The 72,089-nt window shown below is 33.6% G+C and overlaps 2 protein-coding genes across 2 annotated transcripts in view; one reads left to right on the top strand and one right to left on the bottom strand.

Annotated features, from left to right (window-relative positions):
• Window positions 1–11,756: 11,756 nt before the first annotated feature.
• LOC127831451 (uncharacterized) lies at window positions 11,757–46,818 on the bottom strand. The gene is made up of 11 exons (XM_052356434.1): window positions 46,755–46,818; window positions 44,924–45,037; window positions 37,279–37,410; window positions 30,724–30,864; window positions 29,429–29,497; window positions 16,729–16,854; window positions 14,919–15,007; window positions 14,365–14,572; window positions 13,255–13,530; window positions 12,310–12,483; window positions 11,757–11,854 (listed from the first exon to the last, which is right to left on the bottom strand). Exons 1-11 carry the CDS (start codon window positions 46,816–46,818, stop codon window positions 11,775–11,777), a joined length of 1,473 nt encoding a protein of 490 aa, XP_052212394.1. The 3' UTR covers window positions 11,757–11,774.
• A 20,441-nt stretch (window positions 46,819–67,259) lies between these two features.
• The window catches only part of LOC127831450 (heat shock 70 kDa protein 12B-like), a 6,532-nt gene continuing 1,702 nt past the window's right edge, over window positions 67,260–72,089 (top strand). Inside the window, exons 1-5 of the mRNA XM_052356433.1 lie at window positions 67,260–67,319; window positions 68,521–68,722; window positions 69,131–69,279; window positions 71,399–71,478; window positions 71,803–71,941. Of these exons, the coding sequence (XP_052212393.1) occupies window positions 67,260–67,319; window positions 68,521–68,722; window positions 69,131–69,279; window positions 71,399–71,478; window positions 71,803–71,941 (630 nt within the window). The remainder of the gene's footprint in view (window positions 67,320–68,520; window positions 68,723–69,130; window positions 69,280–71,398; window positions 71,479–71,802; window positions 71,942–72,089) is intronic.

The raw sequence follows: 72,089 nt of genomic DNA, 5'->3' as shown, positions 1-72,089 counted from the left end.
CACGAATTATATATACTATATGGAGTATTCTAGTACAGAGCTTAATAAAACAAAGGGCCATATATTTGAAAAGTAAAGAGGGAATCTGAAACTCTTGTCTGCACGCACATCACACCACGTCTAGTTGCTTTAAATTTGAAAGCCGTCAATGCAAAACTGTAAGAGTTGTGCACATTAAACTGACCAAACAGACTGTGACAAACAGACAGACAAACTGACTCCAGTATACCTCCATTTCCAACATCGCTATATATACTGTGATTTATTTTGCCACAAATTACCGCCGATATTCGGCTCTTCCCAATCGCAAAAATCAACATTTGTTCCCAAAAATCTGACCTAAATTTCCCCAAAAATGCCCAATTATTTCAATAAACCCATAAAGATTGTAATGTTATTTAGCGATAATGTCGTAGAACGAAAACCAATCATCCGTGTCGCCGAACAACAACTGACTTACTTATTGGTTCGCAAATAGTCGATGTATCGCGATTGAGCACGCCCGTTTTTACGTCATCGCCCAAGATGGCGGCAAGCAGAAAAGAAATTACGATTCACAGGGAAAATGATAAATAACATTCGAATTAACAACGGATATCATATGGTTATTACGCGATAATTTAATGCGTGTGTCAATTAACGCCTAAGACTATGTTGATATTAAAACAACAAATATTAATTAGAAATCTGCACAGTGAATGTGTGTCACGGAAACTTGTATTAGAAAATTGGAGCTCAGTCTACTAGCAATATCTTTTACTTATATTGGTCCCAACAATAAGTGTAAACATGTGTACTTGTAATAAAGGGCCGAGTACAACAATGTTAATTAATTATATTTATACCTAAAGTGTTAATTATACCTTTAATGTTACTTACTTATATGAGACCCTAGAATGTCAACTTGTATATTTTATGTGGGACCCAACGATGTTTCTTACTTATATGGGACCCAGCAATGTTTCTTATATAATCGACCTAATAATTTTTCTTACAATACTTCTTATATAATGGACCCAAGAATGTTTCTTATATATGGAACCCAACAATACTTCTAATATAGGACCCAACAATATTTCTTATATAGTACCTGACTAAATTTCTTACAATACTTCTTATAAATGGGACCCAACAATGTTTCTTATATATATATGGGACCCAACAGTATTTCTTATATACTAGGACCCAACAATAATTCTTACAATAATTCTTATATATGGGACCCAACATTGTTTCTCATATATGGGACCCAACAATATTTTTATATGTGACACACCAATATTTCTCATAATACTTCATATATGGGACCTTACAATATACCTTATACGTAGTGTTTTATCCAGGCCTAATCAGCGTGGCGCCCTGCTATGCTCCTTTTTTTGGAGCACCACACTGCCCCTTTCAAAGCCAATTAGCGCCACGTGCCCTTTTATCTAGATCCATATGTATCAAGTCTTATCTGCTTTTGCAATCGCGTGTTATCTCGGTGTCCCCATGACGCGCATATTAATGCATGACTGCGTATGACGCAATAAAAGAGGGTCTATAACCCAAAAAGTGCTTTAAAAATCAATAATCATCCCGTAGCAGTTAATTGCGCGAGTTGGTATAAGCTCCACATACAACATTTTAACTCCTCCAGGCATTTTTGTGATAACTACGTTATTTTGATTAACTAAGCGGCATTTTCAATGGAAGCCAATCAGAAAAAGGAGTTTGTTCTTAAGAAAACGACGTGGGTTTTGTGTCGACGAATTAATGATAGTCAGGTTTCTAAATGACAAACGACGACGACCCAAACTTCTGGCGCAGACTATTTATCTGAAATTAACCAGCAATAGTTGTTATTCAGTCCTCGCGTATGACTGTTTTTTTTTCGCTCACTTACATGAGGTACAAATAAAATTCACCTAAATCAATGACGTTACGTATTGTAATTCAAACCAAAATGATCCGAAAGCTTTTGTTAATATCAAAATATTCGTAAGACACAAGGGCCGTAACGGTAAAGATTGCTATTACTTAGAGATTAGCCGAGTTTTGAATACTGTGACAGTGTCAAATACAAGTCAAATGCTCGCCGATTTCAAAGAACTTTTATTTACATGTATAGCATTTTTTTGTTATTTAATGACAAACTGGTCCATGAGTGGCAAACCTGCATATACATGTACCACCGTTCGCTTGACTCTCATTGTCACGAGATCACGCGGATATTTCAGGCTGTTTGAAACTTTCTTTGTTCAATGTATCATTAATTAATGAATACAGACAGGATTTATAGTTAAAAAGTGGCATTTATTAAAGGCATTACGAAACACATGTTATTTAGTTCATTCAGGGACGTTTGTATACGTCCCTGGTTCATTTAACCTTTTTATTCGAAAAAGACGAGAGCGTTCAATATGAATGTGACGTCATTGCGCAAATATAATGCACGCTAGTCATAAACATCTGGAAAGTTTAATTTCAGTTTAGAGCTGCCATGATCAGTTACATGTTCGTGTTATGCATTCGATTCGAATGTTTTCACAAAAAAAGCTGTGATTAAAGGTTCAACAAGTTGAAAACACCCAATGTGCCCTTTGTAAGAGAATCGCCGTGCGAAATGCCTTTTTTAAAGTCATGCGCCATGCCCCTCTTCCCTTCTAGATTAAACACCGTATGATACGGGACCCCACAATATTACTTATATGGGACTCAACAGTATTTCTTATATCAGTTATTTAGGACCCAACAATATTACTTATATGAGACCCGGAAATGAGTGTAAACATGTTTATTTCTTATATGGGACCCTACAATGTTTTACCGGAAGGGGACAATACATTATATTTAACAAATGATGTGCTATACATGTACATCGCAAGCTACATGTATATCGAGATCATGATCCATGGATCTGCAGTGTAGTAAACAACTGATTGCTAAAAACTAGAATAATTTATTATCATTTTACTGCAAAACAATTTAGGGCAACCACAAAATAAGTATGGGTGACATAATTTTGTACTCTGGTGGCCCTGCAGGGCGACTTGCTTTTAGCAAAATACACATTTACACCCATGCAGTATGTAGCTTTCTTAAAGCACTTTTAAATACAGTTTATACATTGTGATGCTCTCCATGCCCTATTGAAAAGGTATATATTCTGCATTGTCATAGAAGTCATGGGGTGTGTGACACCAGGTTTGGCATGAACAAAACGTCTTGGGAAATCCTATCAATACTTTGAAAGTGGGCAATATTGGGCAATACTAATTTTTCTTCAATACATATTCAGTTTTGATTGCTATCATAAACCATAAATGCTCTGCAGTCATCTTTTATAAAGAAAAAGACAATCGTATTCATTTAAAGATGCATTATACAAGGTATGAGGCAAAATGCATACAAGTAGATTAGTATACCTCAAGTGGCAGAAAATATTAACTGATTAATTCAGTTGTTGATGGAAATGTATATCCTTAATGGGGAAGGAGTATGCCCACAGAACATTTGTATAACACCTGAAGCGATGTGCGGGCACAGTTCTATTGTTATAATTGTTCATTCATCATTTCCTGTAGGTGTTGTGTTAACACTAGCACATTTGTCTGCTTTAATTTGTAATTCATGTGGAAATTCAATATACACATGTAGAGGACGAATACAAATCATGGAATAAGGATAAATTTGGATTTTTTAAATTGAAGTTAGATTTTGAAATTGCATAAAACCTGTTTATTCCTGATTATGGCGGTTTCCTTTTTTCAAGTGTTGTACAAGTAATTTTAGTGAAACAAAATACTCGGAGCGCATGCGTATGACGTAATGCTAGAGGGTATATTCCTTAATGTACTCAAAATTATATGAGGAGCCGCTTGATACGAGGGCATGGTACCATACAAAAAAATGCACAGAGTGCCTGGGTCAATCATTAATTTTAACACCTAATTCTGGTAAAAAAAATATCACCAGAATAAGGTTTTTACCGGCATTAGGTAACTGGAGAATATATGTTGCAAACTAAGTATGCTCCTGTATATGCTTGTTGATTCGTAGGTTATTTTCATTAAGTTGTCACATCACAAAATGAAATATTTTAAAATATATTACTATGAATCATTATAAACATAATTATTAACATTTGGTCTTTATACTTGTTGCTACTTTTCAAATGTTAACACTTATATTCTGTAATAATAATAAATAATCGGTTGGGTTGATGGTGTCAAACTGCCATCTTGAAAAAACGTTCTTGCAGAGCCGTACATTCTGATTGGCTATTCCAGGGTTCCCACTGTCAATCGCCATTGGCGCCAACGGCGACAAAATAAAAATTCTGGCACAAAATGTTCGCTATTTTTTTATGCTTAATATTTCCTTAAAATGACATAAGACCCTCTGTTAACCAGCCACTTTACTGCAGTCGTTATATAATCGATTTCTGTGACGCAAGGGATACTGTTTAAATCAATGGATCATGCTGAGTGACAGCGCAAAGTGGAATGTAATGGTGATAATTGCGATGATTTGGGGTGTTGTTAGTTATCTTAATTGGTCGTTAGTATAATTGCTTCAGAGATATGGCAACATTGAAATATACCGACTTTGTGCTTAAATGAGAAGTGTTTGTTACAGTGTACGAAGCTGACGTTGACCACCATTACAATCAAACAGGTTAGTATGGTTTGTTTATAGGAAATAATTAAAAAATTTACATGTATTGGTTCTTTATAAATGTGACATTATATCTCTGTTTTACTCGTCAAAATGGCAAGTTCAGAGTGGGTAACGCCTTGTAGAAAGTGAACATTAGATTCTGATAATGTTGAGACTTCTTTAAAAATGCAAACCACTATGCATTCACCAGCTAACAAAAAAAAGAAGACAGTTGTTAGTCAGAATTGTTTTCATTCAATATGATTTCCAACACAAAATCTATGCTGAGTGAACTCTGTATATCCGTGAAACTAATCGATTCATTCACTACAGTATGTACTGTCTTAAAAAGGAGAACATTGTTAAGCACATGCATATCAATGTGACATTTGATGTACACAAACGCTTATTTTATTTGAATGTTATGTGTGTTATGGGCTCTATGTAGTAGGTCATATGCTAGAAAACATTTATATATATATATGCATCACATTAATTAATTTATTGATAACTATTAGTATTGTTTTAAAATTATATTACCATTTTTGTATTTTCAGATTACCAAAAGGCTCCTGAAGCACCCAAACTGTTGCAACATATGCAGGCTGCTAAGGTGTCAGTCAACAAGACTTACAACTTATTGAATGTGCCTTTATTGGATGAACTTGTTAAACGTGCTGTTATTTAATATTAATAATACCGTTATTAAATCAATTTATTAAACATACTGTAAAATGCTCAGTTTGTGTTTGTATTAAAATTACATGCCCCAGTGTGGAAACAACTGTTTGAATTTGGCGAAAGTGAGTGGCGACAACTTTTTAAAGCCCAGAGGGAATCCTGCTATGCCAATTTCAAGATTTGCATACTATAAATATACGTAAAACTGACATTGCAGGGAAGGTTAATTTATTTTGGAAAAATGTCAACATATTTGGTATGTCGAACTAGTATCAAAACTTCTAGTAAATAAAGGATTTTTGTTACTTAGGAACACCATATTAACAAGACACGAAAGAGGAAATATTTGATGAATTTTAATACAATCTATTGTCTTGTTTTTGTCGCATTTTTATCAGCAAAACGATAGTGATTGTGTCAAAACATTTTCCGTACCGCACTGCATCATATACAAACTTTCTATTAAGGAATATGCGATCTCTATACCCACGACTCAACAAGAAACTACCATAAACACATATTTTTGAAAATGAGCGCAGCAACTTGAATTGACCTTAAGGACAACCCTAGCAATACAAGGACAATTGAAAACTTTTGTTTAAAATATACAATAAGGTGTGCAAGAAACTTAAAATTTGGTTTGGGGATCTGCAAAAATAATGGTGATCCAACGAAATATTTAATTAAATTTAAACTAAAAGCAACACATAAACAGTGGTGTGGCATTCACCTAAATTAGAGACTGTCTCTTGATTGGTAATTTGGGAATCAACTGGCACCAATAGGGTGACAGTCTCCCATTAAGGAGACGTTTTCACAACTTTTGAGAAAAAAACATTGTACCCCGATGGGGAAACATGCTACCATTTAAGAAACAAAACAATAAGAGGCATTCAGTGGCTATTTTGGATCATATCTCCACAATTTGAACGGCTTTTGCGCATGCTGATTATAAGTCTAAGTTTTTCTGCCGCGAAATCGAAATTCATCAAGACATATGGACCAGAGTTCAGACAAGTTCATCACGTATTTACTTTAGAAAAGACGCTAAAACATGTCAAACTAGTACTTACCTTGTCCAGAACACAATAATCTACTAAATTACTTCACATGAACTTATGTTAAAGAGTTTTAATCCGATGAAAAACACTTTATTCTAAGAATCCATTTTGTCAGCCAGTTTGTGTGCATTACGGAGACTCCGGAGATGGACGCAGTGTTTCGATTGGCCAACTCAATGAGCTTAACACGGTCGCCGTTATGGCGGAATTGTCCAGGGGTTCCCGATTGTTTTTCTGCCGCGAAATCGAAATTCATCAAGACATATGGACCAGAGTTCAGACAAGTTCATCACGTATTTACTTTAGAAAAGACGCTAAAACATGTCAAACTAGTACTTACCTTGTCCAGAACACAATAATCCACTAAATTACTTCACATGAACTTATGTTAAAGAGTTTTAATCCGATGAAAAACACTTTATTCTAAGAATCCATTTTGTCAGCCAGTTTGTGTGCATTACGGAGACTCCGGAGATGGACGCAGTGTTTCGATAGGCCAACTCAATGAGCTAAACACGGTCGCCGTTATGGCGGATTGTCCGAGGGTTCCCGATTGTTAGTCAAACCTGTGACATTGAGCATGCGCCAAGCGTATTGGGTATATACAAATACACAAAAAACACGGTATGGCTTTCCAAAGGTGAAACTGCGACCCAATAATTATGTTTACGCTCAGTACATAAAATGAAACCTGCAGATTTTTTTAAAACAAACCATTATACTGGGTCCTATTAGTGTTGGGTCTTGTCCCAATATTTAGGTACGTCCCAATAAATAGATCATAGACCCAACTATTTGGGTGTGGGATTTACAATAGTCCCAACAAGTCGGGGAGTTTAAACTCTCTCTCTCTCTCTCTCCTAGCTCACACAGAAACAAAACAAAGAAAAAGAAGAAAAAGAAAGAAAAAAGAAAGAAGAAAGAAAGAAAGAAAGAAAGAAAGAACAAAAAAGACAAAGAAAAGAAAGAGAACGAAAGAAAGAGAAAGAAAGAAAAGAAAAGAAGAAAGAAAGAAAGAAAGCAAGAAAGAAGAAAGAAAAGCGAAAGAGCGACAAGAGAGAAGGAAGAGAGAGCGAGAGGAGAGAGAGAGAGAGCGAGAGATGCGAGCGAAGAGAGCTAGAGAAGCGCGAGAAGAGATAGCCGCGAGCGCTAGTCTAGCTCTCGGATAGCGCGAATGAGCGCGTCATCTATCTCTCTCTCTCTCTCTCTCTCTCTCTCTCTATCTCTCTCTCTCTCTCTCTCTCTCGCTCTCTCTCTCTCTCTCTCTCTCTCTCTCTCTCTCTCTCTCTCTCTCTTTCAGTAACTCTTGCATAAAAAATGCTAATAACACAGCATAGGTGCAACGTAGTCAAGAATTATGAAAGATTTACCCTTTTTATAATTGGAAGAAATGTTTACAACATTGCAACTAACTAATGTGTAGCCTCAAAACGGTGACGTATACTAAAATAGCCGAAAGAAATACAATTTTAATTCTTTTTCAAACAACTTTTTACCAGCAGAAAGTAACTTATTAGATCACTACAAACGTTTTAACCATTAAGAAGAGGCCTACTTTGTGAGTGATACCGGAAAACGTTGAATATCAACGATATATTTTTGGTGACCTGAGTCACTTTCACTTTCACTTTCCCGAGTAAACAGCGATGTAAATACACTGATTGTTTGTAAACACAATTGACTCGGAGGACACTGTATTTTGAGCTCAAAACAAGTTGTATTGCTATTTTTTATGGCAATGTCCAATAGCATATTGTTTTTTGATAACCTTTATAAATAAATTATGTATGTTGTACAAGATTAAATTGTCTACTGTATCAGGTGCAACACGATATATACTAATCAAAATTTGCCAAGGGTCACTTTTTATAGTATGTGAAATTTGAAGTTGACCCCTAGCTAGATTCAGCCAGCGTCACGCATCAATGATTAATCAATTCATAAAAGTAAATTCAAAAACACATTTTAATATCAAAACCTGCAAAATAACAATTTAAAATAAACTTAATCCAAAAATGAATATAAAGTGAAAATAAAGAGTGATCCTTAGCAAATTTTGAGTAGTATAGTTCACCATCAACTATGAAAGATAGACATGTCGCATTTCTCTTATCCATGAACATTACACATTAATATATCAATACCTGTATAATATAGTTTATATATGTGCTAATATGACACAGGTACAGATTCAATGTTTGATGTCGTAACATATAGGATAAGACCGGTACCGGCGTCGCATGATTTGAATTCATTCGTTATTCCCACAACTACACATATATTTGAAAACGGTATATATAACTGCTGAGCTACGCTATATCATTATTTTAAACGTAAATATGTTAGTGACTTTAGAATCGGATTAACCCACTTTAATAAAAGTGTACATATTCTTTAGTGTGTGAACATACAAAGTTGACATTAGATAAAATCCACAAAGATTCGAGTCAAAATAATGACATACTCACAGCTATGCCTACAATGACGATAAAAAACAAACACTTCATAGTATTCGTTAAAGCATACACCCTTAAGCAAGCACCGTTGCAGATAATGCGCAACTTAAGATCATATGAATCGCTTGAATTGCACTACATGTGGAATATTATGTTAGTGTGTTTAATAGGGCGTTAAAAAATGAAGCTGACTTGGTGCTTCACACCGGAAAACCTCTTTAACCTATGAATGGTATCGTCTCTAAAAGGACATTTTCCCTTTATAAACTGCAAAAAGTGGAACACAACTTGTTCCTTATTTCCAAATATTCGTTGTAGTAATGTTTTTGAATGGATTATCCCAATGTTTTTGCAAAAAAGGAAAACATAACGGATGGTTTCGACCCTGAGAAATAATTGTAATAAACAAATATAAATTTAACCAATACAGCTATGATTATACATATAGGTATACACTGAAGCATACAAGAGCCTCATACATTAAGAATGAATGCTTTTTTAGTTTTATCTTAATTCTTTGCAACCTAGTTTGAACTTCATTGATTTAACATATAGTTTTATAATATAAGGGTAGTTTCTATATACATCTTATGGCCTGGTCCGTGAATTTTAATTAGTAAACCTCAATTTAATTTTAGAACTTGTATATTTAAATACCACTTGAAAACAAACAATTTTATTATTAAAATACGATACATAATTACGCGCGCTAGCATTGAAAAAGCACGTCTCTTTCATGTTAGAACAAGGCAATAATACGGTGAAATATTTATTAAAATCACCGTTCTTGTATAGGATCTAACTAAAGTGGCTGCTGCAAACGGTGCTTTTATGCGATTTATTGTCCGGTTGATTGACAAACAAAACCGCTCCTGTATGCTGAGATATGGGATATTTATATTTCTGAAAAATCTACCTTTTTCTAAATTTTGAAAGAAGACATAGAGGACGTATGTTTGTTTGGTGGATAATCGAATTTAATTCCCTAGTGATCATAAAAAATGATATTTTCACGATTGGCGCACGAAATGCAACACATTTTCGTTTTATTTTATGCTTATAATGATTTTTTTGTATTGTTGCCTTTCCGGACAATACTATTTCCCTGTCGGGCACCGCGCAATGTTATTACATGTATGTTCATAGGAAGCTTATCCATATGTGTTTATAAACATTGAATGCAGAGTAGTCACCCTTGGAAAAATTGGGGTTCACAATTGGGAAACCAAAGATATATTATAATAGTTCCGGTAAAACAATGACAATTATCGATTATTTTCACTGTTATTTTTCACTTTTTAACACAGTGAACTATTACTTTTAATTCACTGGTATTTCTCTAGAAACCATCGAAAATCATAAAATAAAGATTTCTTGTTCAATTATACCTGACTTGATGTACATGAAATGCATTGAAAGTTTTCTCTTATAATTTGACTCGATGTGAACTGGAATAAGTATTATTAAACCTATACGCTTTTCTGGAAAGAACCGGTGTATAATGCCATGAGTACCTTACACGGAGGTTGCAGCGATGAATATGCGACTGTTCGGTTTGCGAAAATAAATTACTTCTTCTAGCTCTAACTGACTAAGATAGTGCATTCATGTTTACGGTTATTCTTAAAGCAACGTGATTTTTTGTCACCGATTTCAGACGTGCGAAGGATTGTTTCTTCAACCGTATGATAAACTGCAAGGAAAACTTGTATGGACTTAATATTTTTGCAAATGAGTGTCAATAACTTTTGCAAAAATAAAGTTCTTAACGTTGTGTTTTCATTATTCAAGCCCGTGTGTAAACCCATTAAAATCCAGTTGATTCTGCAGCCTGAGATGTTGATACCGAATGCCGATATTAATTAAACGTTTTGGTAATGAGTTAATACAATACATAGTGAGGCAATACTCATTATCCTCTTTATCAAATAAGAACATATATATATATATATATATATATATATATATATATATATATATATATATATATATATATATATATATATATATATATATATATATATATATATATAGCAATAATTTCGACAAGCACTCGAACTAACAATGGCATTTATTTCTCATGATCAATATTAATTTGTGGTAAATACATACAAATATGTGCTTACCCAAAACGTACGATACATGTATGTTTCAAAGAAACCTCAATGTAGATGTATAAGAGATCACTTTTGGCCCGGTACACATTGAGGATATCAGTAAGTGTAAGCATTACCAAAGAAAACGAGTATTACTTTCTTCTGCGACAAAGACCTTTACAATGGCTGCGATTCTCTTTTCCCATCAAGGGGGATTATTATGGTCGCATTTGTTCTTCCTTTCACGGTTCCTCTGACTTACTTCCAATAACAAAACTAACACTAAATGTTTCAAATACATTAACTTGCTACCTATTGTTATCGGTGTGTAGTCGATGATCATACAAACTGTTTAATACTTGAGCGTAGCAAGTTTAATCTTGTCGAATATTAATTTAAAATGCTTCACTACACATTAAACCTCATAAGCCTACATTATAACTATTAATTGCATTCAACATTGATTTGTGTACACAATGGTTGTATCATGATACTGGCTGTATACTAATAGAAGCGAAACACATTTTTAATAATATTTTGTTTAATATTAACTACCATGAACAACCCAAATCAATCAGTTAAACAGGGTACTGATCGATCAACCGAATTGGGAAATTAAACAGTGTTTGCATAGCAATAAAAACGACATTGTTTAATAGAAAAATAACACACTTATAGATACCTCTGTAAGCAAAGTCAATGTGGATTGGTACATATCGTTATGTACTTTATACGGAAGATTTGTAATGTGAAATGATGTAATGGTATTATTTTAAAAGATTAATGTGAAAATTAATGTCAACGGAAAAAACAAACGGTTTTCGGAGTTAATGTTTTTATCCAAATATCGAATGACCCAGATTAGAAAGCAATCCAAGAAGGTCATTTACAAGCGCAGCGGCTGTCTGATGGGCATCTGAAAGGAAGATAAAAAACATAAAAACTGTATTTGAGGAAACTCAGATTTGTTTCAGAATTTTCTGAGAATAGACAAGATATACTTTAAATGGCAATAGAAATGATTGACGATTTGATCATGCTATTTTGATATACTAAGGTTTTGAAATGTTATATAAGTTGAATTGATTTAAAGCTTTGTTCTTATTGAAACACGGTCGGATATGTTATCTTGCTGGAACAAGTACCAAGTGTCTGTACTACAAAATTGTTGCCTTAGTCTTAGTTATGGTTAATTTGATATAGTTGTGTGCAAAACATCATATACTATGATTTCATTTTGTTTATACACTCATTCATGAAATAATTCAATATTATTAAGAATGATGTGATAGACAATATGATAAAAAGGATCCTGATCAAATAATTTGATCCAACCTACATTAAATAATATAGATGAAAACTATGTTTTACCATAACGACATAGTGATGGGTTAAACGCCTCGCAATGCAGATCATCCCATGCTCCATTTGCATGAATACCAAAGATCACGCCAATCGCGGGAACCAGTGCAACGCAATCCTCCGAGTTGTGCTTGTCTAAATTGTATCTAAAGGGGAACCACTTTGTCCACGAGAATGGATAACCTGAAGTTAAAACCGACGGTTTCACAAACAGGGAGTGTGCATCATCAGTTGATTTATTAACTGATTGAAACCAACAGCACTGCATACAGCCTGTTGTTTTGTATCTTGAATTTATTACAATAATGTCATATTTTTATAATAGTGATCAATTTTGATTTCTGTGAAGTTGCATTATTAATCTATATATCATCCTTTGTCAATGTAACGTTTACTATCGCTATAAGTCAAACATGAACCAGTACTCCAATAAGATGAATAATAAAAAAAACTGGATAATGAATTTTATATATACCAAAGATTCAAACTAAAATAGTAAGGTATGACGCGTTTAAAATGACTTATGAGTTGGACACTGTTTAAATATTTGCTAAATAAAGTACCCTAAAAATTATCAGGAAAGACGTTATTTTTACAATTTGCCTATCGTTTGTTTAAGTCATGTGACCAATTGCACAAGCACTATGAAACAAAGATATAACGAAATTTGGGAAGTAAACTGACAAAAACTTAGATAATCACCTCATGAAAATAAGGACACATATCAAGTGATTTTTTAAGTGTTTTATTTGATGTGCTACAACCATTAGACATGTACAGAAATCAGGCGAAAAATTACAGTATATGCAAACAATTGCTGTCCGAAAAAATGTGAGATGAAATGCAAATGTTCACTGTTATCTGTCATGCATTTTTGACTGATTGGCACAATTGTTAGAGTTGCTAAGTTGTCTGAAATGAATGTTTCTTTTAAAGGTTTCACGTAGCACCTACCCGATGTCCAGGACCAACTCCCCTCTTTACCCTGGTCTGAGAGTCCGATCCAGACATACTGATTTAGCCTTTCTTTGTTCAGGAAGTTCGTAATAAAATCCTCTTCCACCTGACTGGTGATGTACGCAAGGTGGCCTCCGTTTGATTTGCAGTGATATTCTGCGTCATTCCACGTCATCGGATGGGTCACAACTTCGAAACAGCTTTCATTATGCTCCAGGACGTGCCCCCCGTGGAGTGAGGCGTATTCGACAACTTTGATTGGGCATTTGTTTCCTAAAAAAGATAGATGGGAATGCTCTTACGTGTCTCCTTATATCCATATATCTTGTCCCTTAAGTATGTAATGAATGTTTAATAAATAAACTGCGTCATTACAGCTGCATCAGCAAGAGGCGATTCGTGTTTAAGTGTATGGCTACTTTATTCATTCAAAGCAAAAAAAATGAATGAAATGTAAAATCGACTCTATATTACCGGAATAACAGTTAATCTTTGCGAAGGTTGTCATAAAGAGAACAAAGTCGTTGGAATTTGCCATGCAATTTTATTGTAGTACATGTTTTCGTTTAATAACTCTACAAGTCAAGAAAATGCAGTAACGATATATTAGGGTTAGAAAATCCTTCAATTTATCAGATTTATAACATATGTATTTTATCAATGAGATCACTCCAAATACCTTTCCCAACAGATGGCCTACCTATATAACAACACATGCACAGGTGTCTATATCTAAGTAATATTTTATTGTATAAGTAATGTATTATTGTAGATAAACGATGCCCACGATGCTTGAAGTGGTGGTTAGAGTCTTTCATCCTAAGCATAACATCGACACGGGTATGGATTATACAACATACGCACTTTCACAAACATGCTGGCTTGGTTTCTATCTGAAAGTAAATTTCATACATTCATACAACCAATGAATCAGACAGTGTTCAACGTATAGCCCACAATGATATGCAAACTGATCCGTTATATGAATGTCCATTAACTGACCATGTCAAAAGTAGTGCTATGCAATATTCTTATGCAAACCTACATGCCCACTTGAAAGACTTGGCTTAAATCATAATTGTTATATATTAACTGTTGTTTTAGTACCATAGAACTTTAATTGAAGGAAAACGTAAGTTGCATTGAAGCGCGTTCGTAACTTCCGGGAATGTGTTGAATGCACAGTTGAGGTTGATACAGGCGCAGACGTCAGAGTGGAAGTTGCACCTGCTTTGGTTGGTCTTGCTGTCGGAGATTGAGAGGTAGGTTGAAGCGTGTGATGGAGCTGGGGTAGTCTGTAGAGCAGTTGTCGCAACTTGAATGGTCTACTAAGAGTTATTCGTATACCGGTATGTGTCAGACGCATGCTTGTATATTTAAAAAACGGTAAACAGCCAATCGTGTGATCAATATTGTAGAAGGCATTGCAACAATAAAGTTTGAAATCATATTCAAACCCATTTTAATTTAAAAAATTACACGTATCTTTTGAACGTTACAGTAACTGTAAAAATGCGTACTGTTGCAAATTTTGAGTATTCAAACTGATAAAAACGACCAATATATTTCCACACGTTGCGCGGTATGGATTGGCATTATAGAGCAGGTGTTTTTTTAAACTTAAATATTGGCAGTGTGCAACTCGAAGATCAAATACATACGTGCGCAGATACGGGACGTCGGGCTTGACTAGTGTAACGTTGCAGCTCGTAAAGCAAACTGACACTTAAAATCCCCAATTCCAAAATCTCTGAAAGCATGTAAGATTAAGTATTTTACGATTTTTCCGCCTGTGATGTGAATGTTAACATTTAATGAATATATAAAATGGTTAATTATATGTATATTTTATCATAACATGCAAGTTGTAAGATGTTCAATAAAAACAAAACATTCCACTTTAAAAATGCAGAATGTATTGAAGTTTAAACGTAGATTTGTTTAGAATGATGATGGGTATAGCCAGGAAAGTGAAGCACGACAGGCAGTTTATGGTCCTAAGCAATGAGCAAATACGTCAGCTGAGTATGAAGTTATCGGATACTATCAATATATTATGAACAAATATTCCTTTATTGTATTACTTTCTTGTTAATATGTTATCCTATGCAAAACGGTTGGAAGTACATGTCCACTTGAGAATTAGAGAAAAGTTACGCGTTCTTTGGAGACTGGTGCAAGGGGGTTTATAAATACCTTCATGTAAAGTACAACTATATCTTCCTATGTCGCTTTATTTGAACCCTTCATAAGCTGTCAGACAACAAACATTAAGGCGACTTTAAGAATGTTTTCCGTTTAGGAAAATATACACTTTATCAAGTGTTTCCTTGATTAGGCAAGAAATAAATGATTAGAACAATTGCACTTCATAATGTTAAGTTCCTCTAATGTTTATGCATACATAATAAGACGTTTTTAAAACGCGTTGTTGTTATTCTTAATCCATTGTTCAACACCAATATATGAAGCAATCATTGAATAACGGGCATACAAGTTTTGGTATCCAGTAGTTTGTTCCAGGCTTTTGTATATGCACGTGAACGATGCTAAAGCTATGAAAATAGCAGCAAATTTCATATTAAGTGTATCAGAAACATAATTCATCAACGGTTACTGCTATAACATAAAGTCATGTATAATACATGGTGTATATATCACTATTTTAATCAATTGATTATTATAGCATGCTTTTCTTTAATAATACAAAGAGTAAGTATACATAAATGATCATATGCAAGAAAGGATCATTTTTGCTCGTCATTGAATCTTTATGCAAATTGTCGTTAATGTTAAATTACAAAACGACGAATTATCTATCTGGTCTTTGGTATTGTTATTAAAACATACTTCTAATTTCATCAGTCTCGACACGTGTTTATAATTTAATTAATTTGCATTGTGATGGATTTTACCAGCTCATCATCAAATATTGTTACGTTTACAGCGCTTGTCAATCTGCTTTATATCGCTTTAGATGTAAGGTTGTTTTTTATGCAACAACGACAGCGCGCGTAAATATTTTCATTTCACGGACGTTTAAACATTGGCATCAAAACCCCCTGTTAAATAAAGAAAGTAGACAGTTCATTTAAGATAGACGTGAATTTACGCGGCAAAGAAAGGTAAACCGTTCGTCAGTCTTTCCATCCGTACGGTCATTCATTCATTAAATAGCAAATTGTCCATTTGTCAATCCCGTTCTCTATTTGTCTTTAGTATTCATCCCGGCATGTCAAAATAATTCGCTTTTTATTTAGAAGATATCATGAGTTTTGTCTTTCAATAAAATTATAAGAAAATTTATTTAAATAGTTTATCCTTACCTTACATCATTACAATCAAAACGTAAATACATCTGTGGAGATTGTAAAACTATCGACATGGTGTTCATAAATGTGTCCGTTTTTGTCGAAATCTACTCAAACAAACTCAAACGAAGTGTAAGCGACAAATTGCCGTAGAGCCTACCTGCTACGTTCACTGTTAATAGTTTAAAATGACGATGACTTGATTGACTTCCTCGCCCATCGAACTCGCTAGAGTCTACTAGTTGATGTCCGATTTGTAGTTCATAGCTGTGTGTACATGCGTTATCTTCAAATCGTCAAGTTAATGTCTTATTTTGATACGATATATCACGAATGTATAGTTGCTTTTTTTGTGATCTACATCTTCAAACAAATAAATGATTTATATTTTTTTTATTAATAAACGTCTAAATAGGATAAAACTAAATTATGATATTAAGAAACAAACTTTTTTTAAAGCATGTAAAGCATGAACATGTTTTGTTATAAATCTCTTTTAAGTACGTTTTATACAAAAGCTGCCTAAATAATGCCCATGTTAATAACCTATCAATGCAACACAGCACTAACATACACATATCTATAACAAGGCTATGAAACGAAGAAGGCATCCTACATTTCAGGATTGTATTTCTCAGGCTGGGACAATATAGTCGAAATAAAAAGGGACTAAATTGATTACAATATGAATTATCTTTAAAAACCAATGCGCAGGTACGACGATATGTATTTTATTTACAGAGGTCGTGTCTTAATAGCCCTTTATTGCAATAATATCATGGAAACAAATAATGCCCTGTGAGAGCAATAGCAACCGAACTTTAATTCAGACTTAGCGAATACCAAGGTGCAGCGTTATGCGTAAAAAACACTGGGACATTGAGGTATCATGGGGACATCTGCAAAACGTGGATAAGATCAGGCATCTTTGCGAATTCAAAGCGGTATTTCGAATTCATTTTATCTGTCTGTATAGTATGTATATCTGCATTCAATGTGCAAAGCAATGTTGTTGTTTTGCAAAAAGAACACAAGCAACTGTGTTGTTTGTGTGTATGTCATTATATTCATGATAATACATAGTAGAAGGAATTTAATTTAGATCCATACATATTTTCTAGTTGGTATGCCTGTTTAAATATGTATTGTTAGCCATCTTTATGCGTTTCACAAGTAGGCAGTGATATGTTGACACGTATATAGAAGTTATTTTTTTGGATTGGGTGAATATAAAAAGCTTAACGAAATTACGAAACGAAAACTAAAAAGTTATGTTTAAGCTCTGTATTTTCGTGTGTGCACAAATCAGAATTATTGCGATAATCGAGTGGCATGTCCACCATTTGTCTAAATGCAGCATACACATAAATTAACGTATGCATATGTTGTTGGTAAAACAAATGCAGTGCAAAAACAAGACATAATATTTAAGATAAATGGACAATTAACCAATAATAGGCAAGTGCATAATCAAACCATGAAACAGTCAACGTATTGCAATGTTGTAAACAGTAGTGTAAAGTTACCACAATCAATACGCATTTCCTTTTCTAATGACACAACGCAACATGTGGTTTAAGTTGCCTATTCATATCATCGGCCGTTAAAATACGGTGACCTCAGCTTTAAACATGTCTTTATGTTTAAGCAAATTAGTTAATCACTTTTAATAAAATACAAGCGATAATGATACTCCCTCCTTTTAATGTTTCTTGCTCTGTAAATTTCATTTTCATAATAAGTAAAAGTGTCAATCTCGTGTATAGTTTCCTATCATTACATGTTTTATACGTGTTTTCGTATTTGAATGCAGTTTAATAAAAGCGATATTATTAAGCATGTTTCATTAACATTTTTTTTAAATTATTAGTAGATCTTAACTGGATTGGGATTGGACCTGTAATACCTTCGGATAATGTTCTTTTCATCGGTGTGATAAATGAATTAAAGGTATTTATCCTCACTCTAATTTACATTGCACTCCTGACCTTTGAGCTGATATCGTTCCATGTCCTGATGTCTTTTCTCCGTTTGTTAAAATAACTTGTGATACTACAAAGGTTTTAGATACGGTATTCCTATGCTTTCTTTTCTAAACTGTATAAATGTCGCCGTGGTGTAATAGATATGGTGCCCGCCTAGCGACCGGGAGGTCACGGGTTCGATCCTCACTGTGGGAGCGTTCTTTAGATCTCCCCCAAATACACCAAGTACTGGCTCTAGGCACAGGAAAAACGGACTCGAGAGCGTTTATATAAGCTTTCGATGCAATCGAACAAAATTAAATAGGTTTTAACTAAACTATATCAAGATTCGATTATCTTTAGAATATTGCTTATGTTTCCTTATATAGAAAAATTGAACACGATGGTGGGACACTACAACGTGATATTGTGTGTGTTGAGTTAGCCGATTAACCGGATGTAACCGCTAAAGTTCATGTACAGTTGTCGACGCGTGTCCCTTAAAATCATATGACATTTTCAACCGATTTAGACGATTTACCTTATCAGAACATCAACACATTTAAATACAGGTCACATACGTAAATACGTCACGAGCACGTATCAATGTATTACATAAAAAGGACCATCGATACATTTGAGCGTTTTCTTAATACATTTGTGTAAATGACCATTGTTTATATTTCAGTTCCCACTTATCCTAAGCACGAGTTTTCCCGGATGATGGACTAACACAATTGTACAGAGGATACAAAAATATTAAGGGGTTATATTCACGTGCCGCCTTTATTCGTCGTGTGCTTGCGATCATAAATTAAATTCATCATTTGACTACACTTTTGAAACTACGCTGAACATGTTTTAGTGCCCAAAGGTCCCAAAACAAGATTGATTAGAACTAGGGACTTACATGTAAATGTGGGCATAAGGTACAAAAACAGTTAACACACTGATATATCGAATTGCCGTCTGAATTCTTAACATGCACGTGCTTGAATAGCGTTTGACTTAATTTATAACGCCAAGTGCACGCATTTGGAGAAAAGTAAAATGGTTTAACTTAACTTGAAAGAAATCGTTAGTTATAAGACTATGCTATGATTCGCGCATCTCTAGTTTCACACACTTAAGGAATTAAATCCTTCTGTTTTATATTCGATGAATGTAAATAATATTCGTCGATGATGTCAAGAACGCGTCGCTGCAGCTACGATCTCGGCTTACTTTTTACGGCGCACTCGTAAGGCCAGATCCGGACACCTTCCAGAATTGAAAGACGTAAGCTGATGTCTTAACGGCAGATAGATTTCCCAGCTCTAACATGCGTGCCGGAAGTGATGTTTAATGTCCAGTACACGGTACACGAATATAGGAATGGTATGATTAATGACTGCCAAGCATGAAAGTCATGATGGCTCACCTCGAATTCATGTTTCGTTTATTCACGTACGCTCGAGTATAGCTCCACTTGGTGGAATGAGGCATTACTGCAAATTATTGCTTATTCAATGTGTTATTAAAAACTTTAAACAATCAACATGGATAATATCGGAACCAGATTGATGCAAAAAGAAGCATATGCGATCACCGAGTTAATATAAGTAAAAGAATTTAGATCAGTATATCTAAGCTACATTCTATACAATTTCCGCTTTGCTTATTAAACATTTGTGATTTGCAAAATTATACATTTATATTAATTTTCCTTTAGGAAAACATGGCCTGTGGACGTATAAACCGAATGATATGCAGCGAAAATGCGCTAAAATGACCGATAAAGGACCACTTTTATGTCACTATTTATCCATTATTTGTTCATGTTGTTGTTGATTATGTCTCAATAATTGTAGATTTATGTATTGATTAATAGATATGTCCTGATGCTAATCATTAAATTCGTCGGTTGACAATTAACACGTCGCAATCTAGCTCCTGAATATTTCCAAATCATATTTGAACATTGATCTTAGATCGGCATGTAGCAGAAGTTTAGCACAACTTTGATATCCGCAATCAGCCATTGACTATAGGTCTCAGCGCTTACTCGAAACTCATCTTAGCATAATATCCGCAACATTTTCATAATCCCCGTTCGGTTTTGAATGCCTTGTCGAATGCGCTTGTTCTAATTTATATGAATTCGGTATTGATGGATCATGTTTGAATTTGATCTCAGAGCTAACACGATATTCGCACAAGCTCAATATTGTCAGTTTGCTTGTGAATGTCGATGTCGGGGCTGGCTTAAAGATTTATCTAGATCAATGTTTGAATGTCGATCTCAAAGCAACCTTTATATTCACATAAGCTCGAAATCAACGTTTATCTGTGAATGTCGATGCAAGTGCTTCAATGAAATTCAACCTAGCTCGACAGACGCGTTTCATGCATGCATTTCTTAGCTTGTTTTGCGATTCACCTTTGAATATCGATGTTAACGATGGCTCGTAATTTAACCAGTATAAAATACAGTTCATGTCAAAATTTCCATCTCACAGCTAAAATCACTTGAGTTTGTAAATCGTGTATTGATATATCACTGACAAGAAATACTTAATATATGTTTTAGATGACGCGTCAATGGTGCAACTTATTTAAATCATTCACATAAATAAATTTATTTAAGATTTGCACAAATGTCAGTTTAAGAAAATAGGAAAAAAAATATTTTATGGCTTTAGAATAACGAATAATTTTCATAGCAATTAAACAAATCATTTAACACCGTGTCTGAGTTTTAATGAGTGTTCATGTGTAATGAATTTCCGATCATTTTTAAATGACAATTAATATTGTTGTATTCATAAATACCAGTAATTGCGAAACAATACGCTTTTATATCATTAAAAATGGTAAATCTGCATGCATTAAACAGATCTTTAAACATCTTAAATATATTGAAAATTAGATCAGTATATCTAAGCTATATTCTATACACTTTCCGCTTTGCTTCATAAAAAACTTGTAATTTGCAAAAGTATACGTTATATTAATTTTCCTTTAAGAAAACATTGCCCTCATACGTATAAACCGAATGATATGCAGCGACAGTGCGCTAAAAAGACCGATAAAGGAACACTGTTTGTCACTATTTATACATTATTTGTTCCAATTCATATTTGGACACTGATCTCAGATCGACATGTAGCAGGAGTTTAGCACAAGCTTGATATCTGCAGTCCGCCTTTGAATATAGGTCTCAGCGCTTACTCGAAACTCAGCGTAATATCCGCAACATTTTCATAATCGCCGTTCGGTTTTGAATTTCTTGTCGAATGTGCTTGTCCTAATTTAAATGAACTCGGTATTGATGGATCATGATTGAATTTTGATCTCAGAGCTAACACGATATTCGCACAAGCTCAATATTGTCAGTTTGCTTGTGAATGTCGATGTCAGGGCTGGCTGAAAGATTAATCTAGATCAATTTTTGAATGTCGATCTCAAAGCTAGCTCGATATTCACATAATCTCAAAAACAGCGTTTGGTCTGTGAATGTCGATGTAAGTGCGTGTATGAAATTCACCCTAGCTCGATAAACATGTTTCATGCATGAATTTCTTAGCTTTTTATTTGCGATTCGCCTTTAAATATTGATGTCAACGATGGCTCGTAATTTAACCTACGTATTAAGTTACATCTCACAGCTAAAATCGCTTGATTTTGTAATTCGTGTATTGATATATCTCTGAGAAGAATAACTTTATGTATGGTTTAGATGACGCTTCTATGGTGCAACTTATTAAAATCATTCGCAGAAATACATTTATTAAGGATTTGCACAAAAATCATTTTAGGAAAATTGCAAAAACAAATTGTCTATGGCTTTAGAATAACGAGTAAATGTAAATCTCAATGCACTAAACAGGTCTTTAAAAATCTTAAATAAATTGTATTCAACCGGTATCCCGTCGGCATTTGCCTTCTTTTTTCATATCGTATGCGTTTTAATTTTTTATCTACACCGTTTTTAACAACTTTACACGCTCGTTAAATTACTTCCAATAAGTAATAAGCGGAATAGGTTAATTCTTTAATGGCATATGGGTTCAATAAGGATTAAAAATTGTCATGTCTAACGTTTTTATTTCTTATTTTTGCTTAATCCTGCGTTTTGACTGAATTGTGTGTCCTAATCGATAATTGCTTTCTAATGTACAATACACACATCGACTGGAAAATGCTCATAGGTTGTGTTTACATTTGATTGTAAGTTAACTAAGTTTTATATTTGTGTATTTTCTACAGCAAACACATTATCTGACCTCTGCCATGTTATCGTTCCTCGGCCATAATACATGTTTTCTAGGAACAAAGCGCGTGAACATCAAAATGCGGTAGCACGGCTATTTCTAGACTTAGACCAAGAACAGCAACACTTACATTAAATTTGTAATTGTCGTGCATAGATAAATGTTTAGTACATACTTTGTTAAATTTGACAAACGGAATACACTTTGAACTTAGAATTGTGAATAAGTATTTTGTAAAATGCATGATTGTATGATATTGAATTTATATCATTATATTATATTATATTAATAATATTATCATATATTACATTATATGTATAATACGACAAAGAGGAATTTACATATCCCTGTCGCGTATTTGAGCTTTTTGCATTATGTGCATTATTGGATTATTCGGACGTCTAAGCGAAAGTGTTACAATTAAAAGGCATTTTGTAGTCATATTGATAATTGGGCCTCCAATAAAAGAGTTAATTTAGGAGCATACATAGCCTCCACTGAAGTATTTGCTTAACCATTATGTTTTTGAAATTGAACACTCTGATTGTAAATAATGGACTAACTGAACAGATTGTACTGGAATTAAGCCATTTTTAATATGTAATTTTTAACACAACGTAAAATTTATTATGATTATTTTGCTGTACGAGTTGATATTTACTATGCATTGTGTGTTGGATAAATATTACAATATCGTTGTTACCTGTACAACACGAACACCTGTACAAGAATCCATTCAATTGGTATGGCGTCTTATATGCTGTTTCGCTTGATACTAATAATGCTAATTATACTTAAAATGTAAATTTATTCATAAACTAACACGGAAGTCAGCGAACAATTCGCTATCAATGTGCATGTCGTATATTTGTAAAAAGTGACACAACCGTAAGCAAACAATTCGCTATCAATGTTCATTTCATATGTTTATAAATGAAACGTATAATAAACAGGAAGTCATGAATGGAACTACAATGTACTTATCTTTGGCCGTTTGCCCCTTTGAAGAGCAAGAGATAAAATTGCCTATCACACGTCGGTCAACAGAAGAACAATTGTTATTTTAAATGTGCATATTATGTTTACTAACTTCAGATAGCGTCTTCACGTCAATTAATTCGGTAATTGATGATTAATTTGCTCTGATGAAACAAAGCACCCTCAACCTGGAATCCGAGATGAAGTCAGAGATTGGGAGGCTGGAAGTCTAAAACAAGCCGGGTCGTATTCTTTCACCGCATATATAATGAATGAGCACATTATACACGCCGGAAATATCATTTAATATGATGGTATCAGTACAACGATGAAAATATGTACAACCAATATCCTTGTATCGTCACTATACCAGTCACAGGAGCTTATATATTTGCTTTTTCACTTGAATATTATCACACAGGACCGCACGTAGTACCGCACGTAGTAGCGAGCCTGAAGGTTGATGGCGTCAATCAAGTCGACGACGTTGTCAATCGTGGGACGGAATCGAGCAAGCTGTTACCACGACAATTGTGTCACTTAGACGAGGTCAGTGTGTATGGGTGGAAATTGACCAGGATGGACCGATCTACGACAGGGATGAGGAACGTAGGACAACCTTCACCGGTGCACTGCTGATATAAGTTCGACATGCACAATGCTTTAAATATTCAATGATTATTTCCCCTTATCAAATCATATACAGGTACATGTGAAAACGTGACAACAATTATGTGGTGATGTTGTTTTTTATCATCTTTAACTTATATAAACAATAACTTGCGAAACGTGTATTTGCAATAATATTGAACATTAATTAAATATTACTAGGCAGCCCGGACAGGTTGCAGATATCAATGACATCCTCCTTAATTAAAGCAATCAGTTGACTCAGCTTCGTGCATAGTTGTGAAAAAACACTTGGTTTACTGAAATAAGCACATAGCTTTATACAATACAGCTGCACTGGTACTTTGCATTCAGGCATTTTAAACTGTTTGTCCTCAATTTTACAAGATTAGGTTAGTTGCTTTAAAAATGCACATGGTCCTAATTTCACAAACGTTTTGCAAACTTCCTATTCTCTCAACGAAACTTCGCTGTAAAGGATATGGTTGTCGAACACATTGCAATGCGGTACACATTGGTCCTCGCCGTATATACGCAATTAATCTAGTTTGTTGCATCGCCTTGTTCTTTTGATATTTTGTTCCGCGCATAGAGTTGCATATCATCTTAAGACAGTAATACGATGTATGTCTCTTATGAATCTAATAACAACGTATCTACATCAAAAATGCAATAAAGCATTGGTTTATTATTTAATTTGACAAACTAGTACATGAATATTTGATAGTCTGTAAATTTGTATAAATGGAATAACCCTTCGTTTAAAAAAAGCATTCATTCCATTTATTTTAAAACGATTGGATTATCTCTGATAACTATGAAAAGTTCTACACTTGTGGTTTGACAGAAAAACATTAAACATATTAAGCATAATTATATAGCAAATATACATCACATAATATCGCGTATGATACTACATCTTTCCTTAATCATTCTGTATCACTTGGTATTTTATCCCTCACAAAATATCTTTCAAGATAGACTACTGGGCATAGTACAGTCCCAGTTCTAGCTACAGACACCATTTCGATACTTGTAGGTCTTGGATGACTGAATAAAATTACTATTTTACAGTTGATTAGTAATTATACCACAAGTCTTTAAATTGAACAGTCCAATACTTCTTACAAATGCAACACATGAAAGTAACAACGCATTGCAAAGCCTTTTCAGTACAGTTTATTTGGTTCTTTTCTTGTCGAAGGTTTGCTAAGTTCCCTCTTAGAAGCATTTAATACTTTTGTAACTTAATTAAAACAGGTTGGTGAGTGTAAAAAAATCATGATACTATTTTATACTATAAGACGCATTCACAATAGGACCTGGTGACTAAGCAGTTTGAATTAAATATGTCAAATATAAAGCACGTGAAACGCATTGGATGCAAAATATCCTCACTTGTAGACTTATTACATGTATTCAAAGCGCAACTAAACCACCTATTAAATCTAATAACATGTTCACATACGTACACACATTTTAAAAACCAAAGAAATGCTTTCCAATATAATATATATCTAGAACGACAGCCAATACCGACACGTCGTACCGCGCCTACACGCTCGTTCCGACACCTGGTTTGTTACAAGCCACTGTGGCTTCTTATAAGGCAAGCGCCATTACCGCTGCACACATCAGCGCATTCTCATTCACGAGTAATCTCCCTCCTTTTCATCGGGGCTGATCTCCCTATTTTATATCCATGGCCTAAAACAGCATTACTCATTTATGCAAGCGCCTTTACAATGATATGGTTATTATGAACCGAAATAACCTTCCTCGGTTTTTAACACTGGGCGATTAAACAATTTAAAACTCAATCAAAAAAATCATTATGATCCGCAAGTTTTCTGTACCAAATATGTCAACACCATTTCTGCATGGTGTTTAAGACTCTTTATTTGTAGGTAAAAAGATACAATCTTTTACAAAGGCTCTGAAATCGACACAATTATCATAAATAAGTGGTCAAAAAAATAGCCGATTTCCATTCTTGCACAACCAAAGCTTTCCGTTTATCAATCCGCCGTTTTACTCATAATTCTGGGAAATAAGAATACTTCTGTATGTAATATTTAATCTGGGTAATAGGAGGAACGCACATTCAAAAACACATGTTCAAATCAAATGTAAATGCATCAAAACCTGCGTATGTTGGACACCAAATTTACTAAAAATCTTAAACGTTTAGAATTATGCTCTGACGCAAAACGGCTACATCAAAATGGCCCTATTTGCTTTGCAAGATTTCAAATCCATTTATACCTCATTCATCAATCCATCTGTACAATCTTAGATAAATAATAATATGCCAATTTTTTTTTCGCTCGGAATCACTACGACTTCTAAATGATTTTTTTCCCGCTGTGAATTGAAGTATTGTGATAGGTATATCCGGCATAGGATACAGCAGAGACATTCTTGGATACCATTTTTTTAAGTAATGTAATATAACAGTCGTGATATTTTAATCAATATAAACTAATAATGTTATAAAAATACGGTATTTTAGAACTTTTCTTTGTTCGTCAATCGCGGTTGACGGTCCTTTTAAATGATTATAATAAATCAAACTTATAATATGACTGATGTTATATGAAATCTGTTGACAAATGCTTTTAATTCACACTTAGTCTGACTTATAACAAAAAAACAGCATTCGTTAATTACACGTGTATTTTCATTTATATATCTTATTATTTAAACAAGATCGATTTAATGTTAACGTATTTTTATTTTATTATATTGTTAGTTAAACACTAAAATATTTGTATTAAACTGGCTATGAACAGGATATACTTAATGTGATGTTATCGAGATTTTTATAAATAGGTAACACGTTCAAGCCAGATGTAAAAATGATATGCTGTAATCACGATCCAATACGCACTTTGACTAACAGTCAGTTGTCTGCGTAAGGACAAGATTAACACATGGAATCGATGTCTTGGCAGGATTGTGCATATGTTACATCACGGGTAAGATTTTATATTAAAAACATATCAAATTAAGTTATGCCATGTTCATTCTGTATGCAATGCACTATTTCAACCAAAGTAGAAATGATGAACCGAAAACGATGTGCTAACTGGTCAGAAGATTTAATATTAACTAACGACTTTGTAACTAACCGTAACAGAGTGTTGTTGCTTCGTACCATTCATTCTTCGTCATCATATGTAATGCAAGGAACAAATCTTGGTAAAGTGAATGTATGGGTGTTATGTATTACATTTCCGTTGCGACCTTAACTGTTCACTTTAAAGAAATGATTTCTCTGACTGACTTTATTTAGTGTTTTCTTTGATCGTTGACACGAAGGAGAAAACTCGTATTGAAATCAGCCAAATACCCTGCAAGGTGCACATCGGAGATATGTCAGTAACTCTGTTTGGCACACGATGACAAATAAGGACACAGCAAGAAACGCTTCATTTATATAACCTTCTTCATGTTCGGTCCACGAATAAATTCAAGTCATCTCCCAATATCATAATTACAAATACTTAACAAATGACAAATAACATATGAAACCAGTTACACATACTTATCGTGTTTAGATAATTGCTATGCTTTTTATAACAGTTGGTTATACAGCATTAGATTGTATGTAATTAACATACATGTAATAGCTATAATACTATAGAGCTACGCGCAACTCATCTGCTTAGATGTATTATCGAATTTCGATAGTGTCCTTATCTGCATTATCTTCACATACTAATGTACCAACGAATACTCTAGACATCGTCAGCAACAACGTTCATAGCTTCCACAACAAGGAATATGTACATTAATGGTTTCAATATTATAGCATTCTAGAAACCTAGTTTATTTCAGTCGTGTTTATTTATTTTTCGCCGTACCTTGTGCGACATGCATTGCATGTTGTGTGTGATCTGTTTGTAATACCAAATATATGTGTTTGCTTAGTTATCGGTTGAAAAGTGAGCTTTTAATTTCGATATAAACGTGGAAGTTCAAGAAATTATAATAATTATAACTGATCTAACCTTGGTGGCAATACAGACTTTCTCATATGTTTTTCTTGTACAAATAGCCGGGAAAGATTCTAAAATCCATTGTCAGACCTTCGTTATAAAACATATTTATTGGGATCAGCCATTATATTTACTGTATTAAGTTAAAATTGCATTAAAGGTGTGAACGTTAAAAAGTACGTTTTTCAACGTAAGCGTATGCTTTTTGCACAAGGTTCTTACACGTTCTCTCTGTATGAAACGTCGTTCGGGGTACACAAGAAAAACTTCACGGACGGCACCAACGGTTTCAAACGACATAATGGCATGTACTTAAGATTTAATCTTACTAAATAAATTAGTGTGCTTATTGATTGTATATTTTCATATAGTTCTAGTATTTAAGGTTCAGTTTTAGTTTTTCACAATACACAACAGACAATACTATTTAACTAGCATGGTAATTGTACTATACATTTAGTACAGACGACGAAACTCTACAGATGGCTGGATAAACAAAGGACGAATTTGACTATGGTAAGAAATATTGGAAACCTCTAGCTCTTTTTTCAGAAACATAGTCATGTTAGTTTATTTATGGTGGGAAAAAAGATTCGTGCATAATCTGCACATTGCTTGAATATATAGAGTAAACTCCATGCATTTTGGTTAATTGTAAAAACATCGCCAGATCAAGATTTGCAAACGGACCGCACAAACGGAAATTAACAATAACACACTTACGGTAAACCTATATTCGAATATGGTGAGACAGGTCGGAAACCTATCAATAAGACAGTTAAGTATTTTTTTAATTATTATATGTTCCATACCGGTTTTTAAGTACAATACATACTCAATATTCGTGTTATAGTATATTCGAGATGATTCATAGTGCTGATAAAGTTATATTGCGATACAATAAACACTAAACGATAAGGTGCAGCGCATTTATGCATAATTACAACCCTTCATCGAAAGTGATCATCATTCACACTATCCGCGAGCACATGCCATGATTGTACATGCCACCATGCCTGTCCTTTAACACCTACAGGTGTTGCAGCCAACGGTGTCCTTGAAGCTGTCTCCGGCAGTGTACCTGAGGCCGTTGTACTCGCACACTGAACAAAGGCAACAAGTTTTTTTTTCTGGGTTGGTATGAAATTTTGCTTGCGTTGTTAAACTATACAATGCGGTAATATAATGCCAATGAAAGATGCATGCACATGCAAGTTTCGTTTATTGTCAAAATTCTCTTTCAAACCAATGCAAATTAGACCTAAATATTAGTATGCATATGGCCAGTAACTAAAAGTAGTCACCGTTTGCACACACAACCTTCACTTTTAGCTGATAAAATATTCTCTACGTTGTGCACCCAGACATTTAACTTTAACTAAAACAAATCATTGTTATGGAAATATTACAGACGCTTATTTACGAAACCATACGGAGTAAAACCACAAAACATTCTTATATAATAGGCTTTTTTAACATTAACTAGATTTTATTCTGCTACATTTTGTTCCTCTCGGAAATATTAACAAATAAAAGAACCGATTACAGCATATAGTGACAAGTCCTGTGAATTAATGAAAAATTCTCCTTCTCGTTTTAAATTGACAAGATGATTGGGTGTTGCAAAGTTAAACGTTGTCGACATACGAGTCGCTTTATATATATATATATATATATATATATATATATATATATATATATATATATATATATATATATATATATATATATATATATATATATATATATTTATATATGTATGAAAAAATAAACAAACGTCGCATGGGTTTTACAAAATTGTATTAATATATGCCGACCGGTTTCGCACAGCTCATCAGGGCAAATAAAATATGCAACATATTCATTTTCAGCCTTTATATGCCCTGGTGAACTGTGCGAAACCGGTCGGCATATATTAATACAATTTTTTTATACCCATGCGATGTTGCGATGTTTGTTTATTTTTTCAATATATTGATATCTTAGTCCGGATTCACTTAACATTTTTACATATATTATATATATAAACTGGAATACGCTAAATGCCTTAAACAATTCGGATTGACGGAGATTTCTATTATCACGACAATCTGATATTATTTCCTTCCAAATGTACGTAATATTCATTTAAAGAGAACCAAATGTCATTCCGCATCAATGACCTTCAATCGTACGCAGATGGAAGATAACACGCATCAATGTGTTTTCTAAATCAGATAAGGAAAATAATATTAGTGCAACAGGTTGAGTATAACTTCAAAATAAACATTTGACAAAAATGAAAGCATTCATAATAATTATATAATACTAATAATACTTATGAGTTTACCTCCCTCAGGCGGCGGCTTTACACAGGGCATCCGTGTGCATCCCAGGATGACGTCGTTACAGAAGCACCTATTGCAGTTTTCTTCGTTATAGAACGTCGAACCGTGTTGGTATTCTTTGCCAAGATCGTCTTTGCATGGCTCTAAATATAAAACCGTATATATGTACTCTTTTAGTGAGTATTTAGAAACTAACTGTATTCGGAATTGATGAAGAAACAATGTTGGTAAAAGTTCAGAAGAAGTGGTAAGATCATATTACGGATACAAGAGTTGTATAAGTTTCGTTTTGTACGTGGAAAAGACATTCATGGAAAAATATAGTTTCACTATTCAATGCAGATTGGTTCTATGCTAAGTACATTATTTGCAAACGACTAATTAATGTGTTAATGTGTTTTTACGTCCCACGCAATTGTTTTTGTATGTCCAATTAAATACAACGCTCTGGCATGGGCGAGGCGCTCATTAAATCTGTATCTATTAAAATGATTAAAAATCAAATATTTGACTATTGTTAGCAATAACGGTTAAATTGTATGCATTTGTAGATTGAATAGCCCAAGTCTGTAAACTTTCATAGTAATCACAATTTAAGGCGATTTTGTGTGTTTCTTATGAACTATTCCAGTACAGGCTATCCCCCGTGGTCATGATATCTAACGTTAAGAAATCAAATACGTATTTAATAAATCGTCCGTTGCCGAGTGGTGTACATGGGAACCGAGTCAGCTTTAAAACGAATGGTTCTTGTTCATAAATCGCAATATAAGTATGTGTTACATAATTGTATTATATTTACTATATGTTTTTAAATGTGTTTAATACCAGACATTCATGGCTTTTGACATACTGATTAAGTGATATAAATGCAACTTTATTATTTAAAGATAAACTCGGATCAAACAATTATAGATTAACAATAAAATGTTCATGTAAAGAAAAAAAGGTAAAAGAAAACAAGACCATTCGCTCTTCAGTGTAATGACGTTAGAAATCAAGAAAATTGTAAAACCATATTATCAAATCATAGAAACTATAAATGTTCTACTCAAAGCAGGTAAACAAGACATTCATAGATATTGATAATTAGAAATTCAATATTGGTATTATTTTTCACTGACTGAATTTCAAGAGCATTGTCGATATTAGTACAATTATACAATTGACCTACTTTGAATTAAAGAATGTCTTACTCATGTCAGACTGACTAACCTTAAAAAGCCATGGCAAAAACGACGACACACAATATCACGGCACTCACGAGATTTGAGTTCATTAGGAATAGCTATTTCCTTCTTCTGAAATAGTAAAAATATAAATATCCTTATAATCACATATTATAATTATAAAAAAAAATTCGATACGTGTTGTACATGTCAACAGGATCTAATATAAATGCTAGACGTTGATGCAGGCATAATGATTGCTCAATTATAAATAATTGAGAATAAAATTGTATAACAGTCATTAATTCAATATAAAGAACTGAAACTCCAGCTGCTGGAGCAGTAATGCATCCTCATTACTTTCAATCTAAACATAATAAAAATAACAAAACCGCTACCAGCCTCTGAAGGCTGAAAATATAACAACATCGAAGATGTGTACGGGGATACACGCTACTGTATTCACGCAGAACACATAAAACTGTTTTACTGTGTTAAATTATAAAAATAACAATTCATTTTTTATAGGAAATGCTATGGAAGATTCTCATCAGATATCGTAAGTGCTATTTTTGCCACTGTTGCTATTATATATACTCTCTGTTTTTGTATCTATGATTACTTGCGACGTTTTTAACACACAAATGCGCGTGTTATATACATAATTTACTATAAAAGATAAACACTAACCTTAGTCAGTCACTTTTGAGTGGTTTGAAATGCTCGATGTCATTAGTATCGACAATATATAGCAAATACACGAGAGAAACATTGTCTGCTGACGACGAATTTGACATTTTGTCTGGCAGGGCTAACATATGGTTCAAATCTAACCTATATCATCGCGGTGATTTGTTAGATACATTACCTGTCTAAGCGGCATGTTGCATTGGATGTGTCATCCGTAAATAATATGTAAGAATATAGTTTTGCAAAATCGCAATATTTTTCTTTCTGAAAATAAAACTGATTAGAGACGAAATTGAATAAATACATTATGACATTTTAGCTTAACTCAAGTTATTTGTTAAACAGTCAGTTATGTTGAAGCTGATTGTATATTTATATGACCATATTTAATTACAACTAGCGTTAAAATGTTCACACAGTTAATTTTTGGCAGGACCATGCGCTGCACCATTCAAGATTTCATAATGTTAGCTATGTTGCATGACATACTAGTATACAGTTATTCAAATTAATAAAATAACTTTTGGGAAATATATATGTTTGCTTTCAGTTTCTTTTAATAAACGATTTGCAATAGTCAAATGAGGCCATACAAATGTATTTAGCGAATTATGCTTCTATCGATTTGCATTACGGGATATTATATATGCATTGTAATTTAATCGTAATTTACTTATGTTTATATAAAAGTGCAGGCATGTTTTACATTTCTAGAAATTCTTCATTAATGTATTAATTAAATATATATATATATATATATATATATATATATATATATATATATATATATATATATATATATATATATATATATATATATATATATATATATATATATATATATATATATATATATATATATATATACATATATACATTAATGAAGACATTATATATTTTTATATATTATAAATAATATATTTAATATTTATTCATATTTATGTATGTTTATATATATTTATTAATTTATTTATATTTATTTATTCCTTTTTATCATTAACATGGTTAACATGATTAAAACTCCTCCATTTAATGTTTAAAAACAAATGTTCCCTTTCTTTTTATTGCTTTCCTTTAAAAACCGTTTAAACGCAAAAACGAATCTGGACTCAGTGTCAAAAGTTAAAGTTTCAAAACGGTATTGAAATGCGTTGGAAAAAATACAATTAAAGATTGTGAAAAGAGTAGTAGAAATATTTTTATCTATTAATATTCATTCGCATGAATTCATTAATGCGATGATCGTGATGATTTGTTGATTCAATTAACGTTTCGAAATTTACATATTGCTGAATGGGGGATTACAAGAAAAATGCTACATTTTCTTAAAAAGGCGTTCAGAATCAATTCGACTACTGCGATACTCAACAATAACGATGTGCGTGAGGTTAAACTATTCAAGTTAAGACTTATCGGCAGCATATCGGATACCAAAAAGTTTAGTCAAGAATACGGTAGTAATCGTGTTCGGTATTATTATCAAACAGGTTTTGAATTATAACAAATTATGTAGACTGATACATTTTTGTTATCAACTTTAACCTAAATAGAAGATATTTGTTTATGTATTATTTATGGTTTTGTAAATATATTTCAAACAAATTTCACCTGTTTTCATTATCGGCCTTAGGCGTTGAGTATTAACTGGCAGAACGTATAAACAATGTTAGCGTTTTTTTAAGGGAAAGTTTTTGTTCTTTTGTTTTTTTCAACATCAGTGACAGAATCCATAAGCGTTTATCAAGTCTATACAAAAATCTCATCTGAGTGTATAAATGTAAAATAATTTGTAATTGAAATGTAAGTGCTGTGCATGAGGCAAACTATTCAGATAAGTTCTGAAATGCACCTCAAATAAAGGGCACTTTTCTGTCTGTTCATGGTGTTGCATGCGGCGTCTCATCTGTGTCTACGCTGTTTGTCAAGGCCTTTTTACTAGACGCTAGGCATAAATGGGTTAACCTAACAGTACTACTGTGGTAGGCAGTAATGTACCTTAATTCGGGATGATAAAACCCCTTATCGTACCACCGCATTGATAACTGCCTCATATAACGGTGCCTTATATATTTTTATATCATGGTCAACAGGAAGTTCTTATATCAGTCAATGTTTGGAGTTACGTGGGATTTTCAAGTAAGTCAACAATTTCTATCAACATGAATCAGGTTCAACAAAGCAAAGAATTTGATACCAAGAACGCATACATGTTAGTCTAGTTTAAAGTCATAAATCACGAAAACTTTTTTTTATCACCACAGCCCGCACAACAGAAGTTAAATAACGTCATCAATGGGACAATAAATATTAAATATCGATACAGTCATTGTACCCGAAAGTGTTGCACAGAAAGTCAAGACAAATGATTACTGTATGAGTATCCTCAACTATTTTAACTAACGATTTAACACGATATTGACACGATCATCAAAATGTCAATCTTAATAAACATCTCCAAAATGGCGTCTCCAAACTATTCGGTGAAGTGTGTTGTTCGATTAAATTTGTCACTGCAGTCAATTCCTGATCTCCAATTCAAGACGTTTATAATTAAAGCGGGTGTACTCTTCCTATTCGTAGTGCAAACAACTTTTTTTCTCTATACGATGTTTAAAATAAGCGATTATTCGTGTCGACTATTCAAACGCCGTTGCTATATATATGTCAACGTGTAAAAAGCCGGATCAGCAAAAGCAGCGTACATTTTAAATATAAAAAATGGATTGTTTTGCAGATTTTTTAGGAAAATGTGGTATGATAAACAGAACAACAGTTTACTGTCCCATTTTTTGTAATATATCAGGCGAGGCTTAGAATAAAATAAAGCCTCGCAGCTATATTATTCTAAGCCTCGCCTGCTATATTACAAAACGATAGGACCGTAACCTGTTCTTCTCTATCTACACGCCTCATCCGCTAACTCCCATCTTATATCAGCAGATAGACTGAGGCTGTAGCAGTGACTTTAGATTATTTGAAACGACAGACCTCATGAAATAAACAACAGTTTACATGACATGCAAGTCCCTGAATGTTACCAAATTTTGAAACAGTAAATTGAAGTGTTATCTTGTAAATTCGTCGGATTACTTTAGGTACCAGAAAATAAATGATACATTAAAAAAAAACGCCGTTTTGGTAGAAGTTATGGTAGAATGTATTAGCAGTTTAAAGGAGTGGATACAAATCAACAACAACATTCAATAAATAAACAATGGGAACATATTGTGCAGTTTATTCCACTTGACAAACTTTATTTTACAGACCAAATACTATTAATTAAGTACAATTACTATTAGCTTAAGAAATGAAAATTAACTTCAGATTCCTGCCAATGATGAACTAATTTTACTATTTTGACTTAAAAGATCACATATGCCTTAACATTAGCTTATAACAATACTATTAGAAAGTTAGTGAAGTCGTAGTGATTAATAGATCTATGGCTGCTCACAGGTCACAGGTCAAGGTGCAGAGCAAATTGCCGTCCTCTTTACATTTGCATGTGATGCAGTCGTCCGGATGCCCGATTCTTTCGCCGACATCGAATGTGTTACCGTTGAATCGGCACACTAAAATCAGGAGGATGTAAGCTTAACGTTTCATCTAATGACTAATATCCTACTTGTACTGCTAAACGTATATCGTAAGAAACGTGGCCAAATATGTTTACTGATACGTTTGTACAGGAACAAGACTGTATAAGCATATATGAACAAGCACCTGGACCTATACGAGCTGGGCGTATACATGTACATGTCACATGCAGACCTGTTAATAGCTCACCATTTATCATGCCATGTTTATGTAAATGGGAATTATCTCATACGGCAAGTGAAATATGTTCAATTAAAAAAACATAAATGAAAGCAAATCTGATAACCATCAACCTAAATAGCGTAAGTTTTCACTGTGAGAAATATTAAAAGTTTTCCACAGTAATGCATTCAATTGAGTTTTCAGGTCGTGCTTATGATATATTATTTTAACAGATTGCCGGTCAAACTGCCAAACATGAATATGTACGAGTACGTCCTGTTGAAGGACACTCATAAGTAAACGTTACTCCATTAGAGTTCATGCCAAAGTCCTGACTGTTATCAGTTCAATTAACATAATTGCACTTTAAGTCGGAAATTATCTGTAAGCATGAAGCTTATATTTAACTACTACGCTCATTGTGGCAGCACAAGGCTGCAGGGGACCGTTTAAATAAACATCGTAGTACACTTTTACGATACGATACATTTTTCGAAGATACATAATTGCTTAAGCCATTATCATATGATTATAAATTTCCAGTACTTAATTAATTACATTGGCATCTCAAAAGCCGTAAATATTTGACGAGCATGGCGAGCTCGTTCGTCTACTTATTAAGATTACACAATGCTCTCGTAAGTTAGCATTGTCGTGCGATCGTGTATGAAACGGCCCCATATTGATCTCTGATCGACTCACCTTCATATTAATCTCTAATCGACCTCATAATGGCAGTACAATGCTGCATATTAATCTCTATTCGACTCATTTCCATATTAATCTCTAATCGACCTCATAGTGGCAGTACAATGCGGCATATTAATCTCTAATCGACTCATCCTCATATTAATCTCTAATCGACTCACCTCCATATCAATCTCTAATCGACCTCATAGTGGCAGTATAATGCTGCATATTAATCTCTTATGGACTCACCTCCCGGAGTCACCTCACATCCATCCATGATCGTGCAAATTATGTTTCCATTTATACAATGGCACTTGTTGCAGTCTTGGTCCAGGAACACTGAGCCGTTAGGGTATTCCTTCAGACGGCCATTACAAGACCCTAAACATGATAAACCATGATAAACATGCCTACTAACAGGTTATACGATTGCGTTACAATATTTAAATTAGCTTGATTACATCGAAGCCTAAAGCGCTGAAACATACTCGAGAAGATTTCCTGGGTTGAACCAGTTCATGGTGTACTTTAGAGAGATATCAAAGACGCAAACACGGTTAGGATCGAACCCGTGGCTTTATGGTTGCCAGCGGACTGCATATCCACAAAATTATGAACTGTTAACGAGTATGAACTGTACGCCATGGCGAGTACTACGAGTGTATTATTATATAATTACTATAATGGTTAACGTAATTAATTAATTAATTTTATTGATAATATAAACTGTATTATCCACTTCTTGAAAAAGTTAAATCGAAACAAATCAATAATTATCGCTGCTGTTGTGTAATATATTTTCTTGGTTACTGCAGAATATAGAACAATGAATTGATAATTTACTATGCAGGTCAAACCATTTGCAAACTAACGTGCCATGTATGGAGTTATGATGTAATTATAATGCATTGATGTGAAAGTTTCCCATTAAACAATTTAACATGTAAAATGTAAAACACCAATGGCCAATCACTTAAATGGAGCCTGCAAATGACAGAGAACTAGCAATTCTGTACATGTGATAACTTGTATGTAAAAACATATCATATTAATGGAAACATCATCATACAATAATCATGCGTTAATAAACAATATTGTTCATAAGTTCAAACTTACCCACATCAGCTATCGCCACCGAAACGACGACATACATAATCACGATACAAGAAAGTGTTGCTTTCATGATGAATAGTTGACGTTGTATCCTGAAACAAAACACATAAACACATTAACCCTTTGCATGCTGGAAAAATTGTCGTCTGCTAAAATGTTGTCTGCTTAATTTAAAAAAATAGCATTTTCTTCTTTTTTTTCAAAGAATACTATCAGAATAGCAAACAGTTTGGATCCTGATGAGACGCCACGTTCTGTTGCATATCATCTGGATACAAACTGTTTGCAAAGGCCTTCAAAATTCAGTTCCAGCACTGAAAGAGTTAACTCATAGAAACGGGTGGCTTAATGCTGCAATAATGGATCGCATCTTTGATTAAATGTATCTCCAAGCTTATCTGAGATAAGAACATTGATGATAACAATAAAATGTAATATCAAGCATCTTCAAACAAAGCTATTTACAAAATTGTATCTTATATGAATTATGTACCAACATTTAGGTAATGTACCGGTACATTTATTTCAGTTAATTTCATGTCCTTTTTGGTTCAGATAAGCAGCGGCTGTTGTTCATTTTTGAAACTTTAGTTATAATTGAAATTTGAAATCTACTAACACTTCAATACATTTATTGACGAGCTTATAGTTTCATTGAATTTACACAAGTAGAATTGAAACTTACCCCTGTCAGTTGGATCAGTTGTATGTTGAATGAATAAAACTTGATAATTTTGACAGTATTTATAGGAAACGCTTGCTTGTGATCGATGCTTACTGTGCCTTAAATAACACATCAATGGGGATCGAATTGTACGTTTAGGCACTGAGAGCACCTTTACGTTAATGATCGTTTAGCTTCGGGAAAATATATGACATATCGTAACAATATGGTACATCTGTTTCCATATTGTAAACTGAGTCACAATGAGTCATTTTAATACGAAATTGCAAATATTTAGATTTCTTCCTCTTGCAGATAAAACAAAAACTATATAAAAAAAACTCACATAGCATGGAATTATTTTACTTTGAGTTCATGAATATAAGTTAGACCTTGAACCGATTAAAAAATCATGCATTGCTTTTCGCTAAAACACAATTGTTTACAGTTCATATAACGCTGACAGAGGCGAATTTCGTGTTTATGGCTATAACGCATTACTGTGCATGTGCTTATAACTTAAATATTGTCAGATGTGTATTTATAAAGATGCATTGGAATTGTTCAAGTTACATGAACAAACTTTCTGTCCTGTTCTGTTCATCTATAATAATGTTTTTTCTATGTGTATATGATTATATATGGATTTTTAGTACTAGTTTAAACATAACCAAAACGTAGCAGACGGAACTCTTCTGTCATATACTATTCTATATTAATAAATTAAACAATTTATAACCGACCCTGCAGCGACATACATGATTAAACATTTTCAAACTCATACTCATTTTCATTTAAGCGTACATGTAGTAACAGCTTATCACTATACACGTATACACAACCTGAACAATGATATTGGCTAATTTATAATACCACGCGTTCGGCCCAATATAAAATTATTTACAAAAATCAATAAAATATTAATAAAATATCAATATTCCCTTTGTACATTTACAGTATAAACTAAACCTAGTAGTTTATATTGCATAACGGAGTAAATCTTTGCAATAACTCCAATATAATGTTTATATTCTTATCACAATCAATAATATAAAATGGTTGCTTCCTTGATCTGAAACAAAAACAAACGCTTAAGTTAATCGTTTTATCATTGATACAAAGCATAAGCTAAAATGTCATTCAACTAACTTACAAATACACAGTTGGTATGCGTCGTGGTGTTTATTAGTACACAATTGAAAAAGAAGTACGTCTACATACGATAATTGATCAACTCTATGTGTTCTTTGTGGTCATATATGCATGTTTTGTAAAATTTGTTATTCAACTAAAATACAGTATTTCGCGATGCAAATGTAATGTAGTAACTTTGTGTATACCTATTATACACAGGGTAAATCAAATGTCTTTCAAACCACTTAAGCCTTTATCAATAAATATTTGAACAGTGTTAGATGGGTGGACCTCCTATTTAAATGATTTAGTTTCATACTAGCAAATTTATTCTTCATTTGTGAGTCCTTTTTAATTTAAACAATATGGATGAACATCAAAGCAGTAAACCCAATTTGTAAAAAAATATATAAAAAATAAAAATTACCATTCATTAAGTGTGCTGTTGAATTTCACTAGCAATAACTTGTTACTCAAAAGGATTATCACTCTCAAGAGCTTATACCGATTAAATAAATCAAAGAAACTTACAGAAAAATTAATGATGATTGTCCATTGCATTCGTCTAAACTCTTTAATTGCTACAAATTAAAATATTGTTTTTCGCAAGACCCATTTGGCAGACATTTGAAAACATTTACCTATTGAACTTCATCAAAGAAACTTACCGAAAAATTAATGATGATTGTCCATTGCGTTCGTCTTAACTCTTTAATTGCTGCAATTTGAAATTTTGTTTTTCACAAGTCCCATAAGTTTACCTATAGCTAAATGTATCGATGAATTTCATTAGTTAAATGTATCTCCTTCAGCTAATCAAATAGCGCAGTTTATAAGTTACAGTCAATGATGCGTGCTGTTTAGATGGCGAAGGTTAGATCGTCTGTACACATGCCTGGGGTCGTATCACACAAATGGACAGCTGTTTATGGCTTAATTAGGGGCATATGACAAGAAATACACAAGTGGATTGAAACTGTTAGGGGCTCATTTTAAAGATATCGTATCTTGCCAGCCAGCTGGGGTGGGGGGGGGGGCTTAAGCCCCCAGCCCCCACCTAAATACGCCTCTGACCTATACTATATTATACTATATGGGAGAATTTTAAAAGCTGATATGTTTGTGGGGCGTACTTAAGGATACCAATAACGATAATTAAACGTTTTTATATTGAACATGTATAGTCGTGCGTTATTAAAATGCACCAATTTATTATAAAGTGTTGGACATAAAATTAAATAATAAAATACGATAAGCATTATTTCCAAAAGTTTACAAAAACGGCTATGAATGAAAGATCTTAATATAACTTTGTCTCAAAAGTAATCATTGATGGACACTCAAAATTTAAATAATTTCATAAGCATAAGCGTCGTTTGAAATTGAAATCAATCAAGGCAGATTAACGGTTTTCCATAAAACCTACTTTTCGTTGGCATAACATGTTTCATGTGTATTTAACGATGACGTTGTTGTTCTCCTAGGATACAGGGACATCTTTTTCCGTCGCCCATTAAGCTGTAAACAATTTAATTAAATGAACGCGAACACATATTACAAACAAACATATTAGTCTTTGTGTCGTATATCATGATTAATTTGTGTTCAAAGTATATGTGAATACATCAGCTTAAAGGGACAGGCCATTGACAGGCGTGTTTAAAATAGAGTTAAATAGTGCAACATATTGTATTTACAAATGATGATGTACAGTTTATTTAAAGTAAAAAAAGGTCGCCAAGCCCGTAAGCATTAACGCAACGTATCAAAACTTTATCATATATTTAGTTTTGTTATACAGTATGTAACTTTTTTGACCAAAACAAAATAACAGTTATCTGTAAAGTTTGTAAAATATGCTTTGTGCTTCAAGCGACGCTACTTAATATACAGTACAATACTCATTAAGAAAAAGTCGGTAGTGTAACATATGTTTGCAATTGTTGGATATTAAAGAACCGATGGGATATATTAACAACTCAAAACATTTAAAATCAAGATACATCTTTGATTTGCATTGTATTCAGGGTGAGTTATCTGATAGTACGGTCATACTCCTAACGACAATTATTATTTCAGCGATCAGTTTTCTATATTTTTCCTTATGAGAAATGATCAAGAAAAAAAATGATGTAGGTAATAATTTATGTCTTACATATTAAATTGAACTTCATGTTAAAATAGCAATATTTATAATAAACGTCATCATACAAATTTTAAATCATTAAATTGAATTATGTGTAACATGTTTCGATAATTAAAAGAAATAGAAACTTTACTTCTCACATGTTGTAATTTGTGTTTTAAACAGTCTTGTAATTCACATGCGGCATATCATCTATTAACACAATACTTTCGATTAAAAATTGTTCGCGCATTTCAATGTTTTAGTGAGGAGGAGCAGTGTTTATGGTTTTGTTTTGGTTCAGTTTTTTTGCCACGACAGAAACTTTGCCCCAAGTCTTCGAGATCAATGCAAATGTGGTCGACGTTGTTTATATTGCAGGTAATCAATTTTTTTCAATACCACAACAGTTGAATATCAAAGCTAGTAGTTACAAATGCATACACAAAAGAAGACCATAGGGTGAAACAACTTTTGATAACCTTTTTTAATGGATATTATCACGTACCGTTTAAAATCATGAATATCCTCACAAATGATTTGTTTTGTTTTCTATGTAATCTATGACATCGGTTTTAAATTGACATGATAAATGGCAAGCCAAAAATACCTCAGTTATAGGAGCGAAATCATCTTATTGTTTATTACTCGAAACCTATTTGTACAGGTTGTGTGTGCAAACGTAAGTGTAAAAATATGCATCGAGGAATTTTGCAGATATTTGAGAAAAAAATCTATATATAATTGTACCGTTAAAGAAAACACTTAAAATAAATTAACTTCAAAAAAGAATAAAACAATGTATATATCTAACACTTAAACAATAATTGTAAATGATCCACGAAATGTTTATAATACAACAGTAAACAAGATTTACGCCGTGAATAAAAAAAGTTTTTCTCGAACCCATAACATTATGCCAGTGTGGCGTAAGTCTTTAGCGTTGGTTTTGAAGTTTCGCAGAACCGGAAGAATGTTAATTCGTCGTTCTTACTCGATTTCCTAGCAGACAATGATGGCTTGTTATAAATTACCGTATACTTATCTGTAACAGTCTATCACGAAATTATTCAGGTGCTTCATGGTTTCAATCCGTTTTTAAAATGCAAAACGTGAAAATATGGTGCTATATTGGGATTTTATTTATATTGTCTACAATCAGAATTTGATTAAACTACCATTTTAACAAATCCAACAAATCATCCCAAGACACATTTATTGCTTGAAATATTAAAATTTATTTTTACTTTGTACAATTAGGCATATTTTTTATTATATAGAGTACGGAAACTTATTTTGTCTTAGAAAAATTCGTCTGAGGAAGGTAAAATAAATCGTAAAGCGAAAACACAAATCCATGTACATGGATTCCCAAGCTACAGCTTCATAAAAAACGCGTAAGAACGTAACGCACAGCAATTTATACAATTAATGTGTTTACGATTTTTACGATTTATTCTTGCCGCTATATTTGCAGAGAAGGCATACATCCCACTTAATCGTGAGTGTGGTACCCGTCTGTATCTCGAGACTATTCGCTTCATCGTCGCCATAATTACTACGATTGCTATTGAAAATGACTTGCCATTTGAAAATATCCCATTCAATCTATTCATCAGAAAAAGTGACAACAATTCCTAAGATAAGTATCATGATATCTTGCTTGTTGCGTCCCTTTATTTGATAAGGTCCTTTTGTGGTATTTTGAGATGCATAGGCACATTTGATTTTACTTACACAGCTTTATTCAATAAGCTCCCATTTAAATACATAATATACTGTATAATATCCAAAGCAAAAATCGGTCTGCCATTCATCAATTTTATTCTATGCCTAAGCCAATGTGAAAAAGATTTTATCAATGCTTTGTATCAGAGAAATCTCTTTTAAGACTCCGTTTTACCCAGTTGTATGTACATTGGCAATGACGCGCTCGCGCCCGGTATTGGAGAAATGCAATTCTTTTTTAAAAAACTAATCAAAACATAAATCTACATACACATTTGAACTATTCCGTCGCTGCATTGAGAGGCTCCCGTTTTAATCTTGTGTAGTGCCTTGAACATCGGATTACAAGATATCATAGTGTAATACATTTTCACTCGAATATTCCTTGTTGGCTGTTCTAAAAACTGTATTAAAGTTAGTCCGTTTTCTTTTAAGAGGTTAACGTGGTGACTGAACAGTTTTCAAGAATACGGATGCGCGAATTTGAATACAATTAAATGGTTTCGCATATAGACTTGTGTAAAGCAATGTGTACGTCATCATGAAATGTTTAATGAATTTTGTACGGTTATATCGTGCGTATTTATTATGTTTTTGTTCATGTACTAGTTTACTAGTTTGCTACTAGAGTGGGGTAACAGTATGTGATCATAAAATTCAGAGTATTTGTTGCTTCGGTGTATGATGGATTTTTATTTTCGGGAGTAATTGTATATACATATTTTCACGAGAAACGTATAAGCTTATTGTGCGCTTTCAGATTTTTGAGTTTATTTGACACAAAAAACATATTTCACATTGCCAACTGGATTGAAAACGGATGATGCAAGAGTTTTAACTGGTTTTTATATAAAAAAACACACAAATACATTGATTAATATACCAAATATAGTTGTAAATATGACATGCATAAGTATACATTCATAAATAATATATCGTCCACAATAAACAGCCATGATTGAATCTCGTGTGTATATTTAGTTCATTAAGCATGACTTACCGATGAAAATAGAGTATTAATATTTGCTTTATGAAAGGGTAATATAAAGTTACATACAAGTAAACATATGGTAAATATTAACACGTCATTATTGTATCTGTTTGTTTTTCCACAGGCTATTATAGCTAACATAACTTCATTGTGCACGCCGCAATCCCGTTTTTCCCACACACGCATGTGTTACAGCCGTCGGCATTCATGAAGCTGTCGCCGGCATTGTATTGGTTTCCGTTATACTCGCAAACTGAAATCAGACAAATATAATAAGTACTTTAAATATTGTAAATGTATATTTTACTTCAAATACATATGCTAAGTAATAACATTAAACTAATGAAGATTTTCGAAACCATGTCTGCTTTTTATTGAAATGATCAACTTCCTATTTAAAAAAAAGAAAGTACTCACAAGAACAGCATTATTAAAATACGATGTAAAACAACGTCTCAAACTATACTACCGGTTTACAAAAATAATTATAATATATTTTCATAGACATATCAGAGATACAGACGCTTTTTGAGAGCCACAATGACACATAAACAATTTATAACGGGTCATATGTAGACCAGTAGACAATAAAACATGCAATACAAATACTTGATTTTAATACCAAAGCTTGCTTTTATATTTACGAGATTAAACAATATTGTTTAAGTTAAGCTAGATAATGATAATTGAAGTGATGTTATAGCTGTTTTATCGGATTAAATTCTCCTACATTGATACATTTATAAAATTGATTAAGGAGATAAACACATTTAAAGAGGTTTAACTTGTCAATAGAACCATATCTCCCGTTTCCCCTACGTATACAAAGGTCTTACATCGTTCGCAGTGTACAGCGTAGACTACATTGATGGATTTGCAGGTGACCTCGCTCCGCACATTGTAGCTTTTGCCGTACATGATGGAGGCCGAAAAGTTCAGCGATACCACCGGCAAAAGCTACAATGTGCGGAACGAGGTCACCTACAAATCCACCAATGTAGTCTACGCTGTACACTGCGAACGATGTAAGACCTTTGTATACGTAGGGGAAACGGGAGATACCCTGTACCAGCGAAATCCCCTTAACCTGTCCCGGATACGGACTCGACACAATGACCCGGTTGCCGAGCACTTTTACACAAACGGCCACAGCGTCGCGGACTTCCGGGTCATGGGACTCGAAAAATTAAATGGATCGGACGAGTACCAGAAGACCATCGACCAACTTTGGAAGCGTAAATTGAGGAAGTTCAAACCATATGGACTAAACACAAAAGACTAATAAAAATTGCGCGCAATGTAACGTTCAATAATATAACGTCACTTCAGCTAAACATGATATGCTTCACAAATTAATGCCGCTGAAGAAGACCGAGAGGTCAAAAGCTACGGCAAATTTAATAAAAGCGTTTTATTATATATATATATATATATATATATGCCAACAACATATACATCCCTTCAAAATAGTGCTACTTTATCACGGAACCGTTGACTTTCAAGGACTCGTTCTCCTCAAATATACAAATTTTAAATACATGATTTCGTATTACCACTTGATTAATGAATGCAACCGTTATATGTGTTAGTACAAATGAACACATTTTGGCAATGAAAGTTTGTTTAAAATGATTACTTGCCTCCTTGAGGCGGCGGTGGTGCACATAGCATCATCGTGCATCCTATATTTCCGTCAGCACAGAAGCACCTGTTACAACCGTCGTTGTTAATGAACGACGCACCGTGCGCGTATTCTATGCCATTCTCGCCAATGCATGGCCCTAAACATAATTAAGTATACATATATTTTATATAAAAATTATTTCGCAATTTACACTAGTGTAATTGAAGCAATGAATGCTATCTGCAAACTAGTTTTCGTCGGTTTTAACCTGTTTTTAAATATGTTTGTCAGAAAATTATGTTTATGTATTTTTAACGAGAATTTATAATTATAATGAAAAACTCACTTTCTTCCGCTTTTGCCGAAATGACTACTGATAGCATCATGAGACCCACGAGAAATGATTCCATTTTGAATATTATATGTCTTCTCCTGAAAATAGTCAATACTAAAAAATCTTGTTGAAACATAAAATATCGTTTACATTTGACGGTTAAATACAGTTCATTGCATGTTTTCAAACCAGAAATTTAAAACATAAATGCAGCCCGTAAGTAACTACAATTCAGAAGAATTTTGTTTGCACTATTAAATTTTTAATTATAAACAAACCAATATGGATCACCCCTTTTTTATCGACTTTTACACACATGATGCTTTGTTGTTGTGTATATTATGATATTCAAATAACAGCATTATATATAATCCTCGTATCAGCATGCCTATATTCGATATGTTTTACGAAAGCGGCATGCAAAACTTACCTAAGTAAGTAATAAGATCTTTGTGCTCAATGTATATTGCCTTCATTATAGACACTATATATAGCAACTGCACGACGGCCATCTGTCCAGCTGTCGACATAAGGGTGCATAGATGAACATAGGTCTGGGGCCGCAAGCGAGCAAGGCAGATGTTTAACCTATTGCATTATGCCAATTTAGTTTCGGGCACATGTATTAATATGTTTGACAAATTGGTAATTACTTTTAATACAAAATTGTTGGATGTGTATACATATATTGTACATGTTTTGCAATAAGTATTGAATTCAACAAAATTTTAAACTAATTTGCTTAATCATCTTGTCTCTATTCTTAAAAATAGTTTTACTGTAAACTGTGAACGTGAGAAATATAATTCAATGGTTACCAAAGATGTCGTGTTGATGTACGCGGCTTTCTGAAATTTATGAACGTATGAAAACCACCAATTACTTTTTCTTAAATCCTTCTTAAAGATAAAAAGATCGATGCACTACGAAAACATTAAATAAACGACAAAGCTTCTGATTTCTAACAAACGCGTATGATGATATTATGTAAGGTTGTACGTTTTCTTCCCGAAAGGTACAGGCAAGGACTGACACTCTGCGTGAATGGATTAGGCAATTCTCCCTACCTTGTTTTCGAGTAGTTGTAAAGACAGACTGTGTTTTTTGCATGGCCAAACTCATTACGAACAACATGCACATGTATATCGTCAATATCTATGAATTATTCGCTGAAAATAATACTGATGAGCTTTGGAGTCTGTAAAGACCCATCGTCTCGTTGGGGAATTAAATTAAAACAAGACTATTGCCAAACGATGTATGTCCCCTACCGGCTCCACCATTGTATGTTTTTATTATATTTGGTGCCATAGCAACCATAATTTTTGACGTAGGATCACAATGAAATAACGTGCATAATGTCCATATTGCCATCTATTCATATTTTAAGTTTCATGAAAAAATATGAAGAACTTCTTAAGTTATTGCAGGATCCAGAAAAGTGTGACAGACTGACGGACTGACGGACAGACTGACAGACGCACAGAGCGCAAACCATAGGTCTTCTCCGGTGAAACCGGTAGGGGACAATAAGGGGTTAAAAAGTATTCTTAGTTCTTATTAAAATCATTAAATATATTTACTAACAGATTGAACCCCGGTCCCTCTGAAAGCAGAATCTAATGCGCTACCATTGTACCATTCATACACATTTACAGCGAATTGAACACGCGAGATAGGAAACAGAAAACTCTCTGAATAATCAAACAAAATTGTTGCAAAATATTTAGTATTTTCTGGTGATGACAGTTGATCACCAATAAAGGAATATATGTTAAACATGATTTAACTCCGGAGTTTCGTTTCGCTTATCCGATTATGAATCTGTTTTAAGAGTATGACATTTATTTAAAAAAGATTTATGTTTGTACAAAAGTCATTTTGATATAATCTTAGGTAATTGACATAAACTGAGCGGTAACAAAAGCTTGTGGAACTACAAACCCAACTACGCATCAAACCCATTACCCAAATAGCCAACCCACACACTGTCGGATGGTGCGATGATGTTATGCTGTTTTTCGGGTAATAGTATATTTTGCCTTTTCATACTGACTGTTGTTGTCACTTAGTTTTCTTCAAAATACCGCTTATCATATATCAACTTATTAAAAAGGTCAAGTCCAGCAACTTCAATCATAAAATGAAAGCGATCATGGTCTCAGGTGAGGTAGGTAATTTATCATATTTAAAATCAGTTATATTTTATCGCAAGCAAAGTTATAACACCATGAAGACCATATAGAGGTATATTTCGCATAACATATGAATCACACAATTACAAGTATCACACTTTACAGTTATGGCAAACGCATTTCCAAACAAAACATGTACAAATTAATGTTGGAAGCTTTTGTGTACCAAGCTTAACTAGTAATGTCTGTTTGAGTAATTGATTTCTGGAAGCCAGTTTACAGCTTGTGTATAACAAACATCAACGGTCAATTTATCGAGTCCACACAGCAACAGATGCAGCACAACTAACAACTTTCATAATTATATATTGTTATCTTAGCTTAAACCACGTTATATTTTGTGTAAATCATGTGCTTAAATTGTCGATTAAAGAAATCGGTCTGGAAGATGTGCAAACATCTTTTTTTCAGAAAATTGAATCGACCACTTTCATTTTATATAAAGGTAAAAAAGTAAACGAATTAATAAAATCCCAGTTGTGTGGTAACATTAACATAAGACAGATTTAACGTGAACTATAGAAGTGAACACTAATAACGTGTAATAGCTAATTTTACCATAATATCTTGTTTATAAGTTGATTTGATACCTACATTTATTTAGAATCTATTAATGGTTGTTGGTAACATGAACTGATCTACCTTGTTTTAATCGTACAACCCAGAAGCATTTATCATATGTTGCACGCGATCAATGTGGGCAAATTTAGTTATGCGCGATGAATCACCGCGAGTGTAATTATAGCATACAAATGATTACAAACTCATCAACGTAAGAAATAAATACAATAATACGCTTTTAACTTTGTAATATATAATTCACTTTATGCATAAACATATATAGTTCCCCTGCTTGTGCCTTCTAGGTGCATATGTTATCTTTATTTAATGTTATAAATTGTTTTTATTGTTGCTTGAAGGTTAAGTATTAGTCTAATGTGCACAGTGTACGGCATTTTGTTTTTAAGACTAGTTCATGGTAAAACAAGGGTATCATTTACAATACGGACTAGATGTCGATTATTGTGCGATAGCTGAACCGACATTTACCATGGAAACTAAAAAGTTGAGGAGCACAAAATCATAACTTTTTCTTTGATGTGCATTAACTTATTGTATGTAAAAAGAAATCTATTGCAATATAAATAAGCATATTTTAAATGGACATTGCAAGACATTACTCGGTAAAAGAAGTACATTTGGTGTTCTGTGTGATTTTATATTGTGAAACATGCCTCTAACAAGAGGAAGACATATGCCCTCGAAATCTGTTTTTTTTTCGAAACCTAAACGCAGATTTCGAAACCTAAACTCGAACCCTAAGTTCAAGGTCAAGGTCAAAATGGTAAAATTGTTGAGCGTATGGAAAGGTCTTGTCCATATACACATGCAAACCAAATATGAAGGTTACATCTGAAGCGACATAGAAGTTATGAAACCTAAACGCAAATGTGTGACGGAAGGACAGACATACAAACGGACAGTGCGATCACTATATGTCCTCCTTCGGGGTATAAAAACTAATTATGAAATACTGAGAAGCAGTTGTTAGAACAGTCATCATGTATCTGTGTTAATTATTACAGACCTATTACTCGTTATTGATGATCGGTTTTTAAAATAAATCAAGTTTTTTGTCCGACAGTTTCAAGGTGAAGACCGCATTTTATGTAAAACCAATACATCCAGCGGCATTTGACATGACATTAACTCTGACTTATCTTAATACTCTTTGTTTAGGCAAAACTGATAATATATTTCAATTAAATTGTTAAGTACAGTTTCTTTCTCTACATATATTGGAAAAGCATGTTCCTATAGTTTAACAGAAAACCCGTTATTTAATATTTGTGCATGAAAATACCCGGTGGATGAGTTTTGGGCTATGTTCTAGAACAGAACCCAACAATGCGGTTTTAAAATAACAAATAAATACCGTTCTGTTTGGAGCATGTTTGTCATTTTAAGATTTAGGCTGTTACGGCGGACCCTTTATTACCAAAGCATTGTTTGTATGATTAAGATAAAAATCGAATTGTGTGCTAAGTTCTAGAACACATATAAATATCGCATTTAATATATATCTGGTAACTTTCCCATCAAATTAACTCACTATGTTGTATTGATAAAGGGGGAAACACATACAACATGTAAACTTTATATGAGATAGTGTTACCTCCCGCTATATACATGTATGCATATCAATTAGCTAATTCTTGATTAATTTTGACAGTAAGCGAATGCATGTCGGCATTTTTCTTTCCTTTGTTAATCTATTGTTCTTAGAATTAAGAATAACGAATATGCTTAGAAACTCAACATGTACGTCCAGCATTTGAAGATATAAAGCCTACCGCTGGCAATAATGTCATTACAATGTTCCACATGAAGAATGCTTAAGATAGAGGTGATTAACGCCATGTTAGTCACAAAATCCAACCAATACTTTAATATTGCATTTAATTGAATATTCTTATATATTAGACTTATCAAATAATTGTTTGTTGCAATGTCTTGTATCGTATAATACTAGCCCATTGTTATATCTCCAGATAATGTTTTTTTGCATTTTCTCTTTTCGTGTAATGAAGTAAACACCATTTTTGAATTACATATGAACTAAGATGCTCTTTGAATTACATGTTTATACAATAAGCTTGGTGCGTCGTTCATTAACAACGACGGTTGTAACAGGTGCTTCTGTGCTGACGGAAATATAGGATGCACGATGATGCTATGTGCGCCTCCTCAATGAGGCAAGTAATCATTTTAAACAAACTTTCATTGCCAAAATGTGTTCATTTGTACTAACACATATAACGGTTGCATTCATTAATCAAGTGGTAATACGAAATCATGTATTTAAAATTTGTATATTTGAGGAGAACGAGTCCTTGAAAGTCAACGGTTCCGTGATAAAGTAGCACTATTTTGAAGGGATGTATATGTTGTTGGCATATATATATATATATATATATATATATATATATATATATATATATATATATATAATAAAACGCTTTTATTAAATTTGCCGTACCTTTTGACCTCTCGGTCTTCTTCAGCGGCATTAATTTGAGAAGCATATCATGTTTAGCTGAAGTGACGTTATATTATTGAACGTTACATTGCGCGCAATTTTTATTAGTCTTTTGTGTTTAGTCCATATGGTTTAAACTTCCTCAATTTACGCTTCCAAAGTTGGTCGATGGTCTTCTGGTACTCGTCCGATCCATTTAATTTTTCGAGTCCCATGACCTGGAAGTCCGCGACGCTGTGGCCGTTTGTGTAAAAGTGCTCGGCAACCGGGTCATTGTGTCGAGTCCGTATCCGGGACAGGTTAAGGGGATTTCGCTGGTACAGGGTATCTCCCGTTTCCCCTACGTATACAAAGGTGACCTCGTTCCGCACATTGTAGCTTTTGCCGGTGGTATCGCTGAACTTTTCGGCCTCCATCATGTACGGCAAAAGCTACAATGTGCGGAGCGAGGTCACCTGCAAATCCATCAATGTAGTCTACGCTGTACACTGCGAACGATGTAAGACCTTTGTATACGTAGGGGAAACGGGAGATATGGTTCTTTTGACAAGTTAAGCCTCTTTAAATGTGTTTATCTCCTTAATCAATTTTATAAATGTATCAATGTAGGAGAATTTAATCCGATAAAACAGCTATAACATCACTTCAATTATCATTATCTAGCTTAACTTAAACAATATTGTTTAATCTCGTAAAAGAGCACACTACCTTACTTTTTGTTCAATACATTCTTTATTGTACAATAAAGACATTGGTTTATAACGAACTTGAATAATCACGCTTCGACGATACTTTCTCGTTCACTACATACAACTGAATCAATTAAAAGAATGAGTACGCTGAAGCCGATCAATGAACGTTTGATATTTAATGAGTAACTTATACTGCTTGTAACTACAAATCAATTAGTTAACTGATTTATACTTATTCAAAATATAGTACTTTGTTTTTTAACTATTTGAACTACATAGCAATAATGCGTAACGGTCTACTGTTCAAATGATTAGTAGTCTTGTGTTAACGTGGTTTTGCTTAAATGCATGGAGGTAGGTTAGACTTCGTACATCTTAATTCAAGTTCTGTGATTTTCTAAATGTATTGTTAAATAAATATGAATACTAAAAATGCAATCAATAATTATTCTTAATTAATGTAAAGAAGTGAAACTCCAGCTGCAGGTGCAGTTTTGTATTCTCATTATATATAATTAGTTGGTCCTTTATTTAAGGAAAGTGACATAATAAAATGGCAATTAAAAGCTCACACCACCGCTGCAACAAAAGAATTGTAAAATAACAAGAAGCATACTGTTCACACACTGTCAGGAATAAAATTGTCAAAACTTCGGTTCTATGACGTTCATTCCGTCTACAAGATGTAGACGGGCTCTTTCAACGTTTTGTACCCGCAGATTCCCAAAGATCGATGGTGACTTCTAGAAGAGCTTATCCACCAACCGTGCACGATCTTCCATTTCCCCACAAATCAGAGCAATCGTTTTTTGGGCGGCATTGTCATCGGTTAAAGTAATGCTTATGGCGGATAACAAAAGATACCAAGTCGTACGTTCGTTACTTATAACATTGAGCTCCGCGATCTAAGACAGATGCCCCCGAACAGGACCTTGACACCAATCGCTCAATCCTTTGATGACATATCGAGCGGTGACCAATTAAACGCTTATTGTGACAGTGACCTGTACCTTTGACCTAGTGACACCAATATAAAGAAGTGAAACTTAAGCTGCTGGAGCAATATTGCATTCTTATGATAAACATGTTCGTGGTCCTTTATTTATGGCAAGTGACCACTGTCAAAATAGTACAAAACTGCACAATACGATACAACATACGCACATAGACGAATTAAGCTGGGGTCACCGCATTTAAACGGTCAATGCAAAGCACTGTGAGTTTAAACCGGTTTTAGAGCGCTCAACCTAACACTTGGCCCATTAATATTCATGATTCATATAAGTGTAAATAAAATGTTAGTCCAAGTTCAATATGGGTAATCTACTCATATGCTAATGCGCATGTGCAGTATCACGTCAATCGGTCAATTCGATGTCGAGTGATTAATCGGAAACGAACTGGTCTACCGACAGACAGACCTACCAATCGACCGACATCGATCAAAACAATATACCACCTCTTTTTCGAAGGGAGGCATAATAAACGATTATTGAGTGAAAAAAATGATTACAAATTAGGCTAAGTTTGAAGCGATTTCTTCAAGCCGCATATGTGCATGATTGATGTGCTCTAAATTGTATACACAACGAAATTGTAATAACAGATGTGTCTCAGTCTTAATTCCTAATAAATAATATTTTATTGTATTATCTGCTGAGCGTAGTAAATGTCTTAATCGTTTCTACAAAGGTATTGAACAAAACAATTAGTATTATGTTTATGTCCTACAAAGAATTAAACATTGCTAGAAGTAATTTAAAACACGCCCATTTAAATTTAAGTTAAATCAAGTATGCAAACTGCTTTTCAAGAGAGAAACCGATGTCTTAATTTATAAATATATTCATATAACTTAGGTTACGCATTCAGTAATTAAACGCTTTAAAGATCTACACCTTGGGAAATGTCTCGTATCCCCATTAACTATGTTCGAGTCTCACGGGCACTCTATTAAGGTCTGTAAAAATGGATAATTTAGTCGAACTTCTAGCTGCAGGCGGATACGCAACCTAAATGTAAATGATTGGGAGATTGTAGGACAACCGATTGCCGGGCAACGACTACCCGGTGAAATTTTGCATCCTTTTTCTATTTTTTACTATTTTTTATATCCGCATTTCACCAAAGCAGGTTCGCTGTTCGACATCCCATCGACCTAAAAAGCACATAAAACATTATACACTTTAAAACAGATTTACTCACTGAATATTGTACATTTAATTTCGACTAGACTGTCTTGTTCCCCTGTTTGGAGTGGTGGACATGTTCCCGTACTCATCATGTTGATCACAACTTCGATTCAACCGGCCGTCGAGCAAATTGTGCCTTTTAGGACAACCTCCCAGCAAACAGTAAATGCCACAAAGGCTTACTTTAAAATTTTATGCCCAACTGAGGCTAACTTCACATTTTAAACTGTCAAAAAAGGCTAACTTCAAATTTACGACAACATGCTACAAAGGGTTTACTTTAAAATAATATGCCCAACTGAGGCTAAATTCAAATTTCAAACTGTCACAATAGGCTAACTTCAAATTTACGGCAACTGAATTTTAATTGTGCGAATTAGACCAAAATTAGTTAGATTGCAGAATTATAGTTTGATCTGTGGCTGACCCTGGGCAGCAGGCAACAATTCCAATTTAAACTATTAGAATACCAACTTAAGTATAAAAAAGTTACAATGTGAGGTCGCTGTCCGCCGCACTCAAAACTGTATGTGAGATCTATGACGTTGGTGTCAGCTTCAATGTGGAAACCATGACGTAAGTGTTAGCCTCTTTGATCCAATGCCTACTGACACCCGACTACATGAGCATAAAATCATGGAAACTGAAACATAAAACACACGAGAGCACCAAAGCAACACTTGTAATTGAACATGATAACACATAAATTTTGGGTTAGCGGTGGGTGGGCTTGAAATATTTTTGCCAAAATTGTTACACATTTTTTCGAACCTTTCAATTTGCGCCTGCTTTAAACATGTACAAACCAATACAATATTCAAATCAATCTTGCTGCAGGTAAGCTAGACAGTACACAGGTTTAAAGAAAACGCTGGTCTTAAAGTAATAGCGGTTATCGTCAATCGAAAACTAATCGTTATTGGAGTGCGGTCTGTCCTATGCTGTTCTGCTCTGTAAAGTAGTAGGGCTAATTTGATCGGGATGACGTTGGGTTTACACCGCCTTATGTGAAATAGTAGGGATAATTTGAGCGAGATGACGTTAGGTTTACACCGCCATGCTACTTCCTCTTTACTAAAGCGCAATCATCCAACTAGTTTGCGAGCGACATTGTGAAGTACGAATTCGAATACGGTAAGAACCTAGAAATATGTATTTTAAATGTAACTGTGTGTAGCGTATTTTTGTCTGTTTGTGGTTTTAATAAAAATGTGTTTAAGTAACTAGCTATAATACTATACATCGTTATACTGGTATCGTTTCTCATATGTAAATTAATGTTTTAAACCGAAAGTGTGCCATATTCGTTTAAAATAAAATATTTTTTATCTTTGTAATTTAGAGCTCTCCAACAAGTAATTTCAGGACTATTCATGTAAGTTTCTTTAATTTATTTTTTCTTTTCAGTAGATCTTATATGTTACCTGCATTTTGTTAAATCGCATAAGGTTATATTACCGTGTAATGATAACGTAAATCGAAAATGCTTTTCTGAATAGCTTCAATATCAAATTAAATTCATCTTGTAACTTGAGACATAATGCTGGTTTACAACTACTTGGCTTATGTGTAAAAACGGAGACTAGATCATAGTTTAGGTACACGTTGAACAGCAAATATTAATGTCATAACACTATTAGTTCAATTGAGACCAAAATATACAAGTATTGACATGTCTTATTTGAAAAATTAAAACTGAGGGCATACCTGTTTGAAATTGTGCATTAAATATTCAGACAATTTTTGCGATGTTTGTTTCGGTTTAAACTGTATATAGCAAAGCAAAGATTTTATGTGGTCTACTTTGTTTGTCCCTCTTTTACGGATTGTTTTATTAATAACGTATTATTTGCGGTGGTATTTGATACTATCTGTGCTTGATACCCGTCAAGTTTCTTCTGGTAGGTAGTGCAAATTTATTACAAATACTGTAGGATTGTTTCGCGAATCGCGAATACGATAGATTTCAAGCGTAAAATGAAAGAAAAGTCAATCTGATTTTTCACCTTTAAGGAAGACAAAGCTATTTTGCTTACAACTTAAAGTGCGCAGTCAATAACATGCATGTAAATTATTATGTTATCAACAGGGCTTCCCTTGAACATTTTATAATGCAGGCATATGATCTTAGTAAGACATACTTTAATAATATTTTATTGCATTTTCTTTCGTACATGCATTCGTACAAATATACATATGGTGTATAGTGCATAGAGGAGATATACTACATATTGATGTTATCAATTGTATAGAGAAAAGCAAAAGGGTTGGGTCTGAAGTTTTAACAATATTATATGACGAGTGTTTGTAAAAAGCACGATACGTTGCTGGGAGAAAAGTTCGTTCCATAACTTAAGAGAAGAAGAAAAAGTTGAATTTGAGTAAATCGCAAGTCTGCGGGCAATTGGTGCATAGTCGACACGATTAGGTAACAAGTTAGAAAATGTTATCTGTTGTGGCTGGGAAAATATCGTTTAAATATTGTGGTAAGGCACCTTTATTGTGTTAATACGAAAACAAGTTTTTGAATTTTCCGTCTGTCATTGGGAGAAACCCAACCAATTTCTTTTAGAAGTAGAGTCATTATAGTTGATTTTGTTAATCCTGTTACAATACGAGCTGCGTCCAATTGAATTTTGTCTTATAGTTCTTATTCGTATGTTGCGTAGTTGTCCCAAACACTGGACGCATACTCTAACAAAGGTCTTAGATATGAAACGTATATTTGATTAAGTGTTTCCCGCTTGAGTTAATATTTTAGCATTCTCATGGAGTCCGTATTTTTGAAGCTGATTTTGTAATATTGTCAATATGTTTGTGCCACGACCCGTCTTCACTTAGCGTAATGCCGAGATGTTTATGGTCTTTTACAAAGGATAAATGGGTTTCGTCCAAAGTTAAAATTTGGCTGTTTTAACTTTTCAAGAGACTCAAAAACATAACTTTCGTTTTCGAGGGATTAAACTCGACGAGCCATTTCTTTGCCCATCGGGTAATACAGTCTATGTCATGATTTAAAATACTCTCAATAATAGCTGTGTCATTTCAGGAAACAGATAGTGAAATGTTGTCAGTAAAAAGGCGATTTAAGCTAAGAAGTGATTCAGAGATATCATTAACATAAATTAAAAACAGACGAGGCTCTAATACAGAGCCATGTGGAACGCCTGCATTGACATTTAATGATTGGGAAAACGACGAGCCGATAAAAACTATCTGAGATCTATTGGACAAGTAGCTGGATATCCACGCAATACTGTGTTCTGAAAACCCAAGTTCTTTCATTTATGTATAAGACATTTGTTCCAAACCCTGACGAGGGCTTTACTTGTGTCGCAATAAATGATACAGGTAGATTGTTTTTAATCAAACGATTTACATATTTAATTATACATGTCAATTAGTTGGTAAACAGTAGAATGGCCTGGTTAAAAATCCTGACTGATTATTGTATATGAGTTGATTTGTGTGTAGGTAGTTGTAGAGGTATTCAAAAACAACCATTTCGATTACTTTTTCAACACAGCTTATAAGGGAAATAGGTCGATAATTCGAAGGAATGAACGTTTCACCTATTTCAATGAGAGACATAACGTTTGCTTCTTTCCAGAACGATGAAATAAGTTATCATGTATCGATCTATTAAAAATAATTGATAGTGGCTTACTAATTGATTTAGATGTTTCTTTTTATAGTTTATGACTAATACCATCAGGATCATTAGCTGTTTTAATTTATAAGTTGCATAGATCATCGATTACGTCTTGTTCAGAAATAATAATGTCGTCAAACGTGTTACGTGTTTTTCGGTGTTATTGTGGTACGTCATGGTCGCGTTCATCAATTGTAGATATGGATACAAAATAATTGATAAATGTATTGGCTTTAAATGGCAGTTACCGATTACGATTCATCTGGGTTTACCCGCGGAGGGATACTATTTAAACTATTTGCATTTTCTTTAACTAAAACTTTTTACCGTTTTCCAATATTGGTGTGGATTAGATTTTCTACAATCGGCAAGCCCAATTTCAAGAGTTTTGAAGAACCACTCTTTTGCATGTTTTTTCATATTATTGACTTTATTTCGTAGATGTGTATATGCTGACCAATCAGAAATTTCACCAGATTTGATAGCAACACGCTTTTGTCTGTCCTTATGGCGGGATGTTTTACGTATTGATGAGTTATACCAAGAACGATCGTTTGGTCGAATAGTGACATCGGAAGACGGAATAAACTAGGAAGCTAATTGAAGAAATACATTTGTAAATCTGAGTACAATTTTGTTTAGGTCACCCGTGTGTAAAAGGGACCAGTCGTATGACGTTATTGCTGCGTTAAGCTCTCTTAAATTCGCGTACAGGTACATGTAGCGCCTTATTTTTCTTTTGTAAGGAGCATTTTTGGGTATGTCAATATTAATATATATGTATGTACCAAAATGATCGCTAATTGATCAGTTTCAAACATTCTTGAATGTAAATGCTGAAATGTGTTTGTTATAGCAAACGGGTCCATTAGTGTACTAGAACATTCGGTCACTCTGGTTGGTTTGTTAATTAAGTTAGATAAGTTTTGTCAAACTAAGAATATCTTTAAATTTGTGGTTGGAGGGATTTAACTGGTTTTCGTTTATATCGCCAACAATAATTATAGTGTAACAAAGGTCATATGCTTGATCAAGGCATGTTTCAAATCGATCCAAAAATGCAGAAGCAGTAATAGGAGAACGATACACATTAAAAATTAAAAGGGACTTGGAGTGGTCGAAATGTTTTTATCCATTTAGATTCTGGTAGGATTATTTCTAGGTTATATAATCTTGTGGGTCCAAATAATGACGAAACATACGTCAATAAGCCCCCTGAATGATTAGTATTATCTTTCCGGAAAATAAAATCATGACCTTCTAAGGATAGGGTTTCGTTAATGATGTCACCTGACAGTTTCGTTTCTTTAAAGCATATTATATCGAAATCTCAGAAATAGTCCCAAATATATTCAAACTTGTTTCGAATACTTCTTATGTTTTGATGGAATATTGACAGGCTGCATTCTTAAGGGTATACATGTGATGGCCCAGGATTGAGTTCAATGTCACCCGACAGTAACAATAGCAATAATATTGTGTACGTAATGATGGATAGAGTACATGCAAGGTCGTTCACACGAACATGTAAAGTAATTGAGTTAGAATCTGCCAATGTAAAAGGACGGTGCTGATAATAGTATTCATGTTGTACTTCTTTAGCACGTATATAAAGTGAAACCATGCGTACATGGTAAAAATATAACGCCCCCTGAACAGATGCAATCTCTTTGTTGTAACACTGCAAATAGATGTTATTATGTTACGATACAAGTATTTCCATGGATGCACATGTTTAATGTAGGTTGTAAGATATCGCTGCAGACATATATAAAAGCCCCCAATTGTTGACCGATATTGCGTTATGTCAATCATTTATGTAGGTAAAGATACACATTAAGTAAAACTATCAACACAAGTGGAGCAATCTGGTACATTGAGCATTATACAAGAATAGATATTAAAGCTAGTTTGCATAGCTGAAAAAAGAAAAAAAATACAAAAAAGTAAATAAATACAATTGTACATTTTCAATCAGTGCTAACAGACAAGACAATCAAAAGGAGTTCGTGTTAAAAACAAACTACAACAGCGCAAAAATCTACGAAGGAAAACTTCCATAAAGTACTTCGGATTATATTAGGAATCGTGCGTTTCGTGAAGGAGCTTATTTTCATTGTCAAACCACAGGGGTATAAATAGCCAACCGGTGAAATTACAAGCCGCATTATTTTTAATCATCAATATTTAAGCGTTTAAACAAACACTATCTCGATAGACATTCGGAAAAAAAATACTGTTTGCGCAGCTAGTTTTACAGGAAGTACACAATGATTGCAATACCGGCAAACTTGGTGCGTGTGACCGACAGATTTTAACGCGCAGACACATTTCGGATGTATACGAATACGAAAGCCCGATATTACTGAATGGACAAAAAAGTGTTGATAAATACAGTGCTATTCAGAGCCTCTGTCTCTTATTGTTAACGCACACACGCAGTCATCCGGTTAAATTGCTAACTATCAAAGTCGTGTTTAACTGAATTATTTGTGTACTTAACATTGCATGATGACGGAAATTTAAAGCGCGTACATGATTTGTCGTGTTTATAGATAGACACAATAGTAGATTGCATAAAATACATAAATATTATACTTAAAAAGTGTTTAAGTAATTAAATATAGGGAAATTTGCTAATTACTAATGGAAATATGTGGTCTTCATAAAACCAGGACGATATATTTCAGTAATTAACTGTGTACTTAGGACAGGGTTAAGAAGTAGCACGATCGAGCAGTGATATTAACATATTGAGGTAAAAAATAAGTTCGTCATTGGCACGTTCGGTATCCAGATGGGGGTATGTGGTAGTATATGGAAATGCCGGGGGATGATACGACGGTTCCACACCATTGCGGATGGCATCAATGGCATCGAGGTCTTTTATCTGGACTTTCCGTTCATGGCCGTTCAGCACCAGTAACCCGTAGATGTTATCACCAGCAACCCAGATCGATGTGAGTTTGTGGTCGCGCTTAAGTGCACGGGCTTCGAAGGACAGCTGCGAGCGGAACGGCGTAAGAGAGTCTTGTATAAACAGACCTTTTCTAAAGGACTTCCGGGCGTTGAAAACCCGCTGCCTGGCTTTGGATATTGTAACCTTGACAATAACACACCTGTTTGTGCCAGAACGTTTCTACCCCAGGCGGTGAATTCTGACGATGTCACAAGAGTTAAGCTGCAACTTGAGGTCCCTGGCCTTGTCAAGCAATTTTTGTTCGACGTTTTCGTTGGCATCACCAGTGTCATCTGGAAGACCCGAGATCTCGAGCATCATTCTGCGACCATATTGTTTGAGGTCATCACGTGCGAGGTTTGTTGCTTTGATGCATTTTCTTAAGTGAGTGTTTTCATCTCGCAGAGCTTGCACTTCCACCCAGAGCTCCACCAGTTCTTCACCATTCGCACGTTTTATTTCACTGGCCGTATCTGAGTAAACTTGCATTTTAAACTGTTCAACCAAATGTAATGCAACCTCTTCAAGATCAGATTTGTTGAATTTTGTAGAAGACATTTCTATTTCTGTCAACAAGCTTGCCGCCATAAGATTTTCAGAATCAGCGTCGGCACTAAAGTAGCGTTGACTGTCTGATTCAAACTCACTTTATTGTTTGTATCTTTTGAGAAACGATTGATGCAGTACCTTTTGTCCGGATGATGATCTGTGGCTTTTTCGCGAATTTATTCCGAGTTTGTCGACTCGGCATTGGTATATCACATACAAAGTGTAAGGGGTAGAGGTGGCACAGGATACTTTGAAAGTCACATCAAATTTTGAGACCAGTAACCCACATTCTTTGTCACATTTACATCAGTGATTTGCACATACTTACAACCTTAAGACTTCTTGACCCGTATTTGATTCGTTTACATGTTTTGATTGTTTACATATTTAATATCTGGAAAGAAACTATGTTTGCGCCCTCATGAAACCGGAACCGGAAATCGAAATACATCAAATCTTAAATCTAAATAATCTTAAATCGTAATAATACATCAAAGTTATGTTAAGATAGAAAACATTTTGTCGATTTGTCTTTGAGATAATTTACTTCCGAATTGGGCGGTTGGATCTAAATGAACTAACGTCTTTAAATTTATTCAGAGAGATCAATCTTAAATCCGAAAGAAATATGCGAGCACATATAAGTTATAAAAAAACTCAAGAATTCACAATAGTTGTGCCAAATTACATTGTTCATCCTATACATGTAATACGGAATTTGTTTGCGCTTTTATGTGCCAAGTCCTGAAGGCGCATGTACCCTTTTAAATCAAACCATTTTCTAAGATAAATTCGTTTGTATGTGCATGCCCCATATACGTTCGAATGCGAATATCACATATAAACAATATTTATGATTTTCATAAATGCGCGGTTAAATGTTTTGTTTTATTACATAATTATCATAAAACCATTAAAAATGCAAACATATTGTTATTAAGCTTTAATAACAAGAATCATTCAATTTAAGTTATCAACTGCAACATACATTTCTTATATTCTTTATCAGAAATGTGAGTTGTAAAATATATATTTGTAAATCAACATGAAAAAACAACACCATTATTATAGGATATTAAAAAAAATAAAGTAAGAGAAATATTTATTTAAGTTGTTCATCAACAAAAACAATAGAACGATTAAAGCATTGTATTTAATACACCGTTCGGCACACACATGCCACGGCTGGAGCAATATTGATGCATACTAGACACAGTATCGGATATATATTCGCGCGTGACCGAACGGGATGTTAAAACATGAAATATATGTGTCTGTCATGACCGACGGGATGAATGTTATGATAAACTTTGCTTATACAAACAATCAACGAGTTTAACAAAGATAAGAGTTATGACAAACAGTTACGGTTCAGAACAACGCTACTTTTTCCAGCTATCCCATCTTGTATAGTTTATGGTGGTAAAGAAATCCATAAAACTTACATGGTATCGAATACTGTGAAGGTGTTAATAGTAGAATTACACTTAACGTTTTTTGAGTAGAATACATTTGTTAAATCTTGAGCGAATAAATATTAATTCTAAAACAACATGCATTCATACTATATCTTCTTGTGTTTTTTTTTCGAAAGCAAAGTTATCATCAAAATTATCAAAACTATCAGGGAAACACCACTATTATTGCTTGCATCGCAAACATGCAAACTCTTTATGGTTACAGTTTCCGTTATCGTCGTCATTATCAGTCACATCAATATGAAAGATATCTACAACCCACTCATATCCTAGTCTTTGCACTCGATAATATGTTTGCAAATAATGATAATATGTCAAATGACAAATTGGTTAGAATGTTTAGTGACGAACACCTTGTGTATTTATCTGCCAAAACCTGCCATCATATTCTAGTAGAAAGAAAAAGAAAATTGTATTGAAGAGTTTGATCTTTTAATGTGTTTAAATTCCAAACAAGTGTAAGTAATGTTAAATAAATAAGAATTTTGTATTATCCCCCGCCATTGGCGGAGGGATATTGTTTCGGCGTTGTCCGTCCTTCCGTCCGTTCTTCCGTCTTTCCGTCCGTCTTTCCGTCCGTCCGGCACTTTTGTGTCCGAAGCCATATCTTGGAAGTGCTTTGGCGGATTTCATTGAAACTTGGTTTGAGTATATATATATGAATTAGACGATGATGCACGCCAAATGGCACTGTACACCATCTGTTAATAACGGACTTATGGCCCTTCGTATATGTAAAAATGCTTTTTAGCTGAGTGTCAAATATAACACTTTTGTGTCCAGAAGCATATTGGCGTGGGATATAAATTCAACAAATATGCTTGTCTTTAGGTACTCATGATTATTCTAGTCACATACAAGAAACAGCCAATAAAAGATGGATATGTCTTTTAAATTTAGTAGGATATTACACTGAGTGTTTAGGTATTTTGTAGCATCTCCTATTTATACATACTGATGGGATTCACCTCCTCTTGCATGATTTTGAGTGTTTGACCTGGATATATAAATATCTAGTAGCTGCTTCTTGTATCATAATATGACACATTGTATTATAACAGCTGTATCATAAGTGTTAAATATCAAGTTTTCAATTTTCATAAGAATGTATACATTCAACGCCAGTATAATAGGAATTTTCTGGGGTAGAATAGATTCCTTTATTGTTGCATAATGCTACCATACTCACTATGCCATCCTTTAATCATCTTAATTTTGTTTGTATACATTACGCTTCTTTACAATTTGTATTTTAACAACTTTAATTTTATTCAATTTTCTGCTCCAATTAGAAGTTATATTGGTACTTGACTTGCAAAATGATCTTTATATCAACCAAAGCAATTAGATCTAAGATTTATCTTACTTTTATATATTTTGTATTAATTAAAACCGATATTTGAAGTTGAAAACTTGAACAACATTCTCATTTGTTGAAATGAAATATGTCCATAAAGTTTTAGCTATTGATGTTGAACTGTATTTTTATAATATGTACAGTCTGTTATAACTCAATTGTGAGTGGCTTTTATGCACTATGTTTTAAAGCTATTTATATATGTTTTACTAGGTACATGATGGTGATACTTTAATAAACAATCTTATCTTATCTTAAATAAACTATCTTATCTATCTTTATAATTAGTTTGTGCAACCCGTTTATATATAATATAATTGCGGTGAAATAGTTAGTCTCTGTATAAAGGTGATGGCCTAATTAATTTGACATGAATTGCTTAACAAGGCGATAAGACTCGTCATGGTCAAATGTCAAAATTAAAAATGGTTTACACCGTAATTGGCTTAACATGTAAATGTCATTTTGTCAGTTTAAGCATAAATTCATGATTGCTATGTTATATAGGTAGAATAATCCAAACAAGACTTTTCTTTGAAAGACATAATTTGTTTACCTATCGGGAAGCCATTTTTTAAATCAAAACATATCAATATATGAATTAAACATACATTTAGTAAGTATTGCATGTATTGTATTAGTAATACGTGAAATTGGTGCTTTGTTATTGGATAAAAACATGAATACACATTCGATGTATTACATGAATTATTTTACTTCATAATTTACTAGGAGAAAGATGTTAAACAACGCTAAAAACTAGTGACATTTCCTTCATACGTTGTCTGAAAGATGCAAATATGGATAATGATTTAAATCCAACCGTACTTTTTATATAAATGAATATTGAAATTATGATCATAAAATGAAAATAAATTTACTTTTTCTTGAATGTCTCGGGTTTATTATTTGTGTATTGTAAATAATAAGAGTCTAATGTATAAACATAGCATTAATGAGCATAAGTCTTTAAATGATTAAGTAATACATTCAAGATTATTCTATTCTATAAGAACATACAACACGGGTTTTACATAATTATACAATGGGACAGTACATTTCAACTCCATCTATGTTGATAAAACTTTTTGTGCATATTTATAAAAACAATACCTTACTTACCACTAAATATTGTGTACTTGTGAAAAACAGTCAGCTGAATATAATTAAAGTGGCCTTTTCGCGTTTTGGCAATTTCACGTTTTGGCAAATTGACAAAATTGAAAAAAGTTGTTTCAGATTCGCAAATGTTCGTTTTAGTTATGATATTTGTGAGCAAACAGTAAAACTTAACATTTACCATACTCTTATATATCCATTATATGCATCTGTTGACGATTTAAAACCTGAATATTATAAAGCGTTGCAACGCGAAACGATTGAATAATTTGGAGAGTTCTTTTGTTGTCGTTTAATTTTGTGAAAGTACGAAGATACGAAGATTGCTTATATAAAGTAATAAATACATCCTGCATGCATACTTGGCAGTATGACCGAGCGGTCTAATCCGATTTTACTCCAGGACTCCAGGGTCACTGGTTCGAGCCCTGCTGAGGTTTACTTTTTTCTTTGTTTTTAAATTTTATTTTTGATTTTTAACTGGAGCTTCTTACATCCAATGTTTATATCTATCTAGCATTTAATGACAAACTTCAAAATTTGCCAAAATCTGTGAAAAGGCCCCTTTAACATGCCACGTGAGCTCATCGTACAAAGAGATTTATTTTCTATTTCAGAATTACACATCTGGCTTATTTCGCATTTTTTGACATATGTTCTTCTTAACTTTTATTTTAATTTATATTGTAATATATGTTTAATAAGTTTTTTACAGATGTTATATAAATTAATAAATATCTGACAAAATCGTAGTATCTCGCTTTAATATCGCGTAAATGCACCAAATGAGTTATTTTATCATAAGAAAGCATGTATCATTCTGATCGTTACATAAATTGCAATAAATTGTGCATTATAATTTATTAAGTTCTTTTTTTTGTAATCTTATGTATTGGTGGTTAACAATATGCTTATACATTAAATTTAACCGATAATGTGCACATTTCGGTAATTTGTAATCATCAAATATATCCACCGTTATTGTACACAATTAAAATTGCAATGTCCTCCCCTTAATAAACAGACTTCTCCACATTAGATCAAAATTGTCGTCGCAATCATTATTGTACCAAATCTATGTCAATATAAGCTTAAATAGCTGCGTCAAAAATAAGTCGTTTTAAAGTATGTTATTCTTGTGTGCACTTGAGTTTCGATAATTGTTAATTGTACAAGCCCTCAATCTTGGTTAGCATACGATCATTAATCACCTTTATGACTTCATTTAGTATATTAAAGTTAATTTCAGATCCTTGCTGTCGTGTAAGACACCTTTGTCCTATCATGTTACGCGCAGGCCTTCAATGGGTGAATGGCTATATGCATTGGCTTGCAGGGAGAAAAGTATGTATCGTATCTTAAACCGTATTGATTACCCTCTATATTGAGCCATTTTGTCATTAAATAAATTATTTTAAATTAATGACTATTATCGATAATTATCACATTATTGAATTGTTATTTCTGACCACAGTTGCTGACAGAGAAATGTTTCGATTTGTTTTTGTTTCATTTTCATTACCGCGAAAAATATTACAACGTTGTATGTTTACTATAGTCGACTGTACTTACACCCATACACTTCAATTTTCCAGTAAAAGGATTTTAATGAATCTTTATTCCGTCTGTTTGGTCTTTTTCTTCTTTGCCTTTAACTAAACCACGTTTTCTGTTTTGCCTTAACGAACTCATCGTGTGTAGTCAACAGTATGCTTCAAACTATATCTCCTCCCTTGAACGTTTGTTAGATTTACACTAAACCTCAACGGAACTAACGTTGTGTGACCATCCTTTAATGTTTTTCTTAAACGAATTGTTCTTAATCGTTCCGTTAAGTGTAGATGATAACGTTCAAGTTCTCCTTTTTAAGAAACTGAAGAGCATGTACTGCTGGGTGACTTGACGAAACACCATTCACTTTCGACCTTCTTGATACAGTTTCGGAACGTCATTTCGAAGAAACGGCTTTAATACCTTATTGATATATAACTTGCTTTTTACCTGTGTTCCTTGGTTGAAACAAACAGAATCTTGAATATTCCTCTATAAGAGACACCGGCAAATGCAATTAAATGCTTGGCGAAAGGGTCCCGCCTAAAGAACTTAAGTATGTCGCTAACTGTATCGCCGGTACCAACCAAATTCATGGAACATCAGAAGTAACAATTTTCTCCCATCTTCCACTTCCTAACTTATGTGCAATGATATAGCCCTCTTCTTCTTAATTTGCGCCGTATTAAACTGATGAACTTTATAAATTATCTTAGTTTAGCAATTATTTGGTGATAAATCCATATAAAGTTCCTTTTGAGGTGCTAACATAAACGACGCATCACTGTAGGTCGGTGGATTAACTTTTGCAACCATAAGATTGCTTTTCTGTTGACGTCTGTTGTGGCCACATTTCGTCGAGATCTAAACATTGGCATAGGAAGGCCAGCATTTGTATAATGGCGTTGATGCCCAATATTATCGCGAATTTTACTCTAGAGAGGTGGTACAAAACTAATAAACACACTGTTTTAATAACGGTTTTATATTACAGGCCACGAAAAATAGCGGGATAGTACAGACCACTAGCAATAGCCCGATAGTACAGTCCAATAGCAATAGCCTGTTAGTGGCTGCCATCGATTTTGGAACGACGTACTCCGGATGGGCATTTTCATTCAAAAATGACTTCAAATCTGATCCAACCAAAATATGTGTTAAGAAATGGCATGAAGGCGTACTTACTTCTCTAAAATGTGAGATCATACTACACTTCTAATCACTTGTTATCTATATTTCCCTTTTATATCGTTATCTATTTATATGTTGTATATTTTATGCATTAACCTAACACTTGTGATAATTTAGTTATCTTGTCTCGTTTTTTAGTGTTACTGTCAATTAACTGGAAAACTACATAACTTTCAGTTAAAATACCAAGTATTACTAACAAGCAAACACTTACGTAACCGTACACATAATTTATGTGCATTTGGTTTTAACATATAAAAATAACTTAAAAGCTCGCATCACGTTAGCAGTCATGCAATACGAATTTGTTATTCGTTTTGACATTGGTCAAAGTTCAACTGATAATCAAACAACCTACAATAAAATTAAGCACTTGGAAATACCGATTGCTGAATTTCTTAAAACAATTGCAGGTCCAACGTGCGTGTTAATCCAATCGGATGGGGAAACATTGGACACGTTTGGATTTGATGCAGAGACAAAATACAGCGAGCTATGTGAGACTGGTGAACATAAAAAGTGGTACTACTTTCATAGATTTAAAATGATGCTTTGGAACAAGGTAAGATGTCAATTTGTTTTTGCATATAGCGTAAAACAATGTATTTCCCTCATTTCAAATCACATTTGGTATACATACTGCAAAAATAATTTTATGTTTTAGAACATTTTATAATTGGCAATACCGTTGATTATGAACCAGTTATAGAGAATACATGGTTGGTGCCGAGATTGGGAAAAAATTATCCGGTGAGGCTTAGAAAAATAAAATATTCTCTGTTTCGTGACGACTCGGAAAAACTTTCTTTCTCTCGGCACCAACATCGTTTTCGGTTTATCATGCTTCACGTAAACTTATGCCGTCGACAAATGTTATCAAAGACAAATGATTAATTTACATAACAAAATTATTATTCCGGTCGGGTGTCCTGCATGTACACAAAATTCCTGACGACCGAATAACTATCGATTGTGTCACGTAAAAAGTAGTTCCACATTAAACTGTGTATTAATACTTTCGTATTGAAAATATGAGGAGAAACAATATGCACTTCCATTTTCTGTTCTTCCATCTCTCTATCGAAATCCATGTTCTGTTATTCCATCCCTATATCGAAATTTATTTTGAATCACTTGATTTTTTAATATCGTTTGAATCGAATGCTAACCGCTCTAAGTCTGGCCCAAAACACGATTTACGAAATCGTTATCCTGTCGCAGCGGTTATTTTATTCCTATTCAAGGCTATTGAATTTAACAATTATGCATGACAAACAAACAATCCAAATTACGTTTTGGATTTGTTCGATGCTTTAAAAATATTTATAAAAAAATGTGACTGTAAAAAACCACCACGTCCAAATTGTTGTCCCTAAAATTTAGAGAGTCTTGCTTAAACTAGTATGTTTCGTCAGAGAAATGATGTCACACTAGATACATCATCAATTGCGTAATCAAGTAAATGAAAATAAAAAATACAGAAAGATGATGCTGTAATATATTTAAAAACAAAAAAACTATGATGATATACAATATAACGATACAATTTACAATGCGTCTCAATAAATTTAAAAGGTCAAATATAAGAACGTGTTAATCAGCGCGTAAAAATACATACTTACGGTAGATCGCGGTCACGCAAAGGTACTGCCGGAGATCAACTAGTCTATTCGAAATTCTTTATTAGGTCAATGTTTGCAACAGATGCAGGATAAAAGTACAATGTCGCCGTTCCTCATCTCGGTAAATAGTCGTTCACTTGCACTAACATGTACCTTGAAAGCAGATAGTCAAATCGTTGAATAAAATCACATGCACAATTTTGATTATTCCCAATATTGCGTGAGTGAATTATAGTTTAGACCGGTGAACCCAATATACTTACTTACCGTATTTGTTTTCGCATTCATATTACAATTAGTTTAACAGTTCGCATTTTATCGTGTTGATACATAACTTTAAGTCTAAACATTGACGCGTTCAACGTGAATTTTGTACCCTTTCTGTATCAGCGCTTCGCTGACTGGAACAGTATAGCATATACAATGAATATATAAATATTTTCGACCAGGATCGTACGCCATATTAGTATTTAGTATTTATAATTGAAGCTACTTTATGAATGTGTTAAGAAGGCCCCTGTTCGACAATATTTAACAACATCAAAAGTATGTCTTTTTGTTAAGCATTTATGGTTAACAACTTAATGTGTGCTTATTTACTACAGCAATTTAAATGAAAATCTATATAAGCTATTTATAAACACCCGCTTACAAAGATCTATACATGTGAAATGAATTTAGAAGAAATATGCCAATTTGTCCTGTGTCGAATTCTATAGACTAAAATGTCGATGTTCGACAATTGCACAGTATTTTCGTGATTTAATAACGACCGTCGCTTGACATTGTCGCGAGTTTTTTTTATTTCGTGTATCGCTTTCTTATGCCATCTGTCGTTGTACATCGTCGAGTGTCGTCCATGATATTTGCGTTTCGGATCATTTGTCGCCTTGATGATCATGTGCAAACGTCAAAGCTCCACGTTGATGTGTTTTGATATTTCTCATTATTGACAGTGTATAAGGAATACACTGAAGTTCGGATTGTAGAATAATAATTTGTTATCAATATCAACATATTAATCTTCACAGTCATTGTATCCGTATTATACTGTTATAGCGTATTCATGAATATACAATGCTTGATGACGAATCTGGAAAAAGCCTTCCAGCTCGAACAGTGTTCTCCTTGTCAATTAGGTGCGTACACAAACATTCATGAATATCCATACATATACTGCATATGACAGAGCTGACCAATAATCATTTTGAGAATTTTTAAGAAATTATTAAGGTCATACATTGAAATTGGAATATATTTACCGTGTATGGGCTTGCCAATATAAACTTAAGGAAGGCCTCTTGATAAAAACAACTCCTTACAAAAGTTCCATGTCTAACCTTTAGTATGAGACTGTTAAGAATGCACGAATTTCACTAAAAACAATAATCGATAACAAACACGTAATTTTAAATATTCGATGCAATTAACAAAATCAATATTTTTTGCAAAATGCATTTTAGGTTCATGATGGATGACTTGATTAAGATGTCTCAACAGCAGGTCATTGGTCTCGATGCAGGCGACATACATTGGGTACTCACTGTTCCTGCTATATGGGACGATTCAGCAAAACAGTTTATGAGACTGGCGGCTCAAGAGGTATTATACATTTGTCTACAATAAGTAGACCAATATATCCGACAGTTAAACACGTTATAAACTATACGCATTACCACAAATTATCCAGCAACAATAATAAACACGCGTTTAGTGGGATTCGAACTCACGCCTACCGATATCACTAAAG

Source organism: Dreissena polymorpha, chromosome 5 (genome assembly GCF_020536995.1).
Source record: "Dreissena polymorpha isolate Duluth1 chromosome 5, UMN_Dpol_1.0, whole genome shotgun sequence".
In the NCBI taxonomy this organism is placed as follows: Eukaryota; Metazoa; Mollusca; class Bivalvia; order Myida; family Dreissenidae; genus Dreissena; species Dreissena polymorpha.
The sequence above is the reverse complement of the archived record's forward strand: the minus strand, read 5'-3'. Positions and strand labels throughout refer to the sequence as shown.

What these genes read in the sequence shown, in the direction of transcription:
- LOC127831451 (XM_052356434.1), bottom strand. Translation starts at nt 46,818, where the DNA reads ATGGAATCATTTCTCGTGGGTCTCATGATGCTATCAGTAGTCATTTCG. An exon ending in TTCGGCAAAAGCGGAAGAAA is followed by an intron (nt 45,038 to 46,754) that starts GTGAGTTTTTCA and finishes GTCTGATTTCAG; the next exon opens with TTTGCGAGTATAACGGAAAC. An exon ending in ATGTGAGGTGACTCCGGGAG is followed by an intron (nt 30,865 to 37,278) that starts GTGAGTCCATAA and finishes TTTTATATTTAG; the next exon opens with AGCCATGCAAAGACGATCTT.